The 52,376-nt window shown below is 41.8% G+C and overlaps 1 protein-coding gene across 1 annotated transcript; it reads right to left on the bottom strand.

The window, feature by feature from the left end:
* Positions 1-7,204: 7,204 nt before the first annotated feature.
* LOC121859376 (THAP domain-containing protein 2-like) lies at positions 7,205-35,956 on the bottom strand. Its single transcript, XM_042356154.1, has 2 exons — positions 35,694-35,956; positions 7,205-9,409 (listed from the first exon to the last, which is right to left on the bottom strand). The coding sequence occupies exons 1-2, from the start codon at positions 35,735-35,737 to the stop codon at positions 9,049-9,051; spliced, it is 405 nt and encodes a 134-aa protein (XP_042212088.1). The 5' UTR covers positions 35,738-35,956; the 3' UTR covers positions 7,205-9,048.
* Positions 35,957-52,376: the final 16,420 nt, after the last annotated feature.

Below are 52,376 nucleotides of genomic sequence, written 5' to 3'. Positions count from 1 at the left end.
GTTGCATCACAAGTGAATTAGGATAGCATATTATTGTAATACAACAGTTTTTTAATTGAAAACCATTCGAAAAGCGATTACGGTAACATCTTTTGAACGAAAGAAAGCGAGTCATTGCTTTCGTCACTTTCCACTGTAATACGTACGTCATTTCAGCAAAAATATTACATTTCCATATTCTCAGAAATAAATAGTAGTTTTGCTGAAACGTAATGTATTTCAATGTAAATTAGGATAAACTACATGAAAACAAAAGACTTTACCTAACCTTCCGATGTTCAAGATATGTTCCCCATTTTTTTTAATAGTTTTTGGTTAAAATACTGTTATATTAGTGATATTCTATTCATACTGTGCTTGATATAATACATTCACAGAAATATAATATTTTTGCAACTACAATGCTGATGTCAACACAAGCGTGGTTACAGCGAGACTGACTGAGTGAGGGTGACGACACGCTATGTGTGTGTGTGTGAGGTAGCGGGAGTGGTCGGTGTTCGGTGCCGCGCGCGATTTGAATGTACTTCAATGTACAGAATATTCCTCCGGCGGGGCAATCCGTGTATTTGCGAATCCGTGAATGCTAAACCCGCGTATGTGAAGGGCCGACTGTATAAATGAACAAAGCTGTATCCCTTCAATATTATGTTACATAACATTTTTAAAATACGGAGTGAGAAAGCAGAAAGGTGTGGGTGATTAGAGAGTTGGAGTGGAAATGAGTGTTGCCAAGCACTCCTCAACAGCTGATATTTAACTCGCAGTCACACACAAAACTTTGTCACACAATAAGACCTTCACTCCTTATGTCTGCTGTCTTAATTCCCTTGATGGGGGTGTGTGAGAGTATAATAATAATAATAATTAACGGTTTATTGAAAGAGCTTGGCAGCCAGAAGGCTGAAAATATACAGTTACATATTTGGGGAATGGGTTTCGAATTACAAATAATATACAAGTGACATAAGTGACACAAATAAGACATATAATAACTAGATGGGGAAAAGCTCAAACTTCAGTTCATTTCAACATAGTGACAGTGCAAGGAGTAGTGTTTACTGGGAGTGAATACACTGGTTTATTACAAGTTATTGATAATTTTTACAATGGTTGGGACTGGGCTGTTCTTATAGCGATCAGTTCGTGCACGTATGGGCTGGATGCGGTTGTGGTGTCGAACAGCAATTCTCGGACTAGGGATCTCAGGTGGTAGTAGGAGCCGGTGTCGAGGATGGTATAGAAGCTTCATACCAAATTTGCAGATGAGGTCGTGGTGATGGTCAATGAGAGTCGAAAGGGTCAGTGTGTTGAGCGCTTCTTGATATGTGGAGTAGGAAGGGGAGAGAATAATCTTGCCTCCAGTGAGGGTCTTGTTGTGTGACTGCATGGAGGTGAATTTAAAGATCAGCTGTTAAGGAGCTTATCGCTTGGCAACACTGGTGCATGTTACCACTACTCCTTTCCACTCCATCTCTCTAATCACCCACACCTTTCTGCTTTCTCACTCCATATTTTAAAACATTATGTAATGTAATGTTGAAGGGATACAACTTTGCTCACTTATACTTATACTTATCACAATCTCCCTAAAAAAACTTTAGGTTTTGTGTTTATTCAAGACATCTTCAGGTCATGAGACCCACTAATCCTCCACCCAAGAAAGGGTGACCTGACATTCCATCAGAAAGTCAGTAATATGAGACCACTAATCCCCCACCCTACCTCCACCTAACATAGTGTCAGGTATGGTCCCACACAAAAATACTTAAACTTTTATCTTTATTGAAGACATTTTCAGAAAATTCTCTCGATTTTCAACCTCGTAAAATTTGTTCCTAAAGCCGGAAATTTTTTGGAAAATTCTGGATGCGATTGCCCGCCTCAGTGTAAAAAAGTACTTTATGTGTCACGTGTGTTGGTCACGGTCATTTCACATTAGTCAGCCATGGAGTGTACATCGACAGTCTACCATGCCAGCTTTCCCCCCCACTTATTTTTCCATCATTGTTCAGTGTTTGAGCCATTATGTCTGATAGCCCTGGACCAAGCACCTATTGTAAATCTAGTACAAATACTGTACTGTACACAGAAGCATTAAAATTTTGATTGGGACAGATAATATAAAAGAACCAATTTCTTTTCCCTTGGGAAGTGTACATATTTCAAAAAATCTCATAATTTGTAATGACTAGAGCCCCTATTATTTCAAATTATGGCATTTTTACTGTAGTTCTATTTGCATAATGAAAATTATAAGACTAACAAATTCATGACCGCAACTGTAGGCATACAGGTGCAGCAGACAAAAAGTTTCTCGTGTCCACACTTTTGTCAACTAATACCGATCACAGTCACCACTACATTTATGCATGTCAGTACATTCTAGTTCTGTCTTTAGACACTTGCATTGCTTTCTACAATCTTTTTCTGGCTGACATAATTTCTTCCACTTTGTCTTTGGTTGGCTTATAATTTAGTGCAAAAAATGCTGTAGCAACCTCATCATATGCTTTCTATGTTCTCGATGCAAATGTGTTTGCCCCTGCCTGCAAAAAAGGCAACAATGGCAGTAAATGCTAATGCAAATTTTCCAACATCATCATGGATACGTATAGTCCCGGCCAAAAGTTCTGTGCCTGGCAGTTTTGGCTAACATGGTTTTGTGGCAACATCGGAGACACGCACTACCTGTGGTACTTGGTAGTAGGCAGCTACCAAACAGGGAGGTACTACCGCCTGTGAAGATACTGGAAGCATAATGTGTTGTCTGATGGTAAACCCTGCTGCCATATGGCATCACAAAAATTGTGACCAAATCCCAGGTTGCTGATCTGACTTCTGCCTCATTTACACACAATTGCAGGGTCTCAATTGTTTCTCTTTGACAACACAACATACATACTGTATATCATTTCTCACAATTGATTTTTCTTTCAATTTTGTATTTCTTTATGGTCCTTTATTATTATTAAAGTGTTGTTATTATTATTGTTGTCATTATTTTAAATTTTGTATTTTTATTTTTTTAATTTATTTATTATGTATTTAGCATATCCTCTATGAACTACACAATTTATCGATGATCTATGGTAGAGTGTATTTTATATTGTATTGCTTTTAATATAACATTATCAGTGATATTGGCCACTGTCAGTCAGTTGCTAAAACAATGCCTCTATCACATGTGTAAATACTAGTAGCCAGGTAAAACAACCGAGCTGCCTTGCATAAAGAAAAGACATAGAAGGTTTGCTGTGAACTCTTACCATTTTCTATCATATTAAGTGAATATGATGATAGGAATATAAATGTTGTCTAAGGAGAAATAAATTACTTTATATGTTACAAACACTTTTAATAAAAAAAAAAAAACAAACATTGTGTCTATTAGACACCTGAATTATGGGACCAATCCATTCTAATAATAATAATAATAATAATAATAATAATAATAATAATAATAATAATAATAATAATAATAATAATAATAATAATAATAATAACAATAATAATAATAATAATAATAATAATAATAATAATAATTAAAAGTTTATTTAAAGAGCATGGCAGCCGGAAGGCTGAAAATATACAATTACAGTACATAATTAGGGAATGAGTCTCTTGATTTACAAATGATATACTACAGGTAACATAAGTGATACAAATATGATATATGATAATTAGGTGTTGATAATTTTTACAATGGTTGGGACTGGGCTGTTCTTATAGCAATCAGTTCGTGCTCGTATGGGCTGGATGCGGTTGGGCAGGTGTGTGGCCATGTGGCCAGGACAGTAGCTTGGAGCAATGCAGGTGTGCTCCATCCTTCAGGTTAGGTCAGGTGAAGCCGTGAGATCAGGTCAGGTTAGGTCAGATCCAGCCACACACAGTATTACACTGCTGTGTTTTTGTGCTTTTCCTTGGAGTACACTACAGGAACACTGTTTGGTAGTCAATCTTTCACTGATCACTTGAATGTTTTGCTGAATAGATCCTGGTGCAGTAAGGCTGATAGGGCGTTGGGATGTAGCAGGGGTTGGTGGGGGGGGCAAACAGGCTCGGTCTGGCTGCTCAAACTGGGAGCGCCTTCAGGGCACATCTTGTCTTGCTCTTCCACTTTGAACTGCACCACTTATCGGTGATATTACTTCTTTTGTGCGAGTGACAGGAGGACAATTATTATATAAAACACTATATTCATGGTAGGGACATGATGGAGACTGGTGGTGGTGGGTGCAACATCCCTCTCCTACTGCTTTTATTTAAGTTATTAATGACGCCAGTCTCCTTGCACATGATAGTTTATTGTAATGTGGAAATGATGATTCTAGGGACAATTAATGCCATACACCGCAACCTTTAACTTATCCGAGGTTATGACGTGGTCATACAGCAGCCGTTCAAACATTCCATGAACTACAACCATGGGAAACCAACATGACGATTTCTTCCCGAGGGCAATTAGTCGGTACGTGTAATGCCAGGTTAAGTGTCAGCGAGATTGCAAGGCAGATGGGAATCTCGAGATCGACAATGCGGTGTTGGTTACAGCAGTTTGAAGAATCTGCTAATTTAGCAGATCTTCCCAGTTCAGGACGGCCAAAACTGACCAATACAGCAGACGACGTGAGGATTGTGGCAGATATTCGTAACCATCCTTTCACCAATGCGATGGCCACAACAGAGTGGCTGCACTTGGAGGTCTCGGCTAGGACAGTTCGGTGACGACTCCATGGAATTGTAATCCACTACAGGGTCTCTGCTGTCAAGGAAAGGCTAGAAGAACAGCACCAGGTTGGGACTACAGTTCACTGATCATTATGTGGGGAAAGACCTGGACTTCTGGACAACCATGGCCATCTTCACTGCTGGAGACCTGATAACACCCGCTATGACCGGCAGCATATTTATCAATAAGCCAGGAGTGGCCACGTGACCGTAAACATGTGGAGCTGGATCAACCTCAACAGTGTGGGCGAGTTGATGGAGGTAATATGTTTTCCTTCTGTGTTATAAATATATTGATAAGTAATATCTCCACTAGCCTGAATCCCTCTTAACCGGAACTCTCCAATATCCAGAATTGAAATTTGATTGAAATTTTCCGGAAAAATTCTAAATTCTGGGTTTGAGAACAAATTCTGAGGTTGAAAATCAGGTACATTATCTGAATATCACAAGAAAAATTCTGGAAAATCTAAAAAAAAAAAAAATATTTTTTGGGTATATGAATAAATTTTCAGGGCATTCCAAAAGATTGTATCATGCCCCAACCCATGGAGATATAAAGGGTGGAGGTGGCATGCCGCGCATTCCCAGTACTGAACTGTCAGGTAAGGCCAATTCCCCCCTGTGTTGACCATCTTTGTATAAGCAGGTCGCATGCCAGGAGGCTGAGTGACCCTCATTGCACTACAGTATTTACATAGCATCCCTGTGTAATTAAGTGAAACTATTACACTGTATTTTATTTTCAACCATTTATTATATACTATAGTACAATAAAACTACATTTCAAGGAACAACACTAATCATTAGCATCAATTATCCTTATCATGGCACAAGCCTGGTACCCTGACCACAGGGAGATTTCTATGCATTTTTACCTTGCAGACTGATCATTAGATTCCACAGAACAACATTAACTCATTCATGCTGGTTCTACTTTTGACATATTTGAGAGATACGTTTTGTGCTGTGAATTTTTGCCTGCATATGTGTATCTCACTTGTAGGTAAGTCTCAGCTACTGCTTTGATTAGCAATACAATATAGATTGTTGAAAGGATCACTTATTGACAAGTGTATTGCCAAGCCTGGGAATATAGGTCCTCAGTGTTTACTCAACATTCATACTTCCCAAGCTCACCTGTCTCCCCTCCCTGGTTTTCCTCCCTAAATGCCACACAATATAAACACCTAGAAAAAGTGCAAAAGAGGGCATGCAAAATTATTCTCTCCCCTTCCTACTCCACATATCAAGAAGCACTCAACACACTGACCAGTGCCGGATTTAGACCTGTGGAGGCCCATGGGCAGCCTCTTTGTGGAGGCCCCCCTCATTATAACTACCCAAGAGGGTGGGGTGGCGAGTGACGCGAGCCTAAACATCTGGGAGTTCCGGGGGGCACTGTAAGCCCCCGGGAAAATTTTGAAATTTGAACACTTCTTTGGAGAATTTTGAAGCCATATGCAGTTATATTAAGGTTATTAGAACATTGAGAAATTTTTAATTAACTGTATATTTATTGATAGTGTACAAATTCCCAACACACACACACACACACACACACACACACACACACACAAAAGTGAGACATGACTGGAGTCATTCATGTGGTTACAAGTCGACCAGCCCTGATATTGCTACTACCGCACATGTCAAAAATTTGTGGAATTCTAAATATATTATTAGCAACACAAACAATAGCATTCATTAAAAATATACGGTTCATAGGAAAACCAGGTATTCATGAATTTCAAGGAGTAGCTAGCCTAATTTCTATCACGCTTCTTGCTGAACATACATGTAGTTTTACGTGATGGAATAGATAAACATGAATTTTAAAGAATGAAAATAAAAATAATCCAAATGAATAAACAAATAAATAAAATATTGTAATATGTGGAGGCCCCTGGGCAGCTGCCCACTTTGCCCACTCCTGAATCCGGCCCTGACACTGACCCTCTCGGCTCTCTCTGATCATCACCAGGACCTCATCTGCAAATTTGGTGAGAAGCTTCTACATCATCCTTGACACCGGTTCCTACTACCACCCGAGATCCCTTGTCAGCGAATTGCTGTTCGACACCACAACCGCATCCAGCCCACACGAGCATGTACTGATCACTATAAGAACAGCCCAGTCCCAACCATTGTAAAAATTATCGATAACTTGTTATCAACCAGTGTATTCACTTCCAGTCAATATCTGTACTGTATTACCTTTTTTTACTGTCACTGTTGAAATGACCTGAAGTATAACCTTCTCCCCACCTAGTTATTATATATCATATTTGTATCACTTATGTTACTTGTATATTATTTGTCAATCAGGAGACCCATTCCCCAATTATGCAACTGTATATTTTCAGCCTTCCGATTGCCATGTTCTTTCAATAAACCGTCAATTATTATTATTATTATTATTATTATTATTATTATTATTGTTATTATTATTATTAAATTACAATTTTGTGGCAATCATAGGTTGACAGTTTTGCATAGGGGTGTATTTTACTGGCAAGCAATATTTTTTCTCTGAATACCTTTTTGCATAAGCAACATATAGCAATGACATCTTTAGTCGGAAATGATAGATTCCCTTTGGCTTTTATAGTGATTAATGCACGATTTTCATCCATCCACATTTTTGGGTAAATAGTACACTACGGCATGCTTCACACTTCAAAGATTTCTTAAGTTTCACAGAGACAAAACCAGCTATATATGCAACTATTTTCTGAGCACAAGGAGGGACCACACTAGATTAAACTAAGTTAGCATTTCCCTCTTCTGAGAGCACAACAGACTCCTCATATTGATAAATGTTATCTTGCTCAAAGACCCTGCTTATATCAAGAGAAGAGTTAATTAAATTGCTCATTGGAACATTGGCATTAAGATCCTTTAGATAATTACTAGAGGCAGTTGGAATTGGGATAGATTCTAAAGCTAAGCAATTTCCACGAGTCACTTCTTCAAAGTTATTGCGAGTTAACACCTTCTTGTAGGCTGCTGATAACTGCCAAGCCGTGGGATTGTTGTTGCACCCTCCCATACTCCTAATTTTGCCAAAAAATATTTATATATGATCCAGACTCATTTTGTAAGTTGAGAAGTAATCCAAAAGTGGTTTTGAAGTAACAATTAACATTTTGCTAATTTTTTGCAGACTTTTGCAACAAACAAGGAGTCCAATAAATCCTGTTTTTCTTCTGGATTGAACAATAGGCAGCTATCAGGCAGTAATGTTAAGGAAACCAGACACTGTTGTACACTTTCTGAACTTCATTACCTCTGAATTATCATTTGCTTGCAAAGGGCGCTTCCAGCCGTAACTACACAAGTTACAAGAATTCATGATGTCAAACAGTGCATTGAGTGTTCGTATGAATTTTATTGTTCCTTGGCAACCATGAAATCCGGGTATCTTCTCATCCAAACAAAACTGGAGGGAGTTGGCAACAGTCACCAAGTAACTGCACGGCCAATTTTACAATCATTTTCCCTTCACGTATTCAATATGTAAAGCTCTTAACTTGTTTCCGAGATGCAGACTTCTTTTTCCTGTAACTGGTGGAGATTGACAATGAATTGCCACTCAATTGTATTACCTTCTGCATCAAAAAATTTACCTAGATCGCCAAGAGAATTTCTTAACAACTTGAACATATGACATGGATCAAGAAAAATGCACACTGGCTTGCCTGTAGCAGGAGGATCATACTTTATATTTTCAGGATTCAAGCTGCAACCAAGATTTTTCATCATAGCTAAATTAGGAGCTGCACCATCAAAAGTTAGAGATACAATATTCACTCCAACTGAATGAAGTTTGTTCAAAGCCAGCAAAACTAAATTGCTGCATTCATTACCACAAAGTCCATTAATAAAAAAATATCCAATTGTTAACTAAAAAGTAGACTTGAATGACACTAGCATAAGAGTGAGAGCTTCTTTAGCTACAGCCAAGCAATCATCACATAGTTCAGTCCCCATGTCGATAAACCTGCGATATATTTTGCCATCCCATTCAACATGCTGATGAATAGCCATTTCATTCATCACCAAAGAAAAAATATTGCCAGAAGTTTCGTCTGTGGATTTCTCGACCTTCTGCTCGAGTGCACTGAATGATGCCTTGGTAAATCTGGGTTTCACTTCTACTGTATTGTACCAATTTTCCAGCGTTCGTGGATGCAGCAGACAAGTATAAAAAGTTTTTCTTATGAATTTAATACACTAATCAACGAACACAAGTCGGCATTATTCTTTTTCAGTCGTCGTGTTTTTTGTTGCAAAAGTTTTATTTTTTCCAAGACTTCACAAGTTTTCCTCTAATTTCCTCTTCATCACTTTCATTGGAGAGTTTGTTAAATTAGCTTCTAGGTGATTTTCTGCTACATTAACAGTGGAAGCTGCAGCTTCAGAAGGAGAAGGCTCACAAACAGTCTGAGTTTTGGGGGGCTTCCTGTTATTTGTCTTCTTCTGCAGGTGAGCAGCAAAAGCCTCAAATATACTAGGAGCAGCATTTTCTCGTAGTCTGATGCAAGACAAAGAAATTCTGTCAAAATCTTCAGGGGCAAAATGCTTAGAGCAGAGACGTGCTTGTTTGCCTGGTGTGTAGTTGTCTCTTAGTAAAGCTAAAACCCATATTTGCCTTCTGCACGTGTCTTTCAGCAGCCTGTGAAAAAGATTAATATCGATATGTAATATTAATCCTCTTTCATCCCATGAGTGTATATAAGAAAGTCCTTCCTGTTTATTATCAAGCACATTTGTTCAGGGAAGCAGATTAAAAACAAAATTTAAATTTAACTTACTGGTGAAATGTAATAGATGGATCAGACTTCTTGTTAGGCCTTTCATTGCACCCAAATACAATGCAACTGGTAGGCATTGCAGAATACCCAATCACTGCTGGGTAGATATCGCAACCACAAACTCTAACACTCACTGCCAAGTTAGTACTGAGCATGTTGAAAGTGTGTGGGACGTGAGGAGAGCAAGCTTGACCTGACCAGAGAGCAGCAGCCTACAGCAAGATGACTGCCAGTCAGGTCGCTGGCTTCAATCTGTCAGGCTGATGCCAACCCCACCCTTTATACCTCTGTAGCAACTCAAGAATAACTACACATTGTTTGCTACTTGTATTTAAACTGTTATAGAGTAATGTAATGTACCATGACTGCAAAAATATTGATCTCCTCTGCATAATTAGTTGTGTTTATATACTGTACATGCTTTCACCGCGAGAAAAGCAGCCCGCCAAATTTATCATGGACCGGGAATATATAACATCTGGCAACTCTACGGTGTTTCCTGTGTGAATAGAAGTGGGGGAAACTTGGCCAGTGCCCCACTTGTTATCGATCAGGGTGTGCGTTAATTTTCGCTCACCAAGCTGATGAATGCAAATTAAGACACACCAACAATTATCCCTAAATTTTCATTCAAAACTATATTCATGGTTCCCAAAAACATGTCTGAGGCAGAGAAGGGTCTGAGGCAGAGAAGGGTCTGAGGCAGAGAAGGGTCCAATCCTTGTCCTGCTAGAGAAAAAGTCACTGTGAAAGAAATTTCAAGGAGAACAGGACAAGGAACGACAACGATTAAGAGGCTCAAGCGATCAACACGCAACTTTCCCGCCAACGTTATTCCACCAAGGAAATTATCACCAGGAAGACCTAGGAAAACCTCCAAATGCACTGACTCACTACTGAGGCTTGAGATAATGAGAGATCCTAATATGAGTGCATCACAATTGAAGGAAGCACACCCCATCCCCCTGCAAAACGTATCAGAACGAATAATTCAACAACGCCTTCAGAAGGAACTTCATCTGCCTTCCCATCAAGCTACACGAAAACCACTTCTCACGGACCAAATGCGCCGTCAGGAGCTTGCTTTTGCAAAAAAAAATACCAGCAATGGAGCAAAAAACAATGAAATTCTGTGATGTGGTCTAATGAAAGCACTTTTGCACCCTGACTGCAGGGAAACGGACAGTCAGAAGGCCCACCAACACCAGCCGGTACGATCCTCGTTACACCATTAAAACCGTGAAACATCCCGATGGTGTGGGGAGCATTCAGTGGGAAACTTGGTCATGCTGGCCTCCATTTCCTCCCCCAAAACACAACAATGAACTCTGACCGCTGCAAGACTGTCTTGTAGAAATATTTTGGGGATTATTATCGACTTCACCAGTCCACATTCTTCATGCAAGACAGTGCCCTGTGTCACAGGTCAAAAAGTGTGACAACTTGGCTTCATGAAAGGGCTATTTCATTGCTGGACTGGCCTGGGAATTCACCAGATTTAAACCCCATCGAGAATGTATGGCATGAGATGAAGCAGTCAACATGGGACACATAAACTGTACATGGGCTACAGGAGGAAATCAAGCTCATTTGGGAGTTGAGATGGATGGAGAGTATTTTCAAATGTTAGCAGAATTCATGCCAATAAAACTTCAACTGGTAATAAAATGTAAGGGTAATATGACTACGTACTGAATAGTGGTAGAATAAAACATTTTAAGTCTGTAAATGTGTTTCATTCTTCCTTGAAATAAGTTTTAGTAAGAATATCATGCAAAAAACTAAAGGGTATCAATATTTTTTAAGGTAATTGTAACTCAACAGATGCCTATACATTTTGTAACTACCCTGTACAGTAAAAGTCCAAAAATCCGGATGCCAGAAATCCGGACCACCCGAGAATCCGGACTTTTCGAAAACTCAAACTTAACTTTTTTTTTTTTTTTTTAGCTGGCTTTTGTGTGTATGTGTGCATGCGTGAGCGCCACAGCTGCACAGCGATCACGCGGTCGCCACTTTAAAACGAGCAATCAAACTGTGACAACGTATGTAATTTTGAGTCCTACTCTTTCCATTTACAGAGTACTGTAAAAGCCCATAATAATGGCTCCTAAAGTAGATAAACTTCGTTGTGTGAAGAGAAAGAAGAACACGTTGAAATTGAGTGACAAACTTGAAATAATTAAGAAACTAGAACGTGGTGTGAGCAATACTGTTCTAATGGAAACATATAACATTGAAAAGTCTACAATTTATGATATAAAAAAGGCAAAAAATTAAATTTTAGAATTCACAGCTTTATCTTTAAAACTGCTCTTTTAGATAAATGAAGCATGCTATATTTGCTAATGAATAAACTATCAAAATGTACCTGTTCATCTCTTCTTTATTTCTCCTGAAATTTGAATTTTAAAAGTACTGCCTGAGAATCCGGAAAATCCGAAAATCCGGACCGACCCAATCCCCAAGCAGTCCGGATTTTTGGACTTCTACTGTAATTGTTTTGTTGTCGTAACTGTTGTTGAGTCGGCTGGCTGACGTGGCTGAACTTGGTTCGAGACTTGAGCCGAGACAGCTTTGTTCAGTCAGCTGGTATATATACTCGTGAGCGGCCTCGGAACAGTCACTCACTCTCGCTCCGCACTCGAGCACAGTTCTCCTCGCCACACAAATAAACTTGTAATCGTAGCCTGAGTTTTCTTCCTGGATCCAGTGCTACATTGGTGACTTCGGAGTGACCGAAAAGATGACTGTCTTGTTACTATGTCGGTACCAATTGCATCCGGTGCTGCTCCAGCTGCCGACGACTCTGCCATGCTGTCTACCGTCGCACGTCCTGCTGCTCCAGCCTTCATTGGCTCCGACCCGGAGCTTTGGCTACTGCAGCTCAACAGCTACTTCATGGTGTGCCGAATACATAACTGCTTCTGCCATGAAGTACCACCATGCCATGTCGATGCTACCACCTACTGTCGCCATGCAAGTGTGTGACAGCCTCACGGCGCCCCCGGCAGCGGGCCCTTTCGAGAAATTGTGCTTGGCGTTATGGGCGCAGCTGAGCGCATCTTCTCGGCAGCGTATGCAGCAGTTGTTGAGGGACGAATTTCTTGGTGACCACAAGCCGTCCCAGCTCCTGCAAAGCCTCCTCCATTTGCTCTCCACCACCGGCACCACACCGGAAGACTTCATTTTCCGACTGCTGTTCCTACAGTGTTTGCCGGCCAACGTTCAGGCAGCGCTCTCCATATTTCCAGAGAACACCTCACTGGACGTCATGGTGGAGTCTGCTGACCGCTTCATGGAAGCGCCTAGTTCAGTGACTGCCAGTGTCTCGTCCGAGACGCCAGCACCGCAAACCTCTCCTACCTTGGCACCAGAATATTCATTGCCATCCCCGCAGCCTGAGGAAAACCGGCAGCCGGTCACAGTGCCAGCCTATCTACTAGACGCTCTCATCGAAGCTGTTAATTCTATCCAGATAGCGTCACGGCCTCCCTGTGAATGTCGACACCGCCCAGACAGCCACAGCAGAAATTCAAGGCAGCGTCACCAGCAGCGAAGCCGATCGCCCTCGCCTGCATGCCACAGATCGTCAGGCCAGTCCAACAACCTTTGCTTCTACCATCGTCGCTTTGGTGACCGGGCCCTCCGTTGCCAACTGCCCTGCTCCTGGTCGGGAAACGAGTCGCCCAGGTTGTGTGAGAGGCAACTGCCCGGGAGCCAGAACCTGGCTGCCTCTTCCACCTCACGGATCACTGTACCGGTATGCACTTCCTGATAGACACTGAAGTGCAGTTCGGTGTCCTGCCGAAGTTCAGCGGCCAAGCAACACCCACATCAACCACCAAGCTATTGGCAGCAAACGGCACCTGCATCAACACCTAAGGCTCCAAGTCGGTCACACTGGATCTCAACCTTAGCCGATGATACACGTGGAAGTTCTTAGTAGCTGATGTCGGTTTCTCCGTCATAGGCATGCATTTCCTGCAGCATTACTGCTTCTCAATCGACATGCAGCACCAGAAAATCTATGACCAAACCACCCAGCGCTGCATCTGCGGGCAGCCAACCACCATTGCATCTCTGGGACTCACAGCCGACCAACCAGAAATATCTTCTTATCTCAAGCTCTTGGAGGAGTTTCCGTCTGACGTATTCCAGTGACAGCCCTCTGCCACTCGGACATGAAGTGATCCATCATATTGAGACCAAAGGCCCGCCAGTCTTTTCCCACTTTCGGCGCCTGGCACCAGACAGACTCCACATCTCTGAGAGGGAGTTCAATCAGATGCTCAGCCTGGGCATAGTCCGCCCATCAAAGAGCACCTGGTTGTTGGCGCTTCACATGGTGCCCAAAAAACAGCCCGGAAGCTGGCGCCCCTGTGGCGATTACCGCACTCTCAATGTGGTGACAGTCCCCGACTGCTATCCACTCCCACACATCCACGACTTTACCGCCAATCTCGCTGGAGCCACCATCTTCTCGAGGATAGACTTCATGAGGGCGTACAACCCGATACCCATCAACCCAGCTGACATCTGTAAAACTGCTGTAACTACTACTTTCGGCCTGTAGGAGTTCGCCAGGCTTCCGTTCGGCCTGAGGAACACCAGTCAGACATTCCAGCGGTTTATCAATAACGTGCTGAGAGAACTGCCATTCATCTTCTCTTACGTCAATGACTGCCTCATGGCCAGCCGTTCTGAGGAGGAGCATTTGCAGCATCTTCGCCAGATCTTCGACCGCTTCCACCAGTACGGGATCATCATCAACAAGGAAAAGTGCCAGTTTGGCGTCCCCGAGCTCTCGGTCCTGGGGTATCACATCTTGCAGCACGGAACAAAACCCCTGCACGATAAGGTTGAAACCATTACCGCTTTCCCAATGCCTCAAATGCAGAAGCAGCTCAGGTGGTTCTTGGGACTCGTGGCATATTACCACCATTTTGTCCCTTACTGCGCTGCCTTACTTTGCCCGCTCTACGCTCTTGTACCAAAGAAAGATATGACAGTGATGAGAGCCGAATTCTGGACGACAGAGGCAATACAAGCCCCTCATGTCTGCTACCATTAACGCCTCGGGTCGGCATTCACTAAGGGAGCAACAGCACCTGGATTTTATCTTCCAGTTTATGGCTAACTTTTGCCACATCTAGGGAAAAAACAATAATGTTGCCGATGCCCTCTTGTGGTTTTTGCACTCTCAGCTGATGACTCTAACGTCTCCAAACTGGACTTCATGCTGCTTGCCGACGCTTAACAATGCGACATCGACATACAGCAGCTACAGGCCGTGGATACGGCGCTCCAGCTTTGCGACATTTCTCTACCCAACGGCAAAGCATCGACCGACCGACTCCGTCAACTAGTTCCCCTGGATATGCGCCGACAGTTGTTTGTCACTGCACTTGCTCTTGCACCCTGGCAACTGGTCAGCGCAGAGACTCGTCACACAGCGCTACGTCTGGCCCTCCATCAACAGCAACGTGCAACGCTGATCCAAGGCGTGCACGGCCTGCCAAAGCTCTAAAATCTAACGCCACACTGTCTCCTGTTGGTACATTTCTGCCACCATCAGCTTGCTTTGACCATGTCCATGTTAACATTGTTGGACTGCTACCACTATCAGAAGGCTTCCACTACCTTCTAATGATCGTCGACAGCTTTACTTGTTGGCCGGAAGCAGTACCCATCACCGAGATCACCGCATAAGCAGTCGCCAAGGCTTTCGTCTCTGGTTGGGTTGCTCGCTTCGGGGTGCCCTCAACCGTGACGACCGATAGAGGCAGGCCAGCAGGCCATTCAAATCCGAGCTTTGGCATCAACTGATGAAACTGCTCGGCTCTTCCCGCATCCGCACCACCGCTTACCACCCAGCAAGCAACGGGCTAGTTAAGCAACTTCAACGCCAGTTGAAGGCAGCCACCATGGCCCAGTCGACACCAAGCAATTGGACCGGGCATCTGACGCTCGTTCTCCAAGGAATCAGGTCAGCCCTTAAGACCGATTTGGGCTGTTCAGCAGCTAAGCTCGTCTACAGCTCTGCCTTGTGCCTCCCTGGAGAGTTTCAGGCCTCCACATCTGCTCCAACGTCATAGCCTAGTTCGTACGTGGAGACACTCCACGACTGTATCCGGTGTGATAGCTATTTTTGGGTATCACACACAATTGTTTTAATTAAGTTCTGGAACTCTTAAGTAGCAGGGCTGATGTCAACACTTCTTCTGGGCTTTCATTTATTGTTGAAGAGTTTATAGACACAGTCCTGAGTTTAGGAGAGAATGTATTGTTAATTCTCTCCAGGGAAGTGTCTTGAGTACACTTATATATATGAACACATAAGTTAGGTGTTCACCCCTTGAGTAGTGGTAAGATTCTGCTATCTCCTCTGAGCTTGAAGGGAGGAGCGGGCAAGGTGTTTGATTAGTGAGGTTGACCTCGCCTGCCCTCTGAGAGTTACAAACTCAACGTGTATAATGTGAATAACTACTGAGTCATTGTTGAATAACTTAGTGAATAATTTGGTGTTATACATTTGGGTGAGTATTTATATAATGCAAAGGTGCTGTTACACCAGTCTCTGCACCTTATACCACCAAGACAAAACTCTCAGACGCAGGTTTTCTTCGACAAGGCACTGGACGATGCATTACATGTTTTCGTACGGCATATGGGGCCTGGACCGCCACTGCAACACCCCTATGATGGTCCCTTCAGGGTGCTCCGTCGGTCGTCTAAGTTTTTTACGATCGACCGCCAAGAGGTTTGGTTCACAGTCTCCATCGAACAACTGAAGCCGGCCCACATTGAGGAGGATGCGAATGTTCCCAGCCCCAGCATAAGCAAGCTGACCGACACAGCCTCCGCAAGCACCGCAGAACCAGCGACTACGCCACCACTATGCTCATGTCTGCGGACGAGGTCCGTCCATGTGGTGAGACCGCCTCATCGGTTTCGGCGCATCACTTCCCTTAGAAGTGATCGTCGGGAGGGGACTGATGTAGCGACTCAAGAATAACTACACATTGTTTTCTACAGTGATCCCTCGGTTAACGAAATTTCGGTTAACGAATTACCTTCCATAAAATTCTTCACTTTGGTTCACAAATTCCTTACGAATTTTTCCCAACATGTTTTTGCCTGCTCACCAGCTGTAATATTAGTCCGCCAATACAGTAATCAGTTTTAGGGCTTAAATTCGTTACCATTTGAGTAAATATCAAGAAGGTTGTACTATTCAATAATTTTCCAAGTTTTTAGTAATTTTAACAATTATTTAACATAATTGAAGTACAGGGAACTAGTTATTAGCGCTCCAAACAGCCATTCAACACACCCAAAATGGCGCCAGTGTGTGTCCCTGCTCAGAGGAGGAAGCATCTTGCTTCAAACTCTCTTGAACATAAACTATTTTTACGTTTTTACAGTGCAATTATTGGTCATTCTGAAGTTTATTTTACATATTGACAATATATAATGCAGTGCAGTGTTGATTTAAAGAAAATAATCTTGAATTACACCAAGTGAACTAAAATCTTATGGGTGAAATGGCAGAATGGGGTGACTTCCCTTCCACCCCAATGCCTTCTCTTCTCCCTTCTCCTCCACCCCCATTCAAATTCCCATCATCATCATCATCATCATCAACCAGGAGCCTTCTACATGCACACCTCAAAGTAAGTGTACTTTACTGCATTTATTTTTAGTTTGTACAGTTGTACCCCACTTAACGCGGTCAATTGAACCCAGAGGGTCCCGCGTTAAGTGAACAACAGAACATATGGGATTAATTCCAATAGAAACCGGCCCGACCCCCAAACTCCACTTTTTCCAAGGCACATACCTATGTTGTAGTAAAAATAACATCTTAATTTTATGATGGTACATGCACACAATTAATACTTAAGAGAAATAGAGAAATACAGTCGCCAAGTTAATGTCCATTCAAATAATGGACTCAACTCCCTCCCCCTCTCACACTACACTGCCGGCTCTTCCCTCTCAGAGAAATTTTTGGGGGAAAACCACTAAATTTTAATGAATAATACCTCAAACTAAAGTTAGGATAATACAATTGACATTGCTGGATTCCTTGTAAGACCAGGAATATTTTGAATATAAATGTCATATATTTTGCACAAAAGATAACATAGTTACCTAGAGAAAAATTTTTATCTAAAATTTGTATGTTTAATGCAAAATATATGATGTTTATATTCAAAATGATCACCAAATTATAAGAATTCCAGCAATGTAAATTATATTCTGACCGGGTAATTTGTATGAATTTTATGAGCTAAAACAAATATCTTCAGTTAATAAAAAAAAAAATAATTCTTCACGGGGTAACAGATGGTCGGTCGGTCCCTCCCTCCCCCCCACCCCCCACCAACCGTCCCAAGGAGATGTGTGGGATAACCACTAAATTTTAATAAATAATACCTCAAACTAAAGTTAGGATAATATAATTGACATTGCTGGATTCCTTGTAAGACCAGGAATATTTTGAATATAAATGTCATATATTTTGCACAAAAGATAACATAGTTACTCTGAGAAAAATTTTTATCTAAAATTTGTATGTCTAATGCAAAATATATGATGTTTATATTCAAAATGATCACCAAATTATAAGAATTCCAGCAATGTAAATTATATTCTGGCCGGGTAATTTGTATGAATTTTATGAGCTAAAACAGGCAGTCAGGCAGGGTGGCGCAAATCTAAAAATAGCGTCTGGAGCCGGACACTCACCGCGTATATGTGGAAAAAATCCGTGTTAAGTGAAAGTTCAGCTCTGGCGAGGCACCGCGTATATGATAAAACGCGTTAAGTGAAACCGCGTTAGGCAGGGTAATACTGTATGTGATTTTGGGTGAGCTGGAACCAATTACCCAAAATTCCATTGAAACAATGGCTTCGGTTAGCGAGCAACCTTCTGGAACGAATTGTGCTCGTTAACTGAGGGACCACTGTACTTGTATTTAAACTGTTATAGAGTAATGTAATGTAATATAATGTAATGTACAGTAAGTCCTCATTTAACGTTGTCCCTGACAATGTTGTTTCGTTATAACGTCGCTACTCTTTAGATATCAATGATTCGGACAATGTTCCGCCGATTCGGTATAACGTCATCACAGACTACTATGTACAGCACATCACCTTCTCTCACCCAGTCAGAGCGGGGGGAGGAGCCACCCTCCTCCTCCCCACTACCCACCACACACTCTCTCCACCTCTGCCCAACAGTGAGTACAATACAAAATGATTTAGTTTATCTTTTTGGATGTATAATACAGTATATACTATTTTAAATAAAAATTCCATTGAATTTATGTACAGAGTATATGTAATGTATTTTATAGGGCAAAGGGAGGCTGGAGAACATAACTCCTGTATGTTATCTATTTTTTATGGGGAAAATTGATTCTGTTAACATCGAGGTTTTCAGGAACGGAACCACGACGTTAAGCGAGGGCTTACTGTTCTGTAATGTAACAGATGCCTATACATTTTTGTAACTACCCTGTAATTGTTCTGTTGTTGTAACTGTTGTTGAGTCGACTGGCTGACGTGGCTGAACTTGGTTCGAGACTTGAGCCGAGACAGCTTCGTTCAGTCAGCTGGTATACACAGTGATCCCTCGGTTAACAAATGCCTTGGTTAACGAAATTTCGGTTAACAAATGCCTTGGTTAACGAAATTTCGGTTAACGAATTACCTTCCATAAGAATACTTATGAAATCGTGTCAACATGTTTTCGCCTGCTCACCAGCTGGAGTATTAGTCCGCCAATACAGTACAGTAATCGGTTTTAGGGCTTAAATTCGTTACCATTTTAGTAAATATCAAGAATGTTGTACTAATCAATAATTTTCAGTCTTATATTAAATTTTTTAGTAATTTTAACAATTATTTAACATAATTGCAGTACAGGGAACTAGTTTTTAGCACGCCAAACAGCCACTTGACTCCCACAGTATAGTCTGGGTTTATGTGGATATTTTATACGCGTTTGGTCATTTACGCTGCACCTGTCCAGACGCGCCAATTATTAGTTACGCGGTACATTCCTTAATTTACGCGGCAAGCAGCTGGTCGCTGACGTCGCGGACTGTGATTGGGCCACGTATCCTTACCACCCACTCACCCCCTCCGCCGTGTGCTGTGGTTGGTCTATTTAACCTTGCTTGCCCTGCCACCAAGGGCGATGACCCAAGGAGCGTCAGTCTCATTGTCTCCGGTCTCCGCGTAAACTCACTTGTGCCCAGGAACCTGTTTTGTTCTTTTGTTTCTCCACAATGGCGACTGCTGGACCCCCACCACCCCCGAGAAACCTTGAACTACCTGGCCCAAGCCGCCCCAAGCCCAAGAAGGTGCTACGCGCCTTAAGCTATGAAGTTAAGTACAAGATCGTTCAGGAGTTAGAAAAAGGCACGAGGCAGGTGGATCTGGCCAGACAATATGGAGTGAATGAATCGACAATCCGCACGATCAAGAAGGATGCCGGCAAGATCAAAGAACACATGGGCATTACAAAGTCTGTAGGTGCCTCGATGGTGAAATATTGCCACAATAAGGTGCTGCTGAAGACTCAGGGTTTATTAGTCAGCAACTTGATTCGTCAGTCAAGAAGGAACATGGCGGTCGACACTCGGGCAATGCAGGATTACGCGAGAGAACTCTTCCAATCAGTGGCAAGAAAAATGGGAGTTGCAGAGCCCAAACCCTTCACTGCTTCCGCTGGGTGGCTGCAAGGTTTCAAACGATGTAATAAGATCACGAATATTGAGATAGTCGGTGAAGGAGCAAGTGCTGACCGGGCTGCCGCCATGAATTTTCCCCCATTTTTACGGAAAATTATGGAGGAAGGACAGTACACTGACGCCCAAGTGTTCAATATGGATGAATCAGGGTTGTTCTGGAAAAAATTGCCATCCAAGACCTTCGTAGTCAAGTCTGCGAGCAAGTGTCGGGGCCGAAAAATGCAGAAAGAGCGCATCACCGCACTGTTCACCACCATTGCCCACGGCACTTGTAAGCTGAAGTTGTCAGTAATCCATAAAGCCAAAAAAGCTGCATGCATACAAGAATATAGACATGAGCAAGTTAAATGTCCACTGGCTAACCTCAGGGAAGGCATGGATGTTCACTGGTCTGTCCCCCTCCTGGTTTGACAACTGTTTCGTTCCTGATGTAAAGAAATTCTGCGAGCAAAATAATGTTCCATTCAGCATTTTGTTGCTCCTTGATAATGCACCAGGACACTCGCCCCTATTGCTGGATCGTCACCCCAACGTAAAAGTGGTCTTCCTTCCCCTTAACACTACGTCGTTAATCCAGCCCATGGATCAGGAGTTAATATGCAACGTGAAGGCTGCTTTCTCCGCAAAGAAGTTTCGGCTCCTGAACGACTTCACCAATACCAAGGATGAATTGCAGAACCTAGAGAGTGGCACCGATAGAGAGAGCGAGGTCGAGGATCACGAACAAGATTTGGCAGACCATGAAGTGCGAGTCAAGCAGTTCTGGAAACTGTTCAACGTGAAGAAAGCTGTTGTTTTCTTGGTGTAGGCATGGGAGCAGCTATCTGTGGCAACGATTCGTCACGTGTGGCGGCATGTGTTGAAGGGTATCCCAGGTGGGAGGCAGAGTCAAGCGGTGGCTAGCGAGGCTCAGTCTGTTGCTGTGGCATTGGAGATTGCAAGAGAGGCTGCACAAAGTGTTAAGAGCTGCAGGCTTCTCAGAGACTACCAACGAGGACATCCTGGAGGTAATCAGGCAACCTGAGGTGACTGCGGACGAGATGTTGGAAAATGATGACGTCAGTTAGAAGCGAGGTGTTACAGAACAACACGAGCAGAAACTAACACATGCTGATGTGAAGGAGGTCATCGAGTGGTGGATAGTGATACAGGTGATACAAGTGATACAGGTGAGGGCCAATCACTGGTTAACATAAAAAAAAAATTCTCATGGTTCTGGATCAAAACAGTCTGATTCTAGTGTAATTGTATGTGCTGAACTCAATTATGACATTCGTATAGCTGTATCAGGCTCAGTTTTCCAAAACCAGCATATCTATATATTTAGTGTACCATGCTATTCATACAGTAATTTATATGCTCATTGGTTCCACTTATGCAATTATTTTGTCCTGATTTGTGCTTTTTTGTTTGTTTCAGTTTGCTGATTCATGATATTGCATATCTACACCTGCTTGATTTGTAATTACTCTGAAATTAACAAAACATGGAACGTCGCAAGTGTGTGAACGGTGCTGACAGTTTTTGCTACATATGTGATGCCTTCACTCCTGGTAGCCTCAAGAAACCAATCACAAAAGCTGTTCGACTGAACTACAAAAGTTACTTCAAATGTCATTTGGGTGACCAAGACAAGAAATGGGCACCTCATGTAGCCTGTAAGTCTTGTGTTAACCACCTGAGCGAGTGGATGTGTGATGGTAAACGAAGTTCAGGAATGCCGTTTGCTGTACCAATGATATGGCGTGAACCTAAAGACCACAGTAGTGACTGCTACTTCTGTCTCATAAATATTAAGGGAATAAAAATCAAGACACGAGGCAAGGTACAGTACCCCAATATTGCTTCTGCAATCCGACCAGTACCGCACAGTGCTGAACTTCCAGTCCCAAATCCACCGACTGAACAAGAATTGAGTGATTCCGATTCTACCTCTACCTCAATGGAAAACGACTACCAGGATGACTCTGAAAATACCAGGCCTAAACTATTTACTCAAGAAGCGCTTCTTGATCTCATCAGGGACCTAAACTTGTCAAAAGAAAAGGCTGAAGTTTTGGGATCCAGACTAAAGCAGCGTAACCTGCTAGAAGATGGAGTGCATATCACTACAGCGCGTTACCGACATTGAACCCACTGGAGAAAAAAGCATGGGAATCATTTGTCAATGTGTCAAAGAATTTTCTTGGAACTATCGTGCTGACAACTACAAAGAAATCGTAACAACCATGCTTCAGAATTATCATGCATTGGGAGCAAGGATGTCCTTGAAATTGCATTTTTTCCACTCTCATATTGAATTTTTCCCAGGTAACCTTGGAGACGTTAGTGATGAACACGGCGAAAGATTTCATCAAGATATCGCCATAATGGAGAGCAGATATCAGGGACAATTCAGTCCTAACATGATGGGCGACTATTGCTGGACACTGCAACGAGAAGAGAGCAAGCTGTACAAGAGAAAGAGTAAAGTTCAGAAGCACTTTTAGAACTTCATATTTTGTCATTATAAAGGATTTGAACTTATGTTTTTTGGTAAAATTTTGTATGAGCTTATCTGTGATAGGTTTAAAATTGTATCTTGCATGACGTGATAATGTTACTATATTTAATATTTTTTTTATTCTTTAAGAAAGTAGGTCTGATGGTAGAATGAAACATCCAATTAATATTCATTAATATGAAATTAGTCACGTGATGGAATATTAAATATTTGTACCTATTGATTTTTTTATAAAACCTGGTCTGACAGAACAAAACAAATATCAGATTCGAATTCAGCAATACGAAATTAATTGTGTGAGCATGATCTCATATGTGAACCATTTTGGAATTATAATCTGCCCTCTGCCTCGGAACCAACCCCCCATCCCTGCGTGCCCAGCCATCTCTTCTACTAACGTAAGTGTTAAAAAACCTAATATTATTGATATTTCTCTTAAATATTAATTGTGTGAGCATACCATCATAAAATTCAGATGTTATTTTTACTACAACGTACGTATTGTGTCGGAAAAAGGGTAGTCTGGTGGTCCGCCCAGTCTCTATTTCAATTAATCCCATATGTTCTGTTATTTTATTTACACATGTCGCGGTATACACGGACCTCCACGGGTTAAATTAGCCGCGTAAACCCAGACTATACGTACTGTACAATTATTGGTCATTCTGAAATTTATTTTACATATTGACAATATATAGTGCAGTGCAGTGTTGATTTAAACTAGTCACTTTACCTTCAATTATGTTCAATAATTGTTAAAATGACTATAAAATTTAATATTAAACTTTTAAAATTATTGAATAGTATAAACTTCTTGATATTTACTAAAATGGTAAGGAACATAAGCCCTAGAACCGATTACTGTATTGGCGGACTAATACTACAGCTGGTGGACCGCTAAATGCAAGCTCAAACATGTTCAGGTCGGCTCGTAAGAAACTCGTTATTCGAGGGATTGCTCGTTAACCGAAGTTAAGAATCTTATGGAAGGTAACTCGTTAAGCGAGGCGCTCGTTAACCGAGGGACCACTGTATACTGTATCATTTCTCACTCTTGATTAATTTTTTCGTTTGTGTATTTATTTATGGTTATTATTATTATTTGTATTTTTTGGTTATAATTTTTTATCTATTTTCAGTAATTATTATTAAATATTATTATTATTATTATATTTTCGCCCCCCAGGCCCTGATGTGGGTCAGTGACCTGTGCTCGAGTGGGCTAATCCCCGTTAAAATAAAAAAATATATATACTGTACTGTATTGTACATAACTGCCACCATACATCATGTACAGGCAAACCCCGTTATTCATAGCCTCAGTTTTCGTAACCCCATTTATCCAAAATCAATTTGTTGTTGCCCATTTCCACTATTCATAATGGTTGCCCCATTTATTCGCAAATTCTTACGAGCAGAAATTTTGAATAGCGCGCCTCAACCGTAGCGTAGGACAGCGTGTGTACGTATTCCTCCGCCATACGCTCCCACTCGCCTCAGTCTCACACGTGCTGGCGGGTGTTTTGTGTGATCTCGCAGTTGTGTTTTGTGTGCTCTCGCAATGCCTAAGTGACCAGCTACTAAAACTCCCAGCAATGTTGCTAAGAGATCACGTGTGGCAGTTACGTTGGACGTGAAATTGGATATCGCAAAAAGACACGAACACGGAGAAGGAACGTCAGTGATTGGGTGCGTGCACGGCTTGGCTCCCTCTATGGTGCATTCTATAGTTAAAAGCGCCGACAAGATCAAGGAGATGGCCGGGTCTGCAACACCACTGATGGCTACGAAGGTGACGAGGTTCCATGATGCTGAGATGGAGAGTATGGAGCAGATGCTGAGCAAGTGGATTGACGACCAAACCCAGCGCCTTAAAACACCTTTATCGCAACGTATGATTCAACAGAAGGCAAGATCGCTGTGGAAAGAAATAACTAAAGATAAACCCAACGTACCTGAGTTCAGTGCCAGCCGTGGATGGTTTGATAGATTTAGGAAATGTATATCAATCCACAACCTAAAAATACAAGGAGAATCAGCTAGCGCCGACCATGAAGCAGCTGAGAAGTTCCCACCGTTTCTCGCAACCATAATAAAGGAGGATGGGTACAGTCCTAAGCAAGTCTTCAACTTGAAAGAGACCTGACTCTTCTGGAAGAAAATGCCTTCACGGACCCACATATCTAAGGAGGAAAAGACCGCACCGGGATTCAAAGTTGCCAAGGACCGCCTCACTCTATTGATTGGTGGAAATGCTGAGGGTGACCTGAAGTTAAAGCCTCTCCTTGTGTACCGGTCTGAAACACCCCATGTTCTGAGGGGAGTTGTGAAGGGACAACTTTCTGTCGTATGGCGTTCAAACCGTTAAGCGAGGGTGACAGGGTCTGTGATCCACGACTACACGTTCAACTTTGTGTCCGGTCGCATTAGTCGCTATAATAAGGAAAATAATTTTTATGATAAAGCTCTGATGGTGATTGACAACGCACCAGGTCATCCACCAGCTATGGTTGACTGGTGTAGGAATATTAAAGTTGTGTTTTTGCCTCCCAACACCACGGCTTAGCTGCAACCCATGGACCAGGGCGTCATCTCTACATTCAAGGTGCTCTACACTCAGCGTATCATGGAGCAGCTGATTGAGGGGACCGATGGAGAAGGGAACCTACAATACGGGAGTTTTGGAAAAAAACACTACAACATCAGGAAAGCCATAAAAAACATCAGTGATTCATGAGAGGCAATAACACAACAGAACACGAATAGTGTGTGGCGTAAGCTGTGGCCCGAGTGTGTGCACAACTTTGTTGGTTTCCCTTCAGTGCCTGCAATAAAGAAGACTATTGTGACTCTTGTAAAGAAGGCTGGATTCGATGAAGTAGATGACGCTGACGTAGAAGACCTCCTCGACTCTCACAGTGAAGAACTTGCCAATGAAGATCTGATTGAACTGGAGAGGCTTCAGCAGGAAGAAATGCCACTTGCAACGAGAGAAGATGCAGATGAAACTCCAACACAACTCCTCACTGTACGGAACTTAAGGAAGCTGATTTCTTCATTTAAGATAGCGATGGATATGGCATTAGAAATGGACCCTAATGATGACCGAAGTTGCACTATCATCCGCAATGTAAAGAAAGACATACGAGCATACTACGAGGTGCTTGAGGAGAAGAGGAAGAATGCACAACAAATGACTCTTGATGCATTAATCACAGCCAAACCTTCAACCCCCAGTTCACCAACCACCCCACATACATTCAAACAGAACACAGCTTTTAGGCAGCTGTTCAAGACCAGTGTAAAACCACAGCCTTCAACGAGTGAACCACTGCCTTCAACGAGTGAACCACAGCCTTCAAGGAGTGAACCACAGCCTTCAAGGAGTGAACCACAGCCTTCAACGAGTGAACCACAGCCTTCAACCAGTGAACCACAGCCTTCAACCAGTGAACCACAGCCTTCAACCAGTGAACCACAGCCTTCAAGGAGTGAACCACACCAACCAGTGAACCACAGCCTTCAACCAGTGAACCACAGCCTTCAACCAGTGAACCACACAGCCAAACTTCAGTGAACTACAGTTCTTCAAGGAGTGAACCACAGCCTTCAAGAGTGAACCACTGCCTTCAACGAGTGAACCACAGCCTTCTGCTGAGTGAACCACAGCCTTCAAGGAGTGAACCACAGCCTTCAACCAGTGAACCAGAGCCTTCAACGAGTGAACCACAGCCTTCAACCAGTGAACCACAGCCTTCTTCAAGGAGTGAACTACAGCCTTCAACCGTGAACACAGTTAACGGTGAACCACTGCCTTCAATCTAGTGAACCATTGGAAGCCTTCCGTTGAGTGAACCACAGCCTTCACAAATCCAGTGAACCACAGCCTTTCAACGAGTGAACCACAGCCTTCAACGAGTGAACCACAGCCTTCTTCAAATCCGTGAACCACAGCCTTCAACCAGTGAACTACAGCCTTCAACGAAAGTGAACCACAGCTCAACCAGTGAACCACAGCTCAACGAGTGAACCACAGCCTTCAACCAGTGAACCACAGCCTTCAACGAAAGTGAACCACAGCCTTCAACGAAAGGGAAGTCACAGCCTTCAACGAGGAACTACGAAGCCTTCAACCAGTGAACCACAGCCTTAAAACCAGTGAACTACACAGCCTTCAACCAGTGAACTACGCCTTAAACCAGTGAACCACAGCCTTCAACTAGTGAACTGGCATGTTTTCAACCAGTGAACTACAGCCTTCAACCAGTGAACCACAGCCTTAAACCAGTGAACCACAGCCTTAAACCAGGAACCACAGCCTTAAACCAGTGAACCACAGCCTTAAAAACCAGAACCATGCCTTAAACCAGTGAACACAGCCTTCATGCGAACCACAGCCTTCAACCAGTGAACCATTGTGCCTTCAACCAGTGAACCACAGCCTTCAACGAGGAACCACAGCCTTCAAGAATTGAACCACAGCCTTCAAGGAGTGAACTACAGCCTTCAACCAGTGCGAACTGTGCCTTCAACGAGTGAACCACAGCCTTCAACGAAAGTGAACCAGCCTTCACCCAGTGAACCACAGCCTTCAACGAGTGAACCACTGCCTTCAACGAGTGAACTACAGCCTTCAACGAGTGAACTACAGCCTTCAACGAAAGTGAACTACAGCCTTCAACGGAGGAACCACAGCCTTCAAACCAGTGAACCACAGCCTTCAACAAGTGAACCACAGCCTTCTAACCAGTGAACCACAGCCTTCAACAAGTGAACCACAGCTCAACAAGTGAACCACAGCCTTCACCCAGTGAACCACAGCCTTCAAGGAGTGAACCACAGCCTTCAAGGAGTGAACCACAGCCTTCAAGGAGTGAACCACAGCCTTAAACCAGTGAATACAGCCTTCAACAAGTGAACCACAGCCTTCAACAAGTGAACCACAGCTTCAACGAGTGAACCACAGCCTTCAAGAATTGAACCACAGGCCTTCAAGGAGTGAACCACAGCCTTCAACGAGTGAAACCACAGCCCTTCAACGAGGAATCCAGCCTTCAACGAGTGAACTACAAAGCCTTCAACGAAGTGAACCACAGCCTTCAACGAGGAACCACAGTTTCAACGAAAGTGAACCACAGCCTTCAACGAGTGAACCACAGCTCTTCAACCAGTGAACCACAGCCTTCAAGGAGTGAACCACAGCTCTTCAACGAGTAGATCCACAGCCTTCAAGGAGTGAACCACAGCCTTCAACGAAAGTGAACCACACAGCCTTCTAACGAAAGTGGTTCTCACAGCCTTCAACGAAAGTGAACTATTGTGCCTTCAAGGAGTGAACCACAGCCTTTCAACCAGTGAACCACAGGCTTCAACGAGGAACTTACAGCTCATGAGTGAAATCCACAGCCTTCAAGGAGGAATCCACAGCCTTCAACCAGTGAACCACAGCGCCTTTAAGGAGGAACTACAGCCTTCAACGAGTGAACCACAGCCTTCAACCAGTGGAACCAGCCTTCAACCAGTGGAACTTACAAAGCTCAACCAGTGAACCACAGCCTTCAACCAGTGAACCACAGCCTCAAGGAGTGAACCAGCCTTCAACCAGTGAACCACAGCCTTCAACGAGTGAACCACAGCCTTCAAGGAGTGAACTACAGTTTTCAAGGAGTGAACCACAGCCTTCAAGGAGTGAACCACAGCCTTCAAGGAGTGAACCACAGCCTTCAAGGAGTGAACCACAGCCTTCATGAGTGAATCATTGTGCCTTCAAGGAGTGAACTACAGCTCAAGGAGGAACTACAGGCCTTCAAGGAGTGAACCACAGCCTTCATGCTGAGTGAACCACAGCCTTCAAGAAGTGAACCACAGCCTTCGGCGAGGAACTACAGCCTTCAACCAGTGAACCACAGCCTTCAACGAGTGAACTATTGTGCCTTCTGAACCAGTGAACCACAGCCTTCAACCAGTGAACCACAGCTCTCAAGGAGGAACTACAGCCTTCAAACTAGTGAACCACAGCCTTCAAATCTAGTGAACCATTGTGCCTTCAAGGAGGAACCACAGCCTTCAAGGAGGAACCACAGCCTTCAAGGAGGAACCAGCCTTCAAGGAGGAACTATTGCTTCAAGGAGTGAACCACAGCTTCAAGGAGTGAACCACAGGCCTTCATGAGTGAATCCACAGCCTCAAGGAGGAACCACAGCTCTCTGCTAAGGAGGAACCACAGCCTTCAAGAAGTGAACCACAGCCTTCAAGTGAGTGAACCATTGTGCCTTCAACCAGTGCGAACCACAGCCTTCAACGAAAGTGAACTACAGCCTTCAACGAGGAATCCACAGCCTTCAACCAGTGAACCACAGCCTTCAAGGAGGAACGCCTTCAAGGAGTGAACCACAGCCTTCAAGGAGTGAACCATACTCTCAACGAGTGAACCAGCCTTCAACGAGTGAACTGGTTGTGCCTTCAACCAGTGAACCATTGTGCCTTCAACCAGTGAACCACAGCCTTCAAGGAGGAACCACACAGCCTTCAACCAGTGAACTACAGCCTTCAACCAGTGAACCACAGCGCCTTCAACCACGAACCACAGCCTTCAACGAGTGAAATCCATAGCCTTCAACGAGTGAACCACAGCCTTCAACGAGTGAACCACAGCCTTCAACGAGTGAACCACAGCCTTCAACTAGGTGAACCACAGCTCAACAGGTGAACCACAAAGCCTTCAACGAAAGGAACTACAGCCTTCAAGCGGAGTGAACCACAGCCTTCAACCAGTGAACCACAGCCTCATGAGTGAACCACAGCCTTCAACGAAAGTGAACCACAGCCTTCAACCCAGTGAACTACAGCCTGGGCGAGTGAACCACAGCCTTCAACGAGTGAACCACAGCCTTCAACCAGTGAACCACAGCCTTCAAGGAGTGAACCACAGCCTTAAACCAGTGAACCACAGCCTTCAACCAGTGAACTACAGCCTTCAACGATTGAACCATTGTGCCTTCAACGAGTGAACCACAGCCTTCAACTAGTGAACCACAGCCTTCAAACGAGGAACTACAGCCTTCAACGAGTGAACTACAGCCTTAAACCAGTGAACCACAGCCTTCAAGGAGTGAACCTACAGCCTTCAACCAGTGTGAACCACAGCCTTCAAGGAGTGAACCACAGTTTCCGCCAACGAGTGAACCATGCCTTTCAACCAGTGAACTACACAGCCTTCAAGGAGTGAACCACAGCCTTCAACCAGTGAACTACAGCCTTCAAGGGAGGAACTACAGCCTTCAACCAGTGAACCACAGCTCTCAAATCCAGTGAACTACAGCTTCAAACCAAAGTGAACCACAGCCTTCAACCAGTGAACCACAGCTCTCAAGGAGGAACTACAGCCTTCAAGGAGGAACCACAGCCTTTCAAGAAGTGAACCACAGCCTTCAACGAAAGTGAACTACAGCCTTCAACGAGTGAACCACAGCCTTCAACGAGTGAACTACAGCCTTCAACGAGGAACCACAGCCTTCAACGAGTGAACCACAGCCTTCAACGAGTGAACCACAGCCTTCAACGAGTGAACCACAGCCTTCAACGAGTGGAACTACAGCTCTCAAGGAGGAACCACAGCCTTCAAGCGAGTGAACCACAGCCTTCAAGCGAGTGAACCACAGCCTTCAAGGAGTGAACCACAGTCTTCGCGCGAGTGAACCACAGCTCTCAACCAGTGAACTAGAGCCTTCAACGAAAGGAATCCACAGCCTTCAACCAGTGAACCACAGCTCTCTGCTAAGGAGGAACTACAGCCTTCAACCGGTGAACCACAGCCTTCAACGGTGAACTAATGCCTTCAACGAGTGAACTACAGCTCAAGGAGGAATCCATAGCCTTCAACCAGTGAACCACAGCTCAACGAAGTGAACCACAGCTCAACGAGTGAACTATTACAGCCTTCAACCAGTGAACCACAGCCTTCAACCAGTGAACCACAGCCTTCAACGAGTGAACCACAGCCTTCAACCAGTGAACCATTAAAAGCCTTCAACGAGGAAATCCACAGCCTTCAACCAGTGAACCACAGCCTTCAACGAAAGGAACCACAGCCTTCAACGAAAAAGGAGTCATTAGCTTCAACGAGTGAACTACAGCCTTCAACCAGTGAACACAGCCTTAAACTAGTGAACTACAGTTTCAACCAGTGAACTAATAGCCTTCAACCAGTGAACTATTAAAATTTCAACCAGTGAACTACAGCCTTCAACCAGTGAACCACAGCCTTAAATCAGTGAACTACAGCTCTTAAACCAGTGAAATCATACAGCCTTAAAACCAGTGAACTACAGCCTTAAAACCAGTGAATCACAGCGCGCCTTTAAACTAGTGAACTACAGCTCTTAAAACTAGTGAACTACAGCTCTTTCAAGGAGGAACTACAGTTTTCAACCAGTGAACTACAGCTCTTTCAACTGATGTCCCACGTTCCTGTCCAAACCGTTCCCCAAACCCAAAGAACCACAGCCTTCAACCAGTGAACTACAGGCCTTCAACGAGTGAACTACAGCCTTCAACGAGTGAACTATTAGCCTTCAACGAGTGAACCACTGCCTTCAACCAGTGAACTACTGCCTTCAACCAGAACCACAGCGCCTTCAACGAGTGAACCACAGCCTTCAACGAGTGAACCACAGCCTTCAACGAGGAACCACAGCCTTCAACCAGTGAACCACAGCCTTCAACAAGGAACCACAGCCTTCAACCAGTGAACCACAGCCTCTTCAACAACAAGTGAACTACAGCCTTCAACAAGTGAACCACGCCTTCAACGAGGAACTACAGCCTTCTGGCGGAGGAACTTCATTGTAGCCTTTCAAGGCGCTGAGTGAAACCAGCCTTCGCGAGTGAACCACAGCCTTAAACCAGTGAACCACAGCTCTTCAACAAGGAACGCTCCAACAAGTGAACCACAGCCTTCAACGAAAGTGAAATCCACAGCCTTCGCGAATTGAACTACAGCCTTTCAAGGAGGAACCACAGCTCAACGAGTGAACCACAGCCTTCAAATCCGAACCACAGCCTTCAACGAGTGAACCACAAAGCCTTCAACGAGTGAACCACAGCCTTCAACGAGTGAACTACAGCCTTCAACGAAAGTGAACTACAGCCTTCAACCAGTGAACCACAGCCTTCAAGGAGTGAACCACAGCCTTCAACGTAGTAACCACAGCCTTCAAGGAGGAACCACAGCCTTCAACGAGTGAACCACAGCCTTCAACGAGTGACCGCCAGCCTTCGGCGAGTGAAAACCACAGCCTTCAACCAGTGAACCACAGCCTTCAACGAGGAACCATAGCCTTCAAGGAGTGAACCACAGCCTTCAAGGAGTGAACCACAGCTCAACCAGTGAACCACAGCCTTTAAGGAGTGAACCACATTTCAACGAGTGAACTACAGCCTTCAACCAGTGAACCACAGCTCTCAACCAGTGAACCACAGCTCTCAACCAGTGAACCACAGCTCTTCAACCAGTGAACCACAGCCTTCTTCAAGGAGTGAACCACAGCCTTCAACCAGTGAACCACAGCTCTACAATCTGAAAGGAACTACAGCTCAAGGAGTGAACCCACAGCCTTCTTGGCAAGGAGTGAACCATTAGCTCAAGGAGGAACCACAGCCTTCAAGGAGTGAACCACAGCCTTTCAAGGAGTGAACCACAGCTCTTCAAGGAGTGGGTTCTGCAGCCTTCAAGGAGTGAACCATTAGCCTTCAAGGAGTGAACCACAGCCTTCAAGGAGTGAACCACAGCCTCAAGAAGTGAACCACAGCCTTCAAGAGTGAACTACAGCCTTCAACCAGTGAACCACAGCCTTCAACGAACCACAGCTCAACGAAAGTGAACCACAGCCTTCAACCAGTGAACCACAGCCTTCAACGCAAGGAGTAAACCACAGCCTTCAAGGAGTGAACCATTGTGCCTTCAACGAGGAACTACGTTTTCAACGAGGAACTAAGCCTTCAACGAGTGAACCACAGCTTCAACCAGTGAACCACAGCCTTCAACCAGTGAACCACAGCTCTGGCGCGAGTGAACCACAGCCTTTCAACCAGTGAACCACAGCCTTCCAACCAGTGAACCACAGCTCAACCAATGAACCACAGCCTTCAACGAGTGAACCACAGCCTTCAACGAAGTGAACCACAGCCTCAACGAAAGTGAACTACAGCCTTCAACGCAGTGAACCACAGCCTTCAACTAGTGAACCACAGCCTTCAACAGGTGAACACAGCCTTCAACGAAGTGAACCACAGCTCTCAAGGAGTGAACTACAGCTCTTCAACCAGTGAACCACAGCCTTCACATGAGTGAACCACAGCCTTCAACGAGTGAACTACAGCCTTCAAGGAGTGAACCACAGCCTTCAAGGAGTGAACCACAGCCTTCAACGAGTGAACCACAGCCTTCAACCCAGTGAACCACAGCCTTCAAGGAGGAACTTCACAGCCTTAAACCAGTGAACTGGGCTGTGCCTTCAACCAGTGAACCACAGCCTTCAACAAACGATTGAAATCCACAGCCTTCAACGAGTGAACCACAGCCTTCAACTAGTGAACCACAGCCTTCAACGAAAGTGAACCACAGCCTTCAACGAGAACCACAGCCTTAAACCAGTGAACCACAGCTCAACCAGTGAACCACAGCTCAAGGAGTGAATCCACAGTTTCAACGAGTGAAATCACAGCCTTCAACCAGTGAACCACAGCCTTCAAGGAGTGAACCACAGCCTTCAACCAGTGAACCACAGCCTTCAAGGAGTGAACCACAGCCTTCAACCAGTGAAATCCACAGCCTTCAACCAGTGAACCACAGCCTTCAACCAGTGAACCACAGGCCTTCAACCAGTGAACCACAGCCTTCAACCAGTGAACCACAGCCTTTCAACCAGTGAACTACAGCCTTCAAACCAGAACCACAGCCTTCAAGGAGTGAACCAGCCTTCAAGGAGGAACTACGCCTTCAACGAAGTGAACTACAGCCTTCAACGAGGAACCACAGCCTTCAACGAAAGTGAACCACAGCCTTCAACGAGGAACCACAGCCTTCAACGAAAGTGAACCACAGCCTTCAACGAGTGAACCACAGCCTTCAACGAGGAACCACAGCCTTCAATCCAGTGAACTACAGCGCCTTCAACCAGTGAACTACAGCCTTCAACCAGTGAACCACAGCCTTCAAGGAGGAACCACAGCCTTCAAGGAGTGAACCACAGCCTTTCAAGGAGGAACCACAGCCTCTGGCGAGTGAACCACAGCCTTCAACCAGTGAACCACTGCCTTCAACCAGTGAACCACAAAGCCTTCTCAACGAGTGAACCACAGCCTTCATGAGTGAACCACAGCCTTCAAACAGTGAACTACAGCCTTCAACCAGTGAACCACAGCCTTCAAGGAGGAACTACAGCCTTCAACCAGTTAACCACAGCCTCTTCAAGGAGGAACCACAGCCTTAAGCGAGTGAACCACAGCCTTCAAACTGAGGAACCACAGCCTTCAACGAGGAACCACAGCCTTCAACGAGTGAACCACAGCCTTCAACTAATGAACTACAGCCTTCAACGACGAAATCACAGCCTTCAACGAAGTAGAACCATAGCCTTCAACGAGTGAAATCCACAGCCTTCAACCAGTGAACCACAGCCTTCAACGAGTGAACTACAGCCTTCACAAGGAGGAACCACAGCCTTCAAATCCAGTGAACTACAGCCTTCAAGGAGTGAACTACGCCTTCAACGAAAGTGAACTACAGCCTTCAACCAGTAACACAGCCTTCAACCAGTGAACCACAGCCTTCAGCCAGTGAACCACAGCCTTCAACAAGTGAACCACAGCCTTCAACCAGTGAACCACAGCCTTCAGCCAGTGAACCACAGCCTTCAACAAGTGAACCACAGCCTTCAGCCAGTGAACCACCACAGCCTTCAACGAGTGAACCACAGCCTTCAACCAGTGAACCACAGCCTTCAAGGAGTGAACCACAGCCTTCAAGGAGTGAACCACAGCCTTCAACCAGTGAACCACAGCCTTCAAGGAGTGAACCACAGCCTTCAAGGAGTGAACCACAGCCTTCAAGGAGTGAACCACAGCCTTCAAGGAGTGAACCACAGCCTTCAAGGAGTGAACCACAGCCTTCAACCAGTGAACCACAGCCTTAAACCAGTGGAGGACAACAGCTTTCAGTGCAAATTGACAGCGATAATGAGTGAGGTGGCTGACGACCCTGGCAGTGAGGAGAGTGAGGTAGCTGATGACCCCAGCCTCCTCTCCCCTAATGCCAACTTCAGCAAGCAAGCAACACAGCACATCAGAGGTGAATTAACAGTCTACATTTAAAACTTACTTCACACACCTATGCACATAAACATTCAAACAATCACACACTCAAACATGTACTGTATACTGTACTTGTAAACATATATACCCAATAAACTCAAAGTGTTTGTTATTGATGTTTATTTGATATTATGCCCTTGTTTCTTTATCTATTTTATGTTCTATATTTATTGAGTAAAACAAGTGTTAAAAATCTGACGGCCGTGACCACCGCAATGCCCTTGTCCCCCTATTTACATTATTTCTTATGTATTGTATTGTACATACCTGCCACCGTACATCATATATTGTACATATCTGCCACTGCCACCATATATCATATATTGTACATACCTGCCACCATACAGTACATCATATTATTGTACATACCTGCCACCGTACATCATATATTGTACATACCTGCCACTGCCACCATATATCATATATTGTACATACCTGCAACCATACAGTACATCATATTATTGTACATACCTGCCACCATACATCATATATTATACATACCTGCCACCATACAGCATATACACGTCAGAAGCAGCACCAATCATTATCCAACCAAAGAGGCGTGGAAAAGCGGAAGCCAGGACAGCTCGTCTCCTACCCAGACTGATTACCCATGAAGACACAAAGGCACCGACACAAGCACCAAGTAGTAGCAGTGACCCCAACCATGATGCTTCCTATAAAGTGAAACACAAATTAATCACCTGTCAGCAGAATCACTAATTACAACTTCTCACATATTCCTCGCTTCTCCAGATTGTATAAGTTAGCTTGTTAGTTCAGAGGATTTCCCCCAGCCTGAATTAGTAACTTGAGAAGTAAAAACTAAGAGTACAAAAATGCGTTAAAAGACCCACCACAGTTCGCTAGTGGGAAAGATCACCAATTAACCCTCTCAGCCTCGCATGACGCCACTGTGGCGTCGAACATAAAAGGCGAATAAACTTAAGCTCAGCCTTGCGATGCCAACGTGGCGTCCATGGGTTATATTTTCAAATAACTCACTGACCGAACTTTGGACACCATTTGACAGAAGTCGTTTTCTTTGTGGGCCTTGTCACCTTCCTCGAGACGGTCTTGGTCATTGTGTGCATGGCAGCGCAGCATGAAGCCAGCGTCGCTCTGGCCATCAGAGTGAACGAAGGCTACGCCGCTTGGCCCTATAATTATTCCATGAGTTTTTGTGTTATAAAATTTTTCCTCATACCACAATATTCCACATGCTTTGTTCTTTATTTTGGAATACAGTACATATCAATGAACACCATAATACAAGGAAAATGTGAATGGAAATCGAGATGTTACTAAACATTTTCCCACTTTGCCAACTTATACTCGAAAAAAGTGCATTAAATTTCTAGAATTTTAAATTTTTTTATGGTTTCATACAATTTTTCAAACAATTTTATACTAGGAGAGACCCATTACAATTAATAAAACAATTCCATGGCAGTGAAATGAGCCCAGAAATAAATAAAATTTTCAACGATTATTCGGCAAAACCTCTGAAGCCGAGCATAAGTTTTCATGCACCTATGTGTCTCAGGCTCCGAGGCCCAGAGGGTTAAGATTTACCAAAGTAAACAACATTACTAAATGGTTGGGGAAGAGAAAATCTTAGGTACAGTACAGTAATACCCCGCTTTCCGCGGTTCTCTTTTACGTGTTTCTACATTTACGCGGTACTCTGCCAGAACCGGAATTCCCACTTTACGCGGTGCATCTACTCATATACGTGGGCGAAGTATAATTTTTTTATTTAGCTCATAAAATTCATACAAATTACCCGGCCAGAATATAATTTACATAGCTGGAATTCTTACAATATGATGATCATTTTGAATATAAACATCATAGATTTTGCATTAGACATGCAAATTTTAGATCTAATATAAGAATTTTGTTTACTCAGAGCAAATATATTATCTTTTTTGCAAAATATATGACGTGTATATTCAAAATATTCCTGGTCTTGCAAGAAATCCAGCAATGTCAATTATATTATCCTAACTTTAGTCCAAGGTATTATTTATTACCAAAAATGTAAATATACTGTTTTAACCCAAACATTTCTCTGGTAGGGAGGGAAGGTGGGGGTGGGGGGTAGGGAGGGAGGGAGGGACCCAGCAAGCGTGGGAAGAGGAGGGGAGCCGGAGGTGGGGTATTTTGATTGACAGATAGTATCTGGGTGAAGTATATATTTTTTTATTTACTGAAGATATTTGTTTTAGCTCATAAAATTCATACAAATTACCCGGCCAGAATATAATTTACGGTGATCCCTTGGTTAACGAGCGCCTCGGTTAACGATTTACCTTCCATAAGATTCTTAACTTCGGTTAACGAGCAATCCCTCGATTAATGAGTTAATTACGAGCCAAACTCAACATATTTTCGCTTGCATTTGGCGGGCCACCAGCTGTAGTATTATTCCGCCAAAACAGTAATCTGTTTTAGGGGTTAAATTACTTACTATTTCAGTAAATATCAAGAAGTTTGTACTATTCAATAATTTTAAAAGTTTAATATTAACTTTTTTAGTCATTTTAACAATTATTGAACATAATTGAAGGTAAAGAAACTAGTTTCTGGCGCGCCATCCAGCCTGTTAACACACAAACAGGCGTTAGTCTCTCTCTCTCTTTTCAGTGGAGGAAATATCTTGCTTGAGACTCTCTTCAACTAAATGCGTTTTTTCTGTGTTTCCAAGCAAATTATTGGTCATTTTGAAATTTATTTTACATATTGACAATATATAATGCAGTGCAGTGTTGATTTAAAGAAAATAATCTTGAATTACACCAACAGAACTAAAATTTTATGGGCGAAATGGCACCATGGGGTGACTTCTCTTCCACCCCAATGCCTTCTCTTCTCCCTTCTCCTCCACCCCCCATTCTCATTCCCATCATCATCATCCAGGAGCCTTCTACATACACACCTCAAAGTACAGTGATCCCTCGGTTAACGAGCGCCTCGGTTAACGAAATTTCGGTTAACAAATTACCTTCCATAAGATTCTTCACTTCGGTTAATGAGCAATCCCTCGATTAACGAATTCCTTACGAGCGCCCCTCAACATGTTTTCGCCTGCTAACTAGCTGTAGTATTAGTCCGCCAATACAGTAATCGGTTCTAGGACTTAAATTCCTTACCATTGTAGTAAATATCAATAATTTTAAAAGTTTAATATTAAATTTTTTCGTCATTTTAACAATTATTGAACATAATTGAAGTACAGGAAACTAGTTTTATGCGTGCCAAACAGCCTGTCAACACACCAAGCTTGGCGTCAGTTTGTTTACAGGTTCAGAGGAAGGAACATCTTGTTTGAGACTCTTCAACATAAATGCTTTTTTTCTGTGTTTCCAGTCAAATTATTGGTAATTTTGAAATATATTTTACATATTGATAATATATAGCACAATGCAGTGCTGATTTAAAGAAAATAATGGATGAAATGGCGGCATGGAGTGAACTTTTCTTCCACCCCAATGCCTTCTCTTCTCCCTTCTCCTCCACTCTCATTCTAATGCCCATCATCATCATCATCATCATCATCATCATCATCATCATCATCATCATCAACAACAACCAGGAGCCTTCTAAATGCACACCTAAAATTAAGTGTACTTTACTGCATTTATTTTTCGTTTGTATGTAATTTTCTGTGAGCTGGAACCAATTGCCCAAAAACCCATTGAAACAATGGTTTTGGTTAACGAATTTTTCGGATAACGAGCAACCTTCTGGAATGAATTGTGCTCGTTAACCGAGGGACCAGTGTAAGTGTACTTTTCTACCTTTTTTGTTGAATTTAGGCAATTTTTGTTGAGCTGGAACCAATTACCCAAAAACCCATTTAAACAATGGTTTCGGTAAACGAGTTTTTCGATTAATGAGCAACCTTCTGGATCCGATTGTGCTCGTTAACCGAGGGTCCACTATACATTGCTGGAATTCTTACAATATGATGATCATTTTGAATATAAACATCATAGATTTTGCATTAGACATACAAATTTTAGATCTAATGTATGAATTTTGTTTACTCAGAGCAAATATGTTATCTTTTGTGCAAAATATATGAAGTGTATATTCAAAATATTCCTGGTCTTGCAAGGAATCCAGCAATGTCAATTATATTATCCTAACTTTAGTCTGAGGTATTATTTATTAATAAAATGTAAATATACTGTTTTAACCCAAACATTTCCCTGGTAGGGAGGGAAGGTGGGGGTGGGGAGAGGGAGGGAGGGACCCAGCGAGCGTGGGAAGAGGGGGGGGGGAGCTGGAGGTGGGGTATTTTGATTGACAGATAGTGTTTGGGTAAATTATATTTTTTTTATTTACTGAAGATATTTGTTTTAGCTCATAAAATTCATACAAATTACCCGGCCAGAATATAATTTACATTGCTGGAATTCTTGCAATATGATGATCATTTTGAATATAAACATTATAGATTTTGCATTAGACATACAAATTTTGGATCTAATGTAAGAATTTTGTTTACTCAGAGCAAATATGTTATCTTTTGTGCAAAATATATGACATGTATATTCAAAATATTCCTGGTCTTGCAAGGAATCCAGCAATGTCAATTACAGTGGGGTATGTGTAGTGATGGGGTGTCAGACCACAGCTTACATCTCAGAAACAGTCCAGACTTGACCCGACATTTGGGGGGCAAGTGTATGGGTAACACTCGCAGCTGCCCAAGGGTTATAAATCAACCAGGCTCCCCCCCACATGTCGCACGACCCCAACAAATATGTAAGACACACAGTGAGCAAAGGAGCCACCTGCGGCCCTTCCCCAATTTACACAAGAGACCCACAGTACATCCCAGACAAGGCCCAGACCTATCCTCACACGGCCCCACCAACGGTGTTAACAGAAAAGCATTCATATGAAGATTTCTCCAGGATACAACAACTGATAGTCTCTGAAAAAGTCCAGACCTGACCCTACATTAGCGAGGGCAAATGTAAGGAGACCCTTCGCCGCCCCCCCGATCAGCTCAACCTGACGGCTGGTCTTCCAATATATAGGACGTCCTAGCCCTCCCTCACGAGAGTGTGTCTTGTAACCAAGAAGAGCCAGCTACGACGCTCCCAGTCCCGCTCGAGAGAAGCCCGCCACTAAGTGTAACGAAGTCTCAGTCGGGTCCATCGACAGAGTGTTGTCAACTCAACGTGTAACAGTAAGTGCTGGCTGTGTAGACGGTAGAAGTGCGGTGATCCCGAACCTCCCCAACGATCGACTTAGTGACGTGCCCATTCTAATTGTGAGATTAGGTTATACGAGAATACCATAGTCTATCATAAATTGTGTACGAACCCCCCCATTAAACTTGTAAAATAAAGCTGTAACACGCATTGGTGTTTTATATACTACACTTGTATTGTGCCTGTGTTAATATACAGTGTTGACATCACACCCTCGAGACACGCTACCATTTCCTCTCGCTATAATATTCTACTACTATAACCTCCTAACTTACCTCTTCATGTGAGATTTTGTCTCATTACATATGCTATAACGAACGGATCCTATTACAAATATTCCTATAACGAACGGTTTTACTTATAAAATTGAGAATGCTATAACGAACGAAACTCCTACAACGAACATTATTTTATTTTATTTTATTTTATTTTATTTTTTTTTTTTTTTACTAATTTATTGTTTTTTTATTACAAGTATAAATGATACTTTTTATTTCAGGGGTTTAGATGCATATTTATGCACTTTTTTAAAATTTTTACAATTTTATATTATATTTTCAGTGTTAAGTGGTTGTATTTGGGGGGCCTAGAACGGATTAATCCTATAACGAACGAATGCTATAACGAACAAGGTTCTAGAACCAATTAGATTCGTTATAGCATACCCCACTGTATATTATCCCAACTTTAGTCTGAGGTATTATTTCTTACTATACCTTAAAATCTAGTGTTTTCACCCTAACATTTCTCAAAGAGGGAGGAGCCAGCGAGCGCAGGAAGAGGGGGAGGTAGTTGAGTCCATTATTTGAATGGACATTAACCTGGCGACTGAATTTCTCTTAGATATTAATTGTGTGCTTGTACCATCATAAAATTAAGATGTTATTTTTACTAGAACATAGGTATTGTGTTGGAAAAAGTGGAGTTTGGGGGTCAGCCCAGTCTCTATTTCAATTAATCCCATATGTTCTGTTATTCCATTTACGCGTTTCTCGTTTTACGCGGACCTCTTTGGGTTCAATTGACCGTGTAAATCGGGGTATTACTGTATATATAAAATATTAATTTTAACAAAACTTCAAAGTAAACATAAGAAAAATTTATTCTGTACGAACAAAAAGTTATTATAACAAGATTCAAGACAGTGAGATACAAGATTAATGTTCTGTGATGTAACAGGAGTGATAACTGTAATTAGTTCCAGAAATACAGTAATAAACATGGGCTATCAGAACCGTATAGACTACAACTCGTCGTCGAATATACTGTACACTGGTCACTCGATTATGATATACAGTAGGTCGGGATATATAGCGACTTTATATAACGATTCTTTTTATATCGCGACTACCAAAATTATCGACATTTTCCAATATATAGCGATAAATTTATTTATAGGAGACTCACAACTTACGTGGGGTTATGTTCCTGGGTCCTCACATAAAGCCAAAAACCGTATAAAGTCAGAAACACTCCTAAAAATCCCCTAAATTGCCCCCAAAATATGAGTTGAATTTTTTTTATCTCTTGTGCAAAATATATGATGTCTATATTCAAATTATTCGCTGTCTTGCAAGGATTCCAGCAATGTAATTTATATTCTGCTAACTTTAGACTGTGCCTTTTATATCAATCTTAGTCACTTTTATTGGCCTCCAGACTCTAACCCTATTTTCCCCATTGATTACATGTAATTGTATATCGCAATTTAGTATATAGCGAACATCCTTGGACCCTATCTCGCGATATATCCCGACCCTACTGTAATGATAAAATAAACCAGAGTACACCTTAGAGCAGTTAAGAACCTAAATAATAAGGCAAAGCATCTAAACACTTGATTAAGATAGAATATATGATAGGCAGATTGTACCTGAGAAGAGTTAGGAACCTACAGTAGGTAGCAAGACAAACTGACTTACATACAGTACAAGATAATGTAGGCCAGACTATACCCGAGGCATTTTCCCACATACATTATTCCCATTAGAAAAGCTAACACACACATTACTACTAGGGATAAGCTGGAAAGTAAATTTGCCGGATACCGGATATCTGGCTGGATAACAAAAGTTGGCTAGATACTGGATGACTGCCGGACACCCAGTGTACAGGTAATCCTTTTAAATTTGTTTATACAGTGAACCCTCACCCAACGCTGGTTTGTCCAATGCAATTTTGACTATACGAGTTTATAGATGTGAATAAAGAAATTTGAATATAAGCGGGTGAACAACGCGCCTCCCCTGCCTTCCTCTCTCCCCCTCCGCTCTGCCTCAGCCACGCTCCAGTTAGAGATGCCCGCCAGTCTAGCTTACAAGCTAGTACCATCAACACTGTAGTAAAGCAATTTTTTAACTTTTTGTGTTTTTGCGTTGCTTTGTGTGTTTGGCCTGCCAGTGTGGCCCCCAAACGCAGATGTGATGCAAGTGGTGGTAGCACACCCAAGAAAAGTAGAAAAGTTATGACAATAGCTGAGGAAATAAAGAGCTTCGATCGGCTATGTGCTGGAGCACACGTACCAACGTTTGCCCGTGATAACTTTGTAAATGAATCTGCCATACATACAATTCATAGTTTTTGAGGACAAAATACGTGCAAGTGTGAAAGCATCCATAGCACGAAGCTTGTATGCTCATGTTGTGAAAACTGAGAGGGCAGGGAGTGATGATGCGAATGTGACTGATTTCCAAGCAAGCAAAGGGTGGTCTGAAAATTTCAATTACCACTTTGATTTACATAATGTGAAGCTTCAGGGTGAGGCTGGATCAGCAGACAAAAATGCTGCAGATCACTTCAAGCCCATGCTGTTTGAATTGATAAAGGACAAAGGATATGCCCCGGGGCAAGTGTTTAATTCTGATGAGACACATGGAGAGAAGTTTAAAGTTCAAAAGGGCCCTTGATGATATTTGTGTGCCATACAGAGAAATTTTGAAAGATTTGCATAGAAAAAGCAAACAACAGAAAATAACAGACTTTTCTCGAAGCCGCGGTCACCCCAACCATCAACATAATCTGCCAATCTAGTCTGAAGCCGATGATCCTGATGATCCATTGCCTTAAGAAATAAAAATAACCCCAGTTTCATCATCATCGAAGTCTTCTTCATCAATCACCCTCATCAGAAGGCTTCACAAAATCAACAATATCATCGTCCTCGTAGTTGCGCTACAATCATCTAACCATGGATCAGTGAGTACAGTAATATCTCCGTTAGCCAGAATCCCTCAAACACGGAACTTTCCAATAGCCGGAATTGAAATTTGTTCGGAATTTTCCAGAAAATTCCCTAAATTCCGGGTTTTGAACATTTTCTGATTAAAAAATAAAAAATAAACTCTGGAAAATCTGTCCAAATTTTTATTTCTGGGTCTGGGAGCAAATGTCGATTATGAAATAATGTGCAATTACCGTAAAATCTTAGAAAATTGCAAGATAATCACTCCAAACCTTTCTGCTCAGGGCCTGTGGACAAGGGTTCCCGGCATTATGAACGACTGCATCATGTTTCGCCACATCCTCACATGGCTGGTGTGTGGGTGGGAAGACCAACCACTTGGGTAATGCTGGATTTTTCTGCTCATGTTCTATTTATTAATACTGTGCAAATATACTGTAGGAATTTCTTTAAATGTACCCCATGTACATACAGAACAAAAAAAATAAAATAATACAATAGAACGTTGATATAACACGAGATACGTTCCAAGAGAGGTCGCTTTAAACTGAATTTGCACTGAATCAAAGTGTTGTTTCAATGGAATAATTTAGTTTGGTACTTGAGAGAAACACAAAATACTAAAAAAACGGACAGTCTACCTAGATGCACCTCAGCCCATCTCCTAGAATAAACAAAACATTTTTTTTGTAGTATTATGTTAAAACAAACACTCATAAATCAACACAGCTAAAATTATGGGACTGAAATGGTCTGTTTACTAGTGATCAGCTGATGGGAGGGGGGGAGGGAGGGAGGTGAGGTGATATGTTTGACAGTTGATGCCAAGGTCTAGTGCTTATTTATTTATCTGTCCTTAAGAGTGACTTAAGTTTTTCTCTTATAAAATGTCACTGAACTGACATGGGAGAATATAATTAACATTGCTGGAATTCTTATAAGATAGTGAATAGTTTGAATATATATACATGCAATAGTTTGCATTAGACATACAAATTTTAGTTCTAATTAATCTTAAAACTAAGTGCTAAAATTTTTATCTCTTGGGCAAAATCTATGACATTTATATTCAAATTATTCGCTGTCTTGCAAGGATTCTACCAATGCAAATTATATTCTCCTAACTTTAGTCTGTGATATTATATAAGATAAAAACTTTAAGCCTAAAACCACCAAACCCTAGCTGGGAAGATGGAGGGGGTGGGGGGGGAGGGAGGGAGGGGTGACAGTGACATGTTTGACAGTTGGCACCAAAGGTCTAGTGAAGTATTTATTTGTTTATTTAAGTCCTTTAGATTGAGTTTTTGTTTTTTGCTTATAAAATGTCACAGAAGTGACAGGGGAGAATATAATTTACATTGCTGGAATTCTTATAAGATAGTGATTAATTTGAATATAATCATGCTATAGTTTGCACTAGACAAAAATTTTAGTCATCATTTAGTACAATATTTTGAGTACATGTACAGTACAGCTATGCTCTTAGGACAGTGTAGCGTGCCCAGACAAACATTAGGCACAAAATTTAAAATATGATGCAAAAGATTGACTCACGCAAAATAGGAAAGATTTGCTTTAAATTAAAACATTGTCCTTAATTGTGGGTGTCGCTTTAAATCAATAATCTTAAATTGAATCGCTTTACATAGGCGTTCTACTGCATTCTGTAATAAATCAAAGTAATTCTGAGCTGAGCTAATGAAGCAAAGGGTGAGATGACAGATTCGGGTGGTGAGGTGATGGAGTCAGGTGGTGAGTTGACATGCCAAGACATGGAGTGGACTTGCGGATAGACTCAACATTTTTAATCAATATTTTACTGAGTATTTGTGAGAGGATTTTCCAATTATCATTTATTTTTATGTGTTTTGTATGTGTGTGTCTACACACACACACACTCACATGTACAATACAGGTAAAATATATAATTGTCCTAAGGGCGTCACTGTGGCATTTAAAAACTCATGCACTGTTAAACAAATGTTAATCAAGAACTCCCCAACAACACTGGTTGCATTTATAAAGTTCCTTTGCAAGGAATGTAATATGTTTTACTTAGGCCAGACAGGTAAAGATCTTATAACTGAGTTAAACAACACAAATACAGTGTTAGTACAGGCCAGGAATCCAATGCTCTGTTTGTTCATTTGAGGGATAACAAGCATTGCATTGACTGGGATAATGCCTCCTCAATATTACCATGTAATTCAATTGATAGTAGGAACATCATAGAATCTAGTCTTATTAAACATACCGAAGCATTCAACTGAATTTGAGTAACGGCATGTACAAGCTGGACAATTTTGATTAAGAAGATTTGTGATCAGGTGAGAAGGCCGGGTCACCTTACCATCTGACCTGACCACCACCGTTGTGTGCTATTTAAAAGATTAGTAGGGTCATTACCTAATACCTGACCATTATGGACCTGGTCTCACCCTCCTCTGTATATATACACCTTGATTTGTATTACTCTCTCTAGTCTGTACTCACCTGAAGAGTGAATTACACAGCGGGAACTTCGTGTTTTCTTCTTTCCTTGTGGTTATCAGCATATATATATATATATACATATACACACGGTAGTACCCGATTATGCGGTCAATTGAACCCACAGGTGGCGCGTTAAGTGAAATGCGTAAATGGAACAACAGAACATATGGGAGTAATTCCAATAGAGACTGGCCCGACCCCCAAACTCTACTTTTTCCGACACATACCTATGTTCTAGTAAAAATAACATCTTAGTTTTATGATGGTACATGCACACAATTAATACTTGAGAGAAATAGAAATACAGTCACCAAGTTAATGTCCATTCAAATAATGGACTCAACTCCCTTCCCCTCTTCTCACACTACACTGCTGACTCTTCCTCTCTGAAAATTTTTTGGCAGAAAACCACTAGATTTTAATAAATAATACCTCAAACTAAAGTTAGGATAATATAATTGACATTTCTGGATTCCTTGCAGGTCAGGGAATATTTTGAATGTAAACTTCATATATTTTGCACAAAAGATAAAATATTTGCTTTGTGTAAACCAAATTATTACTTTAGATCTAAAATTTGTATGTCTAATGCAAATCCATGATGTTTATATTCAAAATGATCATCATATTGTAAATTCCAGCAGTGTAAATTATATTCTGGCAGTAATTTGTATGAATTTTATGAGCTAAAACATATATCTTCAGCAACTAAACAAAGAAATATTCTTCAAGGACACTATCTGTCAATCAAAATCTCCCTAGCTGGGTGGTCCTTCCCTCCTCCCTCCCCTACCAGAAGCGATTGGGAGAAAATAGTATATTTACATTTTAGTAATAAATAATAATCAGACTAAAGTTAGGATAATATAATTGACATTTCTGGTTCCTTGCAGGTCGGGAATATTTTGAATGTAAACTTCATATATTCTGCACAAAGGATAAAATATTTGCTTTGTGTGAACCAAATTATTCATTAGATCTAAAATTTGTATGTCTAATGCAAAATCCATGATGTTTATATTCAAAATGATCATCATATTGTAAATTCAGCAATGTAAATTATATTCTGTACGTGTTAATTGTATGAATTTTGTGAGCTAAATAAAAAAATTATACTTCACAATATATAGTAGATGCACATGAAGTGAAAGTCTGGTTCTGGCAAGGTACCGTGTAAATGAAATCATGAGGAAAGTGAAACCGTGTAAGCGGGGATAATATTATTGTGTGTGTGTATGTATATATATATATATATATATATATATATATATACAGTATATATATATATATATATATATATATATATATATATATATATATATATATATATATATATATATATATATATATTATATATATATATATATATATATATATATATATATACATATATATATATATATATATATATATATATATATATATATATATATATATATATATATATATACACATACACTCATACATCATACATCATATATATATATATATATATATATATATATATATATATATATATATATATATATATATATATATATATATATATATATATATATATATATATATATAATATACAACACACACACACACACACACACACACACACACACACACACACACACCACACACAGTGGGCCGTTAACATCGCGGGATTTCTGTGTGTGAATGTTAAAAATCACAATATTTTGCTGCCCCCAAAAAACCTTGGCCCCCATGTCCTTATTTACACGTATATACCTGTGTGTAGTTTGAGTTTTAAGACCAAATTATTGTAAATTGAGTCGACCTCTGAGCGGGGTAATAGTTTCGTTAGGTTGAAAAATATTTAGTAACTACCAGTAAACAATAACGATGCACCAACCCACCACCATCTGTGAGTGTTGGTACAGTTGCCAGACAGATCTCTTGACGTCATCATAAAGCCAAAAGTAGCCAAATCCATGGTATGGTAGCACAGGACGATGTAAAAACATAAAGTATTCATTTATTAAAGTGTATTTATAGATACTATACATAAATTTTGTTCATTACATTTGAAACATCAATCTTTGTTAATAAATTTAAAAACAAAAGAAAACTTCACGATACGTATTTTCATTAAAATATTACATCACAGTATATTTACCTTAACTGTGACTGAATGAATATATTCTCGAAATAAATATGGAAATGTAATATTTTTGCTGAGCGGCGTCGTATTCCAGTGGAAAGTGGGATAAAATTGGCGAAAACAATGAAGTGCTTTCTTTACGTTCAAAAGATGTTACCGTAATAAACTTTGAATGATTTTCGGTTAAAAACTGTTGCATCACAGTGAATTAGGATTGAATATTATTGTAATACAAAAAGTTTTTTAACTGAAAACCATTAGCGTTCACGGTAACATCTTTTGAGCGAAAGAAAGCGAAAGTCATTGCTTTGTCATTTTCCGCATCGTCGTCATTTCAGCAAAAATATTACATTTCCATATTCTGAAATAAATAAATAGGTTTGCTGAAGCGTAACTGTATTTCAATGTAGAAATTAGGATAAACTACATGAAAACAAAAGACTTTTACCTAACCTTCCGATGTTCAAGATATATTTACTCGTTTTTTTAATAGTTTTGATTAAAATACTGTTATACTAGTGATATTCTATTCATACTGTGTGATATAATACATTCACGGAAATGTAATATTTTTGCAACTACAATGCTGATGTCAACACAAGCGTGGTTAAGCGAGACTGACTGAGTGAGGAGAGCTATGCGTGTGTGTGTGAGTTGCGGGGCGGGCGGTGTTGATTGCGTGCGTGATTTGAATGTACTTCAATTACTTCAATGTACAGAATATTCTTCTGGCGGGGCAATCTGCGTATTTACAATCCGTGTATGCTAAACCGCGTATGTTAGGGCGACTATACACACAGTGAACCCTCGCTTTAGCGGTCCCACTTCTGGCGTTTCCACTTTACGCGGTACCTGCGAAAACCGGAATGCTCACTTTCCACGGTGTGTGTACCCTTTTGCAGTGGCGAGCAATCTTGCCTGAGTCATGATCATCAAAACATTCGAGTTCTTCACCGCCACCCACCAGCCGGCCCAAGTCAGTGATAGTGATAATGATAGTGAGGATATGGACTTATATGGACTTTGAGGGTTTGACAAAGAGGCCCTGCAAGCCTCTGTGGTGGATAGTGATACAATTGATACAAGTGATACAGGTGAGGCCTCTGCCTCGGAACCAACCCCCATCCAGTGTCTAGCCATCTTTTCTACTTATGTGAGTGTTGAAAAACCTAATATTATTGATATTTTCTCTTAATTTTTAATTGTGTGCATACCATCATAAAATTAAGTTGTTTTACTACAACGTGGGTACAGTGGGGTATGCTATAACGATCGGATCTACTACGAATATTCCTATATGAGCGGTTTTACCTATAAAATTGAGAATGCTATATGAACGAAACTCCTACATGAACATAATTTAATTTTTTTTTTCTAATTTATTGTTTATTATTACAAATATTAATGATATTCTTTATTTCAGGGGTTTAGATGCATATTTATGCACTTTTTACAATTTTACAATTTTATATTATTATTTTTCAGTGTTAAGTGGTTGTATTTGGGGGCCTGGAGCGGATTAATCCTCTCTTGAGCGAATGCTATAAGGACAAGGTTCTAGAACCAATTAGATTCGTTATAGCATACCACTATTGCCACAAAATTGGAGAAATAGTAAGCAAAAATCGTTTTATAGCAAACAAGCGTTAGCGTTATACAAATATCGTTCTAATTCGTAATCGCGTTAGAGCAAATTGGCGTTATCAAAACAGCGTTATAGCAGAACTCCTGTATATATATACATACAGTGGTCCTCGGTTAACAAGCGCCTGGGTTACGAGATTTCGTGTTGGTTGAAACCTTTATTTATCAATAACCTAATGATGATGTGCTTACAGACCTTGGTGTAACACGAAGAGATTGGCTCGAGCAACTGAAAGCCAGAATAAGTTCAGGAGACAAAATGGTGATGGAATGACTAATTCAAGATGTTTGGTGCAAGATGTTGCTGAGAGAGAGAAGTATAATAGAAGAACAAGGAAAGAGAAGGTGATGAGCATGATTCAGGTCAGATTATGGCTGACAGATTACCCACAGTAGCAGGAGGTAACAAGAGTGTAGTGGCTGGCAATAAGGAAACAATGGAGATGGAAGAAATAGGAAGCAGACAAAACAAGGTCAAGGTGTCATCTCCACGCAAAACAGGAGCCCAGGTCACCATTTTCTCTGTTACAAGACTTAAACTTCATTTACACCCAGACTTGAATTACAAAAAGGTAGGACCATTAACCTATACAGTATGCTTACAGTAAGTTAACACTTCAGGCTATCAAATGGATTCTTCAAGATTTCAAATTGAACCAATAAAGCTTTTAATTCAACTCCAGCATTCAAATTGATGGCTTTAAAATTTGATATTGACTCCAGATTTCAAACTCCAATTAATTTAAAATAAAGTAACTAGAATGAAATCCCATCTTATGATTGAGTTGAAGAAACTTGTGATGTGTTATCAGGTATCAGGACAAGCCCCCAGACAATTGCCCCCACCATGAAGTTGTTGGTGTAATGGTGGTGAAGTTAGCTATGATGAAGTTGGTGATGGTGAAGTTTAGTGGCGGTGAGGAAGTTTAGTGATGAAGTTAGTGATGGTGTTGATGGTAAATTATGTGATTGTGATGGAGATGTTAGTGATGGTGGTGATTGCAAAGTTTAGTGATGGTGGTGATGGAGTTCGAAGTGATGATGGTAATGAAGTTAGTGATGGTGATGATGGTGTAGTTGGTAAAGGTGATGGTAGTGGAGAAGTTGATGATGAATTTAGTGAAGGTGATGAAAGTTGATGATGATGCTGAAGTTAGTGATGGTGAAGATGGTGGCGATGAAGTTGGTGATGGTGAAGTTAGTGATGATGATGGTGAAGTTGGTGATGATGGTAAAGTTAGTGATGGTGATGATGATGAAGTTGATGGTAATGTAATGAGACACATTACAGTATATATATATGTTACTAGATTGTGAAGTGAAGAAAGTTTGGTAGCGTGGCGATTAGTTATTTACCTTGGAATTATATTGAAGGGAAAACTCTTTAAACACCAATACAGCTATTTATTAGTTAACTGAATGACGCGACACATTAATAAATCATTACATCTAAGTTACTAGACAATGGGACACAAACATGAAATGGATACACTTCCACAGTAAGTAACTTCGCCCTTGGATCGCTCTGACAAATGACTCACTTGTTAGCTGAGGAGGCCCAGCTGCTGGGGAGGTTTGCTGGTGTTGCTGGACTCTGTCTCCTTTGAGAGACTCTGCTAGATGGGGCTCGGTGCTGGAAGAAGTCTCCTCTGTACCTCGACTAGTGACGGCGTGTTCTTCTTCAGGGTTCTGTCTCTGGGGAAGGAGCTGCAGCTCTTTATATTGGTGGTGACAAGCCGAAGATGTAGTCACTAATCTGGGTGTGTCTGCAGGTGACATGTGTACTGGCTGGAGGAGTGGCGTCCTGGTAACTAGGTCATGTCACGGTTAGCTAATGATGCGGCGGTGAGACTTCTGGTTCATTGTGACCGTGACCTCTCTTGGGTCAGGTCTTAATCTCACTTTAATTACAAAGGGTGGGTCAACTTACGAGGGTGTACACACCTGGCTGGATCACTATGGGTGTTGTTCTTGTTCTGGGCTTTAAGTTATGGTCTGATAACAATCATTACAGTGATGGTGGTGAAGTTGTTTGTGGTGATGATGAAGTTAGTGATGGTGAAGTTGATGGTGAATTTAGTGATGGTGATGAAGTTGTTGGTCTGATGAAGGTGAGTTGGTGATTGATGGTGAATTTGGTGATTGTGATGGTTAAGTTAGTGATGGTCCTGATGGTGAAGTTAGTGATGGTGAAGTTGGTGATGGTATAGTTTAGCAATGTTGGTGATGAAGTTAGTGATGGTGATGATGGTGAAGTTAGTGATTGTGGTGGTGATGATGAAGTTAGTGATGTTGATGCTGGTGATGATGGTGATGGTGAAGTTGGCAATAGTAATAATGGTGAATTTAAGGATGGTGATGATGGCTAAAGTTGGTGATGGAGATGATGGTGAAGTTGGTGATGGTTTTGATGGTGGTGATAAAGTTGATGAAGATGGTGATGATAATGAAGGTGATGATGGTGAAGTTGGTGATGATTGTGATGACTATTGGACAAAGGAAGGATGCAAGCTTACACATTT

This window comes from Homarus americanus, unplaced genomic scaffold (assembly GCF_018991925.1).
Source record: "Homarus americanus isolate GMGI-L3 unplaced genomic scaffold, GMGI_Hamer_2.0 scaffold7626, whole genome shotgun sequence".
In the NCBI taxonomy this organism is placed as follows: domain Eukaryota; kingdom Metazoa; phylum Arthropoda; class Malacostraca; order Decapoda; family Nephropidae; genus Homarus; species Homarus americanus.
This window is presented reverse-complemented; position numbering and strand designations above follow the sequence as displayed.

What these genes read in the sequence shown, in the direction of transcription:
- LOC121859376 (XM_042356154.1), bottom strand. Translation starts at nt 35,737, where the DNA reads ATGATTGGTGCTGCTTCTGACGTGTATATGCTGTATGGTGGCAG. An exon ending in TATATGCTGTATGGTGGCAG is followed by an intron (nt 9,410 to 35,693) that starts GTATGTATAATA and finishes TCTTTTTCACAG; the next exon opens with GCTGCTGAAAGACACGTGCA.